This window comes from Oncorhynchus nerka, linkage group LG14, assembly GCF_034236695.1.
Source record: "Oncorhynchus nerka isolate Pitt River linkage group LG14, Oner_Uvic_2.0, whole genome shotgun sequence".
NCBI classification, from domain to species: Eukaryota; Metazoa; Chordata; class Actinopteri; order Salmoniformes; family Salmonidae; genus Oncorhynchus; species Oncorhynchus nerka.
Genome location: NC_088409.1, coordinates 98,883,886 through 98,955,036, shown reverse-complemented (window position 1 = coordinate 98,955,036; position 71,151 = coordinate 98,883,886). Strand labels below are relative to the sequence as shown.

Below are 71,151 nucleotides of genomic sequence, written 5' to 3'. Positions count from 1 at the left end.
ACCATGGAGCCCTGAGTACCAGGCCATTAGGACCCGATGGTAGTTAGAGCCCTGAGTACCAGGCCATTAGGACCCGATGGTAGTTAGAGCCCTGAGTACCAGGCCATTAGGACCCGATGGTAGTTAGAGCCCTGAGTACCAGGCCATTAGGACCCGATGGTAGTTAGAGCCCTGAGTACCAGGCCATTAGGACCCGATGGTAGTTAGAGCCCTGAGTACCAGGCCATTAGGACCCGATGGTAGTTAGAGCCCTGAGTACCAGGTCATTAGGACCTGATGGTATTTAGAGCCCTGAGTACCAGGCCATTAGGACCCGATGGTAGTTAGAGCCCTGAGTACCAGGCCATTAGGACCCGATGGTAGTTAGAGCCCTGAGTACCAGGCCATTAGGACCCGATGGTAGTTAGAGCCCTGAGTACCAGGTCATTAGGACCTGATGGAGGGACAGCAGAGACCTGAGTACCAGGCCATTAGGACCTGATGGTATTTAGAGCCCTGAGTACCAGGCCATTAGGACCTGATGGTAGTTAGAGCCCTGAGTACCAGGTCATTAGGACCTGATGGTATTTAGAGCCCTGAGTACCAGGCCATTAGGACCCGATGGTAGTTAGAGCCCTGAGTACCAGGCCATTAGGACCCGATGGTAGTTAGAGCCCTGAGTACCAGGCCATTAGGACCCGATGGTAGTTAGAGCCCTGAGTACCAGGCCATTAGGACCCGATGGTAGTTAGAGTCCTGAGTACCAGGTCATTAGGACCTGATGGAGGGACAGCAGAGCCCTGAGTACCAGGCCATTAGGACCTGATGGAGGGACAGCAGAGCCCTGAGTACCAGGCCATTAGGACCCGATGGTAGTTAGAGCCCTGAGTACCAGGCCATTAGGACCTGATGGAGGGACAGCAGAGCCCTGAGTACCAGGCCATTAGGACCCGATGGTAGTTAGAGCCCTGAGTACCAGGCCATTAGGACCTGATGGTAGTTAGAGCCCTGAGTACCAGGTCATTAGGACCTGATGGAGGGACAGCAGAGACCTGAGTACCAGGCCATTAGGACCTGATGGAGGGACAGCAGAGCCCTGAGTACCAGGCCATTAGGACCCGATGGTAGTTAGAGCCCTGAGTACCAGGCCATTAGGACCCGATGGTAGTTAGAGCCCTGAGTACCAGGCCATTAGGACCCGATGGTAGTTAGAGCCCTGAGTACCAGGCCATTAGGACCTGATGGTATTTAGAGCCCTGAGTACCAGGCCATTAGGACCCGATGGTAGTTAGAGCCCTGAGTACCAGGCCATTAGGACCCGATGGTAGTTAGAGCCCTGAGTACCAGGCCATTAGGACCCGATGGTAGTTAGAGCCCTGAGTACCAGGTCATTAGGACCTGATGGAGGGACAGCAGAGCCCTGAGTACCAGGCCATTAGGACCTGATGGTATTTAGAGCCCTGAGTACCAGGCCATTAGGACCTGATGGTAGTTAGAGCCCTGAGTACCAGGCCATTAGGACCCGATGGTAGTTAGAGCCCTGAGTACCAGGCCATTAGGACCCGATGGTAGTTAGAGCCCTGAGTACCAGGCCATTAGGACCCGATGGTAGTTAGAGCCCTGAGTACCAGGCCATTAGGACCCGATGGTAGTTAGAGCCCTGAGTACCAGGTCATTAGGACCTGATGGTATTTAGAGCCCTGAGTACCAGGCCATTAGGACCCGATGGTAGTTAGAGCCCTGAGTACCAGGCCATTAGGACCCGATGGTAGTTAGAGCCCTGAGTACCAGGCCATTAGGACCCGATGGTAGTTAGAGCCCTGAGTACCAGGCCATTAGGACCCGATGGTAGTTAGAGCCCTGAGTACCAGGTCATTAGGACCTGATGGAGGGACAGCAGAGCCCTGAGTACCAGGCCATTAGGACCTGATGGTATTTAGAGCCCTGAGTACCAGGCCATTAGGACCTGATGGTAGTTAGAGCCCTGAGTACCAGGTCATTAGGACCTGATGGTATTTAGAGCCCTGAGTACCAGGCCATTAGGACCCGATGGTAGTTAGAGCCCTGAGTACCAGGCCATTAGGACCCGATGGTAGTTAGAGCCCTGAGTACCAGGCCATTAGGACCCGATGGTAGTTAGAGCCCTGAGTACCAGGCCATTAGGACCCGATGGTAGTTAGAGTCCTGAGTACCAGGTCATTAGGACCTGATGGAGGGACAGCAGAGCCCTGAGTACCAGGCCATTAGGACCTGATGGAGGGACAGCAGAGCCCTGAGTACCAGGCCATTAGGACCCGATGGTAGTTAGAGCCCTGAGTACCAGGCCATTAGGACCTGATGGAGGGACAGCAGAGCCCTGAGTACCAGGCCATTAGGACCCGATGGTAGTTAGAGCCCTGAGTACCAGGCCATTAGGACCTGATGGTAGTTAGAGCCCTGAGTACCAGGTCATTAGGACCTGATGGAGGGACAGCAGAGACCTGAGTACCAGGCCATTAGGACCTGATGGAGGGACAGCAGAGCCCTGAGTACCAGGCCATTAGGACCCGATGGTAGTTAGAGCCCTGAGTACCAGGCCATTAGGACCTGATGGTAGTTAGAGCCCTGAGTACCAGGCCATTAGGACCTGATGGAGGGACAGCAGAGACCTGAGTACCAGGCCATTAGGACCTGATGGAGGGACAGCAGAGACCTGAGTACCAGGCCATTAGGACCTGATGGTAGTTAGAGCCCTGAGTACCAGGTCATTAGGACCTGATGGTAGTTAGAGCCCTGAGTACCAGGCCATTAGGACATGATGGTAGTTAGAGCCCTGTGTACCAGGCCATTAGGGCCCTGAGTACCAGGCCATTAGTGACCTGATGGTATTTAGAGCCCTGAGTACCAGGCCATTAGGACCTGATGGTCGTTAGAGCCCTGAGTACCAGGCCATTAGGGCCTGATGGTAGTTAGAGCCCTGAGTACCAGGCCATTAGGACCTGATGGTAGTTAGAGCCCTGAGTACCAGGTCATTAGGACCTGATGGTATTTAGAGCCCTGAGTACCAGGCCATTAGGACCTGATGGTAGTTAGAGCCCTGAGTACCAGGTCATTAGGACCTGATGGTAGTTAGAGCCCTGAGTACCAGGCCTTTAGGACATGATGGTAGTTAGAGCCCTGTGTACCAGGCCATTAGGGCCCTGAGTACCAGGCCATTAGTGACCTGATGGTATTTAGAGCCCTGAGTACCAGGCCATTAGGACCTGATGGTCGTTAGAGCCCTGAGTACCAGGCCATTAGGGCCTGATGGTAGTTAGAGCCCTGAGTACCAGGCCATTAGGACCTGATGGTAGTTAGCCCGTTTGGGTACTACCAAAGTATGTCCGGAGTGCATAAGAGGAGATTAACATGACTCAATGGTCACGTACTGCGGTCATGACTCATGACAGTCTGTCCACAACAGCCCTGGTAATGGCTCTATATAGTACTGCATGTTTCACCAGAGTCTGTTCTGGACTTAATTAAGAAACTGTGAAAAGACCCCTGGTGGCATGTCTTGTGGGGTATGTATGGGTTTATGAGCTGTGTTAGCTGTGTTAGATGCTTTCAACATGTCAAAACCTGTCATTAAGACTGGTTGTGATGCAGTAAATCTTTACTTTGAGCCAGGAGAGATTACCATGCAGGTTATTGATATTGTCCCTCTGTGTACATTTATGGGCCTGCTCTGTTCAGGGCCAACTACAATTTGTCTATGTTCTTCTTTGTGGCACTTAACCATATAACTGGTCAGTAGTCTAGGTGTGATAAAAGGCCATGGGTACTTGTTTAGTTGATCATGATATTAAGAATGCAGAGCAGCTCTATATCTCGGACAGACCTCTCTCCAGTGTAGCGACCATTGCATCAATGATACTCTGAATCACCTATACTCCACACACAGAGACGCAAACAAATCCATTTGGCAAATCTGACCATAATTCCATCCACCTGATTCCTGCCTACAAGCAAAAATTCAAGCAGGAAGCACCAGTGACTCGATCAATAAGAAAGTGGTCAGATGAAGCAGATGCTAAACTACAGGACTGTTTTGCACAGACTGGAATATGTTCTGGGATTCCTCCAATGGTATTGAGGAGAACACCACATCTGTCATTGGCTTCATCAATAAGTGCATCGATGACCGTACGTACATATCCCAACCAGAAGCCATGGATTACAGGCAGCATCCGCACTGAACTAAAGGCTAGAGCTGCCGCTTTCAAGGAGCGGGACTCTAACACAGGCTTATAAGAAATCCCGCTATGCCCTCTGACGAACCATCAAACAGGCAAAGCTTCAATACAGGACTAAGATCGAATATGACTACACCGGCTCTGATGCTCGTCGGATGTGGCAGGGCTTGTTCAGGAGGAATGGACATGGGAAGAGATCCTGGATGGAGCAGGGCCCTGGACGCAGGCAGGGGAGTATATAGTTCCGATGGAAGAAATAGAGGCAGCGAAAGCGGAACGGCGATATTATGAGGAGAAATACAAACGAGGCAAGCACGAGAGGCAGCCCCAGGGGGTGGCACACGAGGAGTTTGGCTGAGTCAGGTTGGAGATCTGAGCCAACTCCTCGTGCTTACCGTGGGGAGCGTGTAACTGGTCAAGCACAGTGTTATGCAGAGATGCACGTGGTGTCTCCCGTTCCATTCATAGCCCGGTGCGCTCTATTCCAGCTCCTCGCATTTGCCGGACTAGAATGGGCGTCCAGCCAGGACGGATGGTGCCGGCTCAGCGCTCCTGGTCTCCAGTATACCTCCTTGGACCAGGATATCCTGCGCCGGCTCTGCGTACTGTGTCTCCGGTGCGTCTGCACAGCCCAGTGCGTCCTGTACTAGCTCTCCGCACTTGCAGGGCTCAAATGAGCATCCTGCCAGGACGCATTGTGCCAGCTCTACGCTTCAGATCTCAAGTGCGTTTCCACAGTCCAGTACGGGCTGTGCCTCTTCCCCGCACTCGCCCTGAGGTGTGTGTCCTCAGCCCGGTACCACCAGTTCCGGCACCACGCATCAGACCTCCAGTGCGCTTCCACAGTTCAGAACCTCCTACAACGGGCTACAATCCAGCGAAGGTCCCCAGTCCGGGGTCTCCAGCGAAGGTCCCCAGTCCGGAGCCTCCAGCGAAGGTCCCCAGTCCGGAGCCTCCAGCGAAGGTCCCCAGTCCGGGGTCTCCAGCGAAGGTCCCCAGTCCGGGGTCTCCAGTCCGGGGCATCCGGCGATGATCCACGGTCTGGGTCTACAAAGGCGGAGGGATCAGCGTAAAGAGGGGGGGCCAGAACCGGAGCTGCCACAGAGGGTAGATGCCCACCCGGACCCTCCCCTATAGGTTCAGGTTTGCGGCCGAGAGTCCGCACCTTTTTTTTTGGGGGTACTGTCACGCCCTGACCTGAGATATCTCTGTTTCCTTTATATTTTGGTTAGGTCAGGGTGTGACTAGGGTTGGTACGTTAGTTTTACATTGTCTAGTTTCTAGTCATTGGTTTTTGTAGGTCTAGGTATTTGCATGTCTATGGTGGCCTGATATGGTTCCCAATCAGAGGCAGCTGTGTATCGTTGTATCTGATTGGGGATCATATTTAGTTAGCCATTTTCCTTTTGGTGTTCGTGGGTTCTTGTTCTATGTTTAGTTGCCTGTCTGCACTACTCATATTAGCTTCACGGTTCGTTTTGTTATTTTGTTCGTTTGTTCGTTTGTTCAGTGTTCGTCCTTATAATAAAGAAGAATGTACGCATACCACGCTGCGCCTTGGTCTCCTCCTTACAACAGCCGTGACAAGTTTAGTCTCCTCAATTTACTCAGTTGCCACATTATCATTATCATTATTATTATCATTAATATTATTACTATTATTATTATTATTATTATTATTATTATTATTATTATTAATATTATTATTATTATTATTATTATTGTTATTATTATTATATTTATCATTACTATTATTATTATTATTATTATTATTATTATTATTATTATTAATATTATTATTATTATTGTTATTATTATTATTATTATCATTAATATTATTACTATTATTATTATTATTATTATTATTATTATTATTATTATTATTATTAATATTATTATTATTATTATTATTATTATTATTATTATTATTATTATTATTATCATTATTATTATTATTATTATTATTATTATTATTATTATTCATTACAAGATTTAGATGAGGTTTAGGGTTCAGCGAATGATTTAAAAAATACATTTTTTTATTTATTTAGGACACGGTTATTACTTGCCACCCAACTGAACTGACTCCAGCTCTTTGTTAAGTGTTGCCGTGATTTCACTTGCTGTGGTAGCTGATGTGTATAATGTTGAGTCATCAGTGTACATAGACACATAGGCTAGTAGTAGTAATGTAGTAGAGGTAGTAGTAGTGTAGTAGTAGTCTAGTTGTAGTTGTTGTTGTACTGTAGTAGTAGTAGTCATAGTAGTGTAGTAGTAGTAGTAGTTGTTATTGTTCTGTAGTAGTAGTAGTCGTAGTAGTGTAGTAGTAGTCTAGTTGTAGTTGTTGTTGTACTGTAGTAGTAGTAGTCATAGTAGTGTAGTAGTAGTAGTAGTTGTTATTGTTCTGTAGTAGTAGTAGTAGTAGTAGTCAGTAGTAGTTATGTAGTTGTAATAGTAGTAGTAGTCAGTAGTAGTTATGTAGTTGTAGTAGTAGTAGTAGTCAGTAGTAGTTATGTAGTTGTAGTAATAGTAGTTGCTGTTGTTATTGTTCTGTAGTAGTAGTAGTAGTAGTTGTAGTAGCTAATTCCTGTTACTACTCACTGACAGCCCTGAGCACTGCAGATCAGTTTTACAACCAGGCATGGAATTTCAGGATTTTGGGCATTGGCCAGCGGGGTAGTAGACCGCAATTCCTAAAAGACGTTCCAAAATCTGCGATTGATGGAAAAGACTAAATTGCACCTGCATCTCAGGCTAATTTGGCACATTTTCAACTAGCCCAGTCTGAAAAGGTACAAGCAGGCTTAATTTCCATCCCTTCTGACACCCCATGTAGATAGTAGTCAGATCTACAGAAAGGGCCTACAGTAGCTAGCTTCCTGGAACACAGTGAGGATGGATGCTGAGTGGAGATTGAACTGAATGGGTTGTAGGGATCAAGGGTTGGTCTGTGGGGTTCGATCCTCTTTACTCAACTGCTCCAGTTCTTCACATGTTATCAGATTTACAGTGGCTTGCGGAAATCTTCACTCCCCCTTGGCATTTTTCCTGTTTTGTTGCCTTACAACCTGGAAGTAAAATAGCTCTTTGGAGGGTTTGTATCATTTGAATTACACAACATGCCTACCACCTTGAAGATGCAAAATATGTTTTATTGTGAAACAAAGAAAACTTGAGCGTGCATAACTATTCACCCCCCCAAAAGTCAATACATTGTAGAGCCACCTTCTGCAGCAATTACAGCTGCAAATCTCTTGGGGTTTGTCTCTATAAGTTTGGCACATCTAGCCACTGGGATTTTTTGCCGATTCTTCAAGACACAGCAATCTTTAAGTCATACCACAGATTCTCAATTGGTTTGAGGTCTGGGCTTTGACAAGGCCAATCCAAGACATTTCAATGTTTTCCCTTAAATTACTCGAGTGTTGCTTTAGTAGTATGCTTAGGGTCATTGTCCTGCTGGAAGGTGAACCTCCGTCCCAGTCTCAAATCTCTGGAAGACTGAGACAGGTTTCCCTCAAGAATTTCCCAGTATTTAGCGCCATTCATCATTCCTTCAATTCTGACCAGTTTCCCTGCCCATGAAAAACATCCCCACAGCATGATGCTGCCACCACCATGTTTCACTGTGGGGATGATATTCTCGGGGTGATGAGAGGTATTGGGTTTGCGCCAGACACAGCGTTTTCCTTGATGGCCAAAAAGCTAAATTTTTGTCTCATCTGACCAGAGTACCTTCTTCCATATGTTTGGGGAGTCTCCCACATGCCTTTTGTCTGCTTATTTGTTTTCTTTAAGCAATGACTTTTTCTCTGGCCACTCTTCCATAAAGCCCAGCTCTGTGGAGTGTACGGCTTCAAGTGGTCCTATGGACAGATACTCCAATCTCCGCTGTGGAGCTTTGCAGCTCCTTCAGGGTTATCTTTGGTCTCTTTGTTGCCTCTCTGATTAATGCCCTCCCTGCCTGGTCCATGATGTTTGGTGGCCGGCCCTCTCTTGGCAGGTTTGTTGTGGTGCCATATTCTTTCCATTTTTTAATAATGTATTTAATGGTGCTCTGTGGGATGTTCAAAGATTCTGATATTTTTATAACCCAACCCTGATCTGTACTTCTCCAAAACTTTGTCCCTGACCTGTTTGGAGAGCTCCTTGGTCTTCATTGTGCCGCTTGCTTGGTAGTGGCCATTGCTTAGTGGTGTTGCAGACTCTGGGGCCTTTCAGAACAGGTGTATACATACTGAGATCATGTGACAGATCATGTGACACTTAGATTGCACACAGATGGACTTTTTAAAAACTAATTATGTGACTTCTGAAGGTAATTGGTTGCACCAGATCGTATTTAGGGGCTTCATATCAAAGGGGTGAATACATACACACCAGTTTTCCTTTTTTAAATATTTTAAATTTTTTTAAAATACGTTTTTTTTTTTTTTATTTCACTTCACCAATTTGGACTATTTTGTGTATGTCAATTACATGAAATCCAAATAAAAATCTATTTAAATTACAGGTTGTAATGCAACAAAATAGGAAAAACACCAAGGGGGGAGTGAATACCTTTGCAAGGCACTGTATGTCCAGATGATTATGGCTGCTGCCGTGTCTAATCTAACAAAAGTTGTCTGTTTTGATCTTATCCGGGTTTCAGTCTAGACTAAAGGTCTGATCTGTAAACATTACCTTAACAGACAGTTTGTGTGTCTTCCACAGTCTCTGGCTGAAGTTGATCAGGAAAGTGAGAGAGGTAAGTACCTCACTGTTGCTAGCTCGTATAACATCCCCCGCGAGTAGAATTTAGAATGATTGAAAATGCTAACGTACGGCTTATGAATGCAGTATGTATGGGTAATGTAGTCCTTATAAGTACCCTTAAAAAACAGTTGTTATTTATATTCTGTCCAGGGTTAGTTATCTGACGGTAGTTGACTTCCTGTTTCCTCCAGGGTGTGATGTCAACACTCGTCCTGCAGAGACAGCAGAGTCTGACCCCGAGCCTCACCGCCCACATCACAGACAGAGACCCCCAACCTGACACTCCCACCGACAGGGACACTGCCTCGCCACGGGCGACAGTGAGCACCTCGACCCCCACCGCCACCCCGACTGGCACCCCGACCGCCACCCCCACCACCACGCCCTCAGCCTCCCGGGCCGGGTCCTTCAGAGACAACAGCCTGGGCAAGTCAGGACATCAACAGAGAGACAACAGTCTGGGTCAGTCAGGACATTAACAGAGAGACAACAGTCAGGACATTAACAGAGTGACAACAGTCTGGGTCAGTCACATTGGTATACTGTACTGTACTGTATCTTGTGTTTATTTGTTTTCTGTGTGTGTGTGTGTGTGTGTGTGTGTGTGTGTGTGTGTGTGTGTGTGTGTGTGTGTGTGTGTGTGTGTGTGTGTGTGTGTGTCGTGTGTGTGTGTGTGTCTAGGGGGTGGCCACAGACAGTCAGTGCGGTCCGTGCGTAGCGTGGCATCAGTAGCTCCGCCCCACCGCACGTCAGACTGTCTTCGCCACGGTAACAGCAGCGACGCGCGGGCGGTGAGGGCGGTGTGTCTGCTGATGGGAGGAGCAGCAGCCTCCTCCGCACTGGGCTACCTCCAGTCCTGCTCTCCCTCGTCCCCTCTGACCTCCAGAGCCTCCGGCCTGCAGGATCTGGGCCCGTTGGGCCACGGTGGAGGGGCGGGGAGCTTCTCAGAGATGGGAGGGGGGTCGGGTGGGTCCTTCCATTGTAGCCAGGACGTAGACAACCCCCCACAATTCAACAGCTTCGACTTCGAGGGAGGAGACTCCGACTTCGATGCCTTTGATTGCGGAGGGTTCGCTTTTTAAAGGGAAATACTGTTGATAATATATGATCTGTTTGAATTACTGTTGTTTACTGTATAGGATCTAGAACAGCCTTAGAAAGGTCCTGTCTATAGTTGTTTTTAAATGTTAACCTGTACCATTCGTGAATTGTTTTATCAAATGTACTTCTTCCTGCGTGTTAGTTAATGACGCCTACAGTCTTAATGATCCTAACTTGAACCCCTCCTTAACCAGGGCTGTCCCACACTGACCACCTCTTTTTCCTTCTAGAATAGCTCTCTGTTAAGTGATGTTTGGTCTGGTAAGGCCCCTAACCCCGGGTGATATCGGCCTGGTAAGGCCCCTAACCCTGGGTGTGTTTGGTCTGGTAAGGCCCCTAACCCAGGGTGATATCGGTCTGGTAAGGCCCCTAACCCTGGGTGATATCGGTCTGGTAACGCCCCTAACCCTGGGTGATATCGGTCTGTTAACCTCCTAACCCTGGGTCTTGTCGGTCTGGTAACCCCCCTAACCCTGGGTCTTGTCGGTCTGGTAACGTCCCTAACCCTGGGTCTTGTCGGTCTGGTAACCCCCCTAACCCTGGGGGTGTTTGGTCTGGTAACGCCCCTAACCCTGGGTGTGTTTGGTTTGGCAACCCCCCTAACCCTGGGGGTGTTTGGTCTGGTAACCCCCCTAACCCTGGGAGTGTTTGGGCTGGTAACCCCCCTAACCCTGGGTGTGTTTGGTCTGGTAACGCCCCTAACCCTGGGTGTGTTTGGGCTGGTAACCCCCCTAACCCTGGGGGTGTTTGGTTTGGTAATGCCCCTAACCCTGGGTGATATCGGTCTGGTAACGCCCCTAACCCTGGGGGTGTTTGGTCTGGTAACGCCACTAACCCTGGGGGTGTTTGGTCTGGTAACGCCCCTAACCCAGGGGGTGTTTGGTCTGGTAACCCCCCTAACCCTGGGGGTGTTTGGTCTGGTAACGCCCCTAACCCTGGGGGTGTTTGGTCTGGTAACGCCCCTAACCCTGGGGGTGTTTGGTCTGGTAACCCACCTAACCCTGGGTGTGTTTGGTCTGGTAACGCCCCTAACCCTGGGGGTGTTTGGTTTGGTAACCCCCCTAACCCTGGGGGTGTTTGGTCTGGTAACCCCCCTAACCCTGGGGGTGTTTGGTCTGGTAACCCCCTAACCCTGGGGGTGTTTGGTCTGGTAACCCCCTAACCCCTAACCCTGGGGGTGTTTGGTCTGGTAACCCCCTAACCCTGGGGTGTGTTTGGTCTGGTAACCCCCTAACCCTGGTAACCCCCTAACCCTGGGTGTGTTTGGTCTGGTAACCCCCTAACCCTGGGTGTGTTTGGTCTGGTAACCCTGGGTGTGTTTGGTCTGGTAACCCCCTAACCCTGGGTGTGTTTGGTCTGGTAACCCACCTAACCCTGGGTGTGTTTGGTCTGGTAACCCCCCTAACCCTGGGTGTGTTTGGTCTGGTAACCCCCCTAACCCTGGGTGTGTTTGGTCTGGTAACACCCCTAACCCTGGGAGTGTTTGGTCTGGACTGTATCCAGAGTGAAGACCTTTTGTCAGCTGTGTTTCTGTCATCGTTTTCTCCACATCGGGACAATCTTTCCATCTTGTACTTTTTAAAATTCAATATCAGAAGTTAGAGTTGTGATACATTAGTGAGTACTGTAAAACTACTAATACTAATAGTAATATACTGTACATCAAACTACTACCACTACTACTACTAATAATAAACTGTACATCTGTCTCTCTGTTCTCCTCAGATATTATCCGTCTCCACTCTGAACCATCTCTCCTTTTACACTGACCTGCCTCCCCCTCTTCCTCCCTCCTCCTCCTTCCCCCTCTTCCTCCCTCCTCTTCCCCCTCCTCCGCCTATTCCTCACTCCCTCCCCCTCTTCCTCCCTCCTCCTCCTTCCCCTCATCCTCCCTCCTCTTCCCCCCTCCTCCGCCTATTCCTCACTCCTCCCCCATCCTCTCTCCCTCCCCCTCTTCCTCCCTCCTCCTTCTTCCCCCTCATCCTCCCCCTCTTCCTCCCTCCTCCTCCTTCCCCCTCATCCTCCCTCCTCTTCCCCCTCCTCCGCCTATTCCACACTCCTCCCCCCATCCTCACTCCTCCCCTCATCCTCCCACCTCCTTCCCCCTCATCCTCCCTCCTCCCTCCTTCCCCATCCTCACCCCCCCCCCCTCATCCTCTCTCCTTCCCCCATCCTCACTCCTCAATCTCATCCTCATCTTCTCTCCTCCTCATCCCCCATCCTCACTCCTCCATCTTCTCCTCATCCCCCATCGTCATCCTCTTTCCTCTTTCCTCCTCATCCCCATCCTCTCCTCCTCATCCCCCATCCTCACTCCGCCATCTCCTCCTCATCCCCATCCTCACTCCTCCATCTCCTCCTCATCATCTCTCCTCCTCATCATCTCTCCTCCTCATCCCCCCATCGTCATCCTCACTCCTCCATCTCCTCCATCCTGACTCCTCTCCTTCCTCAAATAATCTGCATTTAAGAGGTGTTCAACAAAAAGGGAGAAAGAGAGAGAGTGGAACATATAGGACACAGTGTGTCTGACATGTGACAGGGGATGATAGAATAGCAGCCAATAGGACACAGTGTATCTGACATGTGACAGGGGATTGTAGAATAGCAGCATACAGGACACAGTGTATCTGACATGTGACAGGGGATTGTAGAATAGCAGCATACAGGACACAGTGTATCTGACATGTGACAGGGGATTGTAGAATAGCAGCCAATAGGACACAGTGTATCTGACATGTGACAGGGGATTGTAGAATAGCAGCATACAGGACACAGTGTATCTGACATTTGACAGGGGATGATAGAATAGCAGCCAATAGGACAGTGTATCTGAATCACAATGTAACACTGAAAGCCTTGATTCCCAAACAGATGCTGTCCCTTAGATGCACTGACAGGATTAGACTACATCACTACCTACCTAGTCAGCCAGTCAGCTAGCCAGTCAGTCGGTCTCTCTCTCTCTCTCTCTCTCTGAGGAGCATGTTTATACTGCCAAAGCAAGTGAAATAAACAATAAAAAGTGAATGTGATACTATGTGTATATACAGTGTTGTAGCAATGTGCAAATAAAAAAAAAAAAAAATGTCCTGTCACTGTCAACTGAGAGGTGGGGGGGTCCAAATCAAAAGTATCAGTCAGTATCTGGTGTGGCCACCAGCTGCATTAAGTACTACAGTGCATCTCCTCCTCATGGACTGCACCAGATTTGCCAGTTCTTGCTGTGAGATGTTACCCCACTCTTCCACCAAGGCACCTACAAGTTCCCGGACATTGTTTGGGGGGAATGGCCCTAGCCCTCACCCTCCGATCCAGCAGGTCCCAGACGTCAGGCAGAACACTGATAGTCCTGTCTTGCAGGAAATCACGCACAGAACGAGCAGTATGGCTGGTGGCATTGTCATGCTGGAGAGTTATGCCAGGATGAGCCTGCAGGAAGGGTACCACATGGGAACCACGCAATCAGCTGGGGTGGCAGGGTAGCCTAGTGATTAGAGCGTTGGGCTAGTAACCGAAAGGTTGCAAGTTCCCCGAGCTGGCAAGGTACAAATCTGTCGTTCTGACTTGCCTAGTTAACTGACAACAAGGTCAGTCCGATGATGCTGGGACACGCAGCCCCAGACCATGACGGACCCTCCACCTCCAAATCGATCCCGCTCCAGAGCACAGGTAAATGCGAATCCAACCATCACCCCTGGTGAGACAAAACCGCGACTGTTCAGTGAAGAGCAATTTTTGCCAGTCCTGTCTGGTCCAGCGACGGTGGGTTTATGCCCATAGGTGAAGTAGTTGCCGGTGATGTCTGGTGAGGAACTGCCTTACAACAGGCCTACAATCCCTCAGTCCAGCCTCTCTCAGACTATTGTGGACAGTCTGAGCACTGATGGAGGGATTGTGCGTTCCTGTTGTAACTCGGGCAGTTGTTGTTGCCATCCTGTACCTGTCCCGCAGGTGTGATGTTCGGATGTACCGATACTGTGCAGGTGTTGTTACACATTTCAGAGTCAGTAGAAAGGCCTCTTTAGTGTCCTAAGTTTTCATAACTGTGACCTTAATTGCCTACCGTCTTTAAGCTGTTAGTGTCTTAACGACCGTTCCACAGGTGCGTGTTCATTAATTGTTTATGGTTCATTGAACAAGCATGGAAAACAGTGTTTAAACCCTTTACAATGAAGAGCTGTGAAGTTATTTGGATTTTTACGAATTATCTTAGAAAGACAGGGTCCTGAAAAAGGGACGTTTATTTTTTTGCTGATTTTAGTTAAAGTATAAAAGGGAAAATAAATTAACATCGGTTGTATTTACAATGGTGTTGAGATTCACTGGTTGCCCTTTTCGAAAGGCAACAGGTCACAAATCAGACAGACACCACCCACACACACTGACCCAGACACCAACCACACGCCGACCCAAACACCAACCACACGCTGACCCAGACACCAACCACACGCTGACCCAGACACCAACCACACGCCGACCCAAACACCAACCACACGCTGACCCAGACCCAGACACCAACCACACACTGACCCAGACACCAACCACACACACTGACCCAGACACCAACCACACGCCGACCCAGACACCAACCACACGCTGACCCAGACACCAACCACACGCTGACCCAGACACCAACCACACGCCGACCCAGACACCAACCACACGCCGACCCAGACACCAACTACATGCCGACCCAGACACCAACCACACGCCGACCCAGACACCAACCACACGCCGACCCAGACACCAACCACACGCCGACCCAGACACCAACCACACACCGACCCAGACACCAACCACACGCTGACCCAGACACCAACCACATACACTGGCCCAGACACCAACCACACGCTGACCCAGACACCAACCACATACACTGACCCAGACACCAACCACACGCCGACCCAAACACCAACCACACGCCGACCCAGACACCAACCACACGCCGACCCAGACACCAACCACACGCCGACCCAGACACCAACCACACGCTGACCCAGACACCAACCACACGCCGACCCAGACACCAACCACACGCCGACCAAAACACCAACCACACGCCGACCCAAACACCAACAACACGCCGACCCAGACACCAACCACACGCCGACCAAAACACCAACCACACGCCGACCCAAACACCAACAACACGCCGACCCAGACACCAACCACACGCTGACCAGACAACAGAAATTTGGTAGAATTGCTTTCCACCAAATGGGAGAGTGAACATGGTGCCAGCACTCGGTGCATCATCATTCGCTCCTGAATTAGGTTACATTATATTATACCTAACCTGCTCTGCTGATATTAACCCACTGATTTTAGAGCAGTTTTACAATTGTGTTGTATTTAGCAGAAATGATTCTTCACCAGAGCAGAGTCAAATGAGGGCATTCAGCTAAGGTAAAACAACCACATATCGCAATGACACTTTCTTCTAAATGATATTGTAGCCGCTGTCGGTAGAGTAGTAGGGGTGGAGGTAGAGATGGAGGTAGGGGTGGAGGTAGGGGTAGAGGTAGGGGTAGAGGTAGAGGTGGAGGTGGAGGTAGGGGAGGTAGAGGTGGAGGTGGAGGTAGGAGGTAGAGGTGGAGGTAGAGGTGGAGGTAGGGGTGGAGGTAGGGTAGAGGTAGGGGGTAGGGGGGGTAGAGGTGGAGGTAGAGGTGGAGGTGGGGGTAGAGGTGTAGGGAGGTGGAGGTAGGGGGTGGAGGTAGGGGGTAGGGGGTAGAGGTAGAGGTAGGGGTGGAGGTAGGGGTAGAGGGGAGGTAGGGGTAGAGGTAGGGGTGGAGGTGGAGGTAGAGGTGGAGGTAGGGGTAGAGGTAGAGGTAGGGGTGGGTAGAATAGGTACTGTGCGTACTGCAGAGACACTCTACTACCTCTACTATTACTATACAAACATAAAGGACAGTAGAGGTAGAGGTAGAGGTAGGGGTAGAGGTAGAGGTAGAGGTGGAGGTGGAGGTAGGGGAGGTAGGGTAGAGGAGGTAGGGTAGAGGTAGTAGAGGTAGAGGTAGAGGAGAGGTAGGTAGGGTAGAGGAGGGAGAGGTAGGAGGTAGGGGGGGTAGAGGTGGAGGTGGAGGTGGAGTAGAGGTAGAGGTAGGGGTAGAGGTAGAGGTAGAGGTGGAGGTGAGGTAGGGGTGGAGGTAGGGGTGGAGGTGGAGGTAGGGGTGGAGTTGGAGGTAGAGGTGGAGGTAGAGGTAGGGGTGGAGGTAGGGGTAGGGGTAGAGGTGGAGGAGAGTAGAGGTAGAGGTGGAGGTAGAGGTGGAGGTGGAGGTAGAGGTGGAGGTAGGGGTGGAGGTAGGGGTGGAGGTGGAGGTAGGGGTGGAGGTGGGGGTAGAGGTAGGGGTGGAGGTAGAGGTAGAGGTAGGGGTGGAGGTAGAGGTAGGGGGGGTAGAGGTAGAGGTAGGGGTGGAGGTGGAGGTAGAGGTAGGGGAGGGTAGGGGTGGAGGTGGAGGTAGAGGTGGAGGTGGGTAGGGTGGAGGTGGGGTAGAGGTGGAGGTAGAGGAGGTAGGGAGGTGGAGGTAGAGGTGGAGGTAGAGGTGGAGGTGGAGGTGGAGGTGGGGTAGAGGTGGAGGTAGAGGGGAGGTGGAGGAGGTAGGGGTAGAGGTGGAGGTGGAGGTGGAGGTAGAGGTAGAGGTAGGGAGGGGGTAGAGGGAGGTAGAGGTAGAGGTGGAGGTAGGGGTAGAGGAGGGGTGGAGGTGGGGGTAGAGGTAGGGGTAGAGGTAGGGGTAGAGGTAGAGGTGGAGGTAGGGGTAGAGGTAGGGGGAGGTGGAGGTAGGGGTGGAGGTAGGGGTGGAGGTGGAGGTAGAGGTGGAGGTAGGGGGTAGGGTAGGGTCGGTAGAATAGGTACTGTACGTGCAGACATCGGACCACTCTACTACCTCTACTAACATAAAGGACAGTAGAGGTGGAGGTAGAGGTAGGGGTGAGGTAGAGTAGAGTTGGAGGTGGAGGTAGGGTAGAGGTAGAGGTAGGGTAGAGGTAGAGGTAGAGGTAGGGGTGCAGGAGGGAGGTAGGGTGGAGGTAGAGGTGGGGGTGGAGGTAGAGGTGGTAGGTAGAGGTAGAGGTAGGTAGGTGGAGGTAGGGTAGGTGGAGGTGGAGGTAGAGTAGGGGTAGAGGTGGAGGTGGAGGTGGAGGTAGAGGTAGGGGTAGGGGTGGAGGTAGGTGGAGGTAGAGGTGGAGGTAGAGGTAGAGGTGGAGGTAGAGGTAGAGGTGGAGGTGGAGGTAGAGGTAGAGGTAGGGCAGGTAGAATAGGTACTGTACGTACTGCAGACATCGGACCACTCTACTACCTCTACTACTACTATACAACACAAAGGACAGTAGAGGTAGGGGTAGAGGTGGAGGTAGGGTAGGTAGAATAGGTACTGTACGTACTGCAGACATCGGACCTCTCTACTACCTCTACTACTATAAAACACAAAGGACAGTAGAGGTAGAGGTAGGGTAGAGGTAGAGGTGGAGGTGGAGGTAGAGGTAGTGGTAGATGTGGAGGTAGAGGTGGAGGTAGGGGTAGAGGTAGAGGTAGGGCAGGTAGAATAGGTACTGTACGTACTGCAGACATCGGACCACTCTACTACCTCTACTACTACTATACAACACAAAGGACAGTAGAGGTAGAGGTAGAGGTAGGGGTAGAGGTGGAGGTGGAGGTAGGGTAGAGGTAGAGGTAGTGGTAGAGGTAGAGGTGGAGGTAGAGGTAGAGGTGGAGGTAGAGGTAGTGGTAGATGCGGAGGTAGAGGTGGAGGTAGGGTAGGGGTAGAGGTAGTGGTAGAGGTAGAGGTGGAGGTAGAGGTAGTGGTAGATGTGGAGGTAGAGGTGGAGGTAGAGGTAGAGGTAGAGGTGGAGGTGGAGGTAGAGGTAGAGGTGGAGGTGGAGGTAGAGGTAGAGGTAGGGGTAGGGTCGGTAGAATAGGTGCTGTACGTACTGCAGACATCGGACCTCTCTACTACCTCTACTACTACTATACAACATAAAGGACAGTAGAGGTGGAGGTGGAGGTAGGGGTAGAGGTGGAGGTGGAGGTAGTGGTGGAGGTAGAGGTAGGGGTAGAGGTAGGGGTGGAGGTAGGGGTGGAGGTGGAGGTAGAGGTGGAGGTAGGGGTGGAGGTGGAGGTGGAGGTGGAGGTAGAGGTGGAGGTGGAGGTGGAGGTAGAGAGGTGGAGGTAGAGGTGGAGGTGGAGGTGGAGGTAGAGGTAGAGGTGGAGGTGGAGGTGGAGGTAGAGGTGGAGGTAGAGGTGGAGGTAGAGGTAGGGTAGGGTCGGTAGAATAGGTGCTGTACGTACTGCAGACATCGGACCCCTCTACTACCTCTACTACTACTATACAACATAAAGGACAGTAGAGGTAGAGGTAGAGGTAGGGGTAGAGGTGGAGGTGGAGGTAGGGTAGAGGTAGAGGTAGTGGTAGAGGTGGAGGTAGGGTAGAGGTAGTGGTAGAGGTGGAGGTGGAGGTAGGGTAGAGGTAGAGGTAGTGGTAGAGGTGGAGGTGGAGGTGGAGGTAGAGGTGGAGGTAGGGGTAGAGGTGGAGGTGGAGGTAGAGGTGGAGGTGGAGGTAGAGGTGGAGGTGGAGGTAGAGGTGGAGTTAGAGGTGGAGGTAGAGGTGGAGGTAGAGGTAGAGGTGGAGGTGGAGGTGGAGGTGGAGGTAGAGGTGGAGGTGGAGGTAGAGGTGGAGGTGGAGGTGGAGGTGGAGGTGGAGGTAGAGGTAGAGGTAGAGGTAGAGGTGGAGGTGGAGGTGGAGGTAGAGGTGGAGGTAGAGGTAGAGGTAGGGGTAGGGTCGGTAGAATAGTAGGTGCTGTACGTACTGCAGACATCGAACCACTCTACTACCTCTACTACTACTATACAACATAAAGGACAGTAGAGGTGGAGGTGGAGGTAGGGGTAGAGGTGGAGGTAGTGGTGGAGGTACAGGTAGGGGTGGAGGTAGGGGTGGAGGTGGAGGTAGAGGTGGAGGTAGAGGTGGAGGTGGAGGTAGAGGTAGAGGTAGAGGTAGAGGTGGAGGTAGAGGTAGGGTAGGGTCGGTAGAATAGGTGCTGTACGTACTGCAGACATCGGACCTCTCTACTACCTCTACTACTACTATACAACATAAAGGACAGTAGAGGTGGAGGTAGAGGTGGAGGGGAGGTGGAGGTGGAGGTGGAGGTGGAGGTAGAGGTGGAGGTAGAGGTAGAGGTGGAGGTGGAGGTGGAGGTAGAGGTGGAGGTGGAGGTGGAGGTAGGGGTGGAGGGTAGAGGTGGAGGGGGAGGTGGAGGTGGAGGTAGAGGTAGGGGTAGAGGTGGAGGTGGAGGTAGAGGTAGGGGTGGAGGTAGGGGTAGAGGTGGAGGTAGGGGTGGAGGTAGAGGTAGGGTTAGAGGTGGAGGTAGGGGTAGAGTTAGGGGTGGAGGTAGGGGTAGAGGTGGAGGTAGGGGTGGAGGTAGAGGTAGGGGGTGGAGGTGGAGGTAGAGGTGGAGGTAGAGGTGGAGGTGGAGGTAGAGGTAGGGTTAGGGGTGGAGGTGGAGGTAGGGGTAGGTGGAGGTAGAGGTGGAGGTAGAGGTGGAGGTGGAGGTAGAGGTAGGGGTGGAGGTAGGAGTGGAGGTGGAGGTAGGGGTAGGAGTTGAGGTGGAGGTAGGGTGGAGGTGGAGGTAGAGGTGGAGGTAGAGGTGGAGGTAGAGGTAGGGGTGGAGGTAGAGGTGGAGGTGGAGGTAGGGGTGGAGGTAGAGTTAGGGGTGGAGGTAGAGGTGGAGGTAGGGGTAGAGGTAGGGGTGGAGGTAGAGGTGGAGGTAGAGGTAGAGGTAGAGTTAGGAGTGGAGGTAGAGTTAGGGGTGGAGGTAGAGGTAGGGGTGGAGGTAGGGTGGAGGTAGAGGTAGAGGTGGAGGTAGAGGTGGAGGTAGGGGTAGAGGTGGAGGTGGAGGTAGAGGTAGGGGTAGAGGTAGAGGTGGAGGTGGAGGTGGAGGTGGAGGTAGAGGTAGAGGTGGCGGTAGAGGTGGAGTTAGAGGTGGAGGTAGGGGTAGGGGTAGAGGTAGAGGTAGGGGTAGAGGTAGAGGTAGGGCAGGTAGAATAGGTACTGTACGTACTGCAGACATCGGACCACTCTACTACCTCTACTACTACTATACAACACAAAGGACAGTAGAGGTAGAGGTAGAGGTAGGGGTAGGGGTAGAGGTGGAGGTAGGGTAGGTAGAATAGGTACTGTACGTACTGCAGACATCGGACCTCTCTACTACCTCTACTACTATACAACATAAAGGACAGTAGAGGTGGAGGTGGAGGTAGAGGTAGGGTAGAGGTAGAGGTGGAGGTAGGGTAGAGGTAGAGGTAGTGGTAGAGGTAGAGGTGGAGGTAGAGGTAGTGGTAGATGCGGAGGTAGAGGTGGAGGTAGGGTAGGGGTAGAGGTAGTGGTAGAGGTAGAGGTGGAGGTAGAGGTAGTGGTAGATGTGGAGGTAGAGGTGGAGGTAGAGGTAGGGGTATAGGTAGAGGTGGAGGTGGAGGTAGAGGTGGAGGTGGAGGTAGAGGTAGAGGTAGAGGTAGGGGTAGGGTCGGTAGAATAGGTGCTGTACGTACTGCAGACATCGGACCTCTCTACTACCTCTACTACTACTATACAACATAAAGGACAGTAGAGGTGGAGGTGGAGGTAGGGGTAGAGGTGGAGGTGGAGGTAGAGGTGGAGGTAGAGGTGGATGTGGAGGTAGGGGTAGAGGTAGGGGTAGAGGTAGAGGTAGGGATGGAGGTAGAGGTGGAGGTAGGGGTAGAGGTAGTGGTAGAGGTAGAGGTGGAGGTGGAGGTAGGGGTAGTGGTAGAGGTAGAGGTGGAGGTAGAGGTAGGGGTAGAGGTAGAGGTAGAGGTAGAGGTGGAGGTAGAGGTAGGGGTAGAGGTAGAGGTGGAGGTGGAGGTGGAGGTAGAGGTGGAGGTAGGGCAGGTAGAATAGGTGCTGTACGTACTGCAGACATCGGACCTCTCTACTACCTCTACTACTACTATACAACATAAAGGACAGTAGAGGTGGAGGTGGAGGTAGGGGTAGAGGTGGAGGTGGAGGTAGTGGTGGAGGTAGAGGGTGGAGGGGTGGGAGAGGTGGAGGTAGAGGTGGAGGTAGGGGTGGAGGTGGGAGGTGGAGGTAGAGGTGGAGGTGGAGGTGGAGGTAGAGGTGGAGGTAGAGGTGGAGGTAGAGGTAGGGTAGGGTCGGTAGAATAGGTGCTGGACGTAGAGGTGCAGAGGTAGGGTAGGGTCGGTAGACCCTTCTCTACTACCTCTACTACTACTATACAACATAAAGGACAGTAGAGGTAGAGGTAGAGGTAGGGGTAGAGGTGGAGGTGGAGGTAGGGTAGAGGTAGAGGTAGTGGTAGAGGTGGAGGTAGGGTAGAGGTAGTGGTAGAGGTGGAGGTGGAGGTAGGGTAGAGGTAGAGGTAGTGGTAGAGGTGGAGGTGGAGGTGGAGGTAGAGGTGGAGGTAGGGGTAGAGGTGGAGGTGGAGGTAGAGTGGAGGTAGAGGTGGAGGTGGAGGTAGAGGTGGAGGGAGGTGGAGGTAGAGGTAGAGGGAGTTAGAGGTGGAGGTAGAGGTGGAGGTGGAGGTAGAGGTGGAGGTGGAGGTGGGAGGTGGAGGTGGAGGTGGAGGTGGGAGGTGGAGGTAGAGGTGGAGGTAGAGGTGGAGGTGGAGGTGGAGGTGGAGGTGGAGGTAGAGGTAGAGGTAGGGGTAGGGTCGGTAGAATAGTAGGTGCTGTACGTACTGCAGACATCGAACCACTCTACTACCTCTACTACTACTATACAACATAAAGGACAGTAGAGGTGGAGGTGGAGGTAGGGGTAGAGGTGGAGGTAGTGGTGGAGGTACAGGTAGGGGTAGAGGTAGGGGTGGAGGTGGAGGTGGAGGTGGAGGTGGAGGTAGAGGTAGAGGTGGAGGTAGAGGTGGAGGTAGAGGTAGAGGTGGAGGTGCTGGAGGTGGAGGTAGGGTGGAGGTAGAGGTAGAGGTGGAGGTGGAGGTGGAGGTAGAGGTAGGGGTAGAGGTGGAGGTGGAGGTGGAGGTAGAGGTAGGGGTAGAGGTGGAGGTGGAGGTAGAGGTAGGGGTGGAGGTAGGGGTAGAGGTGGAGGTAGGGGTGGAGGTAGAGGTACAGTAGAGGTGGAGGTAGGGGGTAGAGTTAGGGGTGGAGGTAGGGGTAGAGGTAGGGAGGTAGGGGGGAGGTAGAGGTAGGGGTGGAGGTGGAGGTAGAGGTGGAGGTAGAGGTGGAGGTGGAGGTGGAGGTAGAGGTAGGGTTAGGTGGGGGAGGGAGGTAGGGGTGTAGAGGTAGAGGTGGAGGTAGAGGTGGAGGTGGAGGTAGAGGTAGGGGTGGAGGTAGGAGTGGAGGTGGAGGTAGGGGTAGGAGTTGAGGTGGAGGTAGGAGGGAGGTGGAGGTAGAGGTGGAGGTAGGAGGTGGAGGTAGAGGTAGGGGTGGAGGTAGAGGTGGAGGTGGAGGTAGGGGTGGAGGTAGAGTTAGGGTGGAGGTAGAGGTGGAGGTAGGGGTAGAGGTAGGGGTGGAGGTAGAGGTGGAGGTAGAGGTAGAGGTAGAGTTAGGAGTGGAGGTAGAGTTAGGGGTGGAGGTAGAGGTAGGGGGGTGGAGGTAGGGGTAGAGGTGGAGGTAGAGGTAGAGGTGGAGGTAGAGGTGGAGGTAGGGGTAGAGGTGGAGGTGGAGGTAGAGGTAGGGGTAGAGGTAGAGGTGGAGGTGGAGGTGGAGGTAGAGGTAGAGGTGGCGGTAGAGGTGGAGTTAGAGGTGGAGGTAGGGGTAGGGGTAGAGGTAGAGGTAGAGGTAGAGGTAGAGGTAGAGGTGGAGGTAGAGGTGGAGGTAGGGGTAGAGGTAGAGGTAGGGCAGGTAGAATAGGTACTGTACGTACTGCAGACATCGGACCACTCTACTACCTCTACTACTACTATACAACACAAAGGACAGTAGAGGTAGAGGTAGAGGTAGGGGTAGGGGTAGAGGTGGAGGTAGGGTAGGTAGAATAGGTACTGTACGTACTGCAGACATCGGACCTCTCTACTACCTCTACTACTATACAACATAAAGGACAGTAGAGGTGGAGGTGGAGGTAGAGGTAGGGTAGAGGTAGAGGTGGAGGTAGGGTAGAGGTAGAGGTAGTGGTAGAGGTAGAGGTGGAGGTAGAGGTAGTGGTAGATGCGGAGGTAGAGGTGGAGGTAGGGTAGGGGTAGAGGTAGTGGTAGAGGTAGAGGTGGAGGTAGAGGTAGTGGTAGATGTGGAGGTAGAGGTGGAGGTAGAGGTAGGGGTATAGGTAGAGGTGGAGGTGGAGGTAGAGGTAGAGGTAGGGGTAGGGTCGGTAGAATAGGTGCTGTACGTACTGCAGACATCGGACCTCTCTACTACCTCTACTACTACTATACAACATAAAGGACAGTAGAGGTGGAGGTGGAGGTAGGGGTAGAGGTGGAGGTAGTGGTGGAGGTACAGGTAGGGGTAGAGGTAGGGGTGGAGGTGGAGGTAGAGGTGGAGGTAGAGGTGGAGGTGGAGGTGGAGGTGGAGGTAGAGGTAGAGGTAGAGGTAGAGGTGGAGGTAGAGGTAGGGTAGGGTCGGTAGAATAGGTGCTGTACGTACTGCAGACATCGGACCTCTCTACTACCTCTACTACTACTATACAACATAAAGGACAGTAGAGGTGGAGGTAGAGGTGGAGGGGGAGGTGGAGGTGGAGGTGGAGGTAGAGGTGGAGGTAGAGGTAGAGGTGGAGGTGGAGGTGGTAGAGGTAGAGGTGGAGGTAGAGGTGGAGGTAGAGGTAGAGGTGGAGGTGGAGGTGGAGGTGGAGGTAGGGGTGGAGGTAGAGGTAGAGGTGGAGGTGGAGGTGGAGGTAGAGGTAGGGGTAGAGGTGGAGGTGGAGGTAGAGGTAGGGGGTGGAGGTAGGGGTAGAGGTGGAGGTAGGGGTGGAGGTAGAGGTAGGGTTAGAGGTGGAGGTAGGGGTAGAGTTAGGGTGGAGGTAGGGGTAGAGGTGGAGGTAGGGGTGGAGGTAGAGGTAGGGGTGGAGGTGGAGGTAGGGGTGGAGGTAGAGGTGGAGGTGGAGGTAGAGGTGGGAGGTAGGAGTGGAGGTGGAGGTAGAGGTATTGTAGAGGTGGAGGTAGAGGTGGAGGTGGAGGTAGAGGTAGGGGTGGAGGTACTGGAGGTGGAGGTAGGGGTAGGAGTTGAGGTGGAAAGGAGGTGGAGGTAGAGGTGGAGGTAGGTGGAGGTAGAGGTAGGGGTGGGAGGTAGAGGGGAGGTGGAGGTAGGGGTGGAGGTAGAGTTAGGGGTGGAGGTAGAGGTGGAGGTAGGGGTAGAGGTAGGGGTGGAGGTAGAGGTGGAGGTAGAGGTAGAGGTAGAGTTAGGAGTGGAGGTAGAGTTAGGGGTGGAGGAGAGGTAGGGGTGGAGGTAGGGGTAGAGGTGGAGGTAGAGGTAGAGGTGGAGGTAGAGGTGGAGGTAGGGGTAGAGGTGGAGGTGGAGGTAGAGGTAGGGGTAGAGGTAGAGGTGGAGGTGGAGGTGGAGGTAGAGGTAGAGGTAGCGGTAGAGGTGGAGTTAGAGGTGGAGGTAGGGGTAGGGGTAGAGGTAGAGGTAGAGGTGGAGGTGGAGGTAGAGGTAGAGGTGGAGGTAGGGGTAGAGGTAGAGGTAGGGCAGGTAGAATAGGTACAGTACGTACTGCAGACATCGGACCATTTCTACTACCTCTACTACTACTATACAACACAAAGGACAGTAGAGGTAGAGGTAGAGGTAGGGTAGGGGTAGAGGTGGAGGTAGGGTAGGTAGAATAGGTACTGTACGGACTGCAGACATCGGACCTCTCTACTACCTCTACTACTATACAACATAAAGGACAGTAGAGGTGGAGGTGGAGGTAAAGGTAGGGTAGAGGTAGAGGTGGAGGTAGAGGTAGTGGTAGAGGTAGAGGTGGAGGTAGAGGTAGTGGTAGATGCGGAGGTAGAGGAGGTAGGGTAGGGGTAGAGGTAGTGGTAGAGGTAGAGGTGGAGGTAGAGGTAGTGGTAGATGTGGAGGTAGAGGTGGAGGTAGAGGTAGGGGTATAGGTAGAGGTGGAGGTGGAGGTAGAGGTGGAGGTGGAGGTAGAGGTAGAGGTAGGGTCGGTAGAATAGGTGCTGTACGTACTGCAGACATCGGACCTCTCTACTACCTCTACTACTACTATACAACATAAAGGACAGTAGAGGTGAGGTGGAGGTAGGGGTAGAGGTGGAGAGGTGGAGGTAGGGTGGATGTGGAGGTAGGGGTAGAGGTAGGGGTAGAGGTAGAGGTAGGGATGGAGGTAGAGGTGGAGGTAGGGGTAGAGGTAGTGGTAGAGGTAGTGGTAGAGGTAGAGGTGGAGGTGGGGAGGGGTAGTGGTAGAGGTAGAGGTGGAGGTAGAGGTAGGGGGTAGAGGTAGAGGTAGAGGTGGAGGTGGAGGTGGGTGGAGGTAGAGGTGGAGGTAGGGCAGGTAGAATAGGTGCTGTACGTACTGCAGGACCTCTCTACTACCTCTACTACTACTATACAACATAAAGGACAGTAGAGGTGGAGGTAGAGGTAGAGGTGGAGGTAGAGGTGGAGGTAGAGGTAGAGGTAGAGGGGGGTAGAGGTAGAGGTGGAGGTAGAGGTAGGGGTAGGGGGTAGAGGTGGAGGTAGAGGTAGGGGTAGAGGTGGAGGTAGGGGTGGAGGTAGAGGTAGGGTTAGAGGTAGAGGTGGAGGTAGAGGTAGGGGTAGGGGTAGAGGTGGAGGTAGAGGTAGGGGTAGAGGTGGAGGTAGGGGTGGAGGTAGAGGTAGGTTGTGGAGGTAGGGGGAGGTAGGGGTGGTAGGGGTAGAGGTGGAGGTAGGGGTGGAGGTAGAGGTAGAGGTGGAGGTAGAGGTGGATGTAGAGGTACGGGTGGAGACAGAGGTAGAGTGGAGTTGGAGGTAGGTGTGGAGGTGGGAGGTAGAGGTGGAGGTAGAGGTAGGGGTGGAGGTAGGAGTGGAGGTGGAGGTAGGGTAGGAGTTGAGGTGGAGGTAGGGGAGGTGGAGGTAGAGGTGGAGGTAGAGGTGGAGGTAGAGGTAGGGGTGGAGGTAGAGGGGTGGAGGTAGAGGTGGAGGTAGGGGTAGAGGTAGTGGTAGAGTTGGAGGTGGAGGTAGTGGTAGAGGTAGAGGTGGAGGTAGAGGTGGAGGTAGAGGTAGGGTAGGGGTAGAATAGGTGCTGTACGTACTGCAGACAGGGACCTCTCTACTACCTCTACTACTACTATACAACATAAAGGACAGTAGAGGTGGAGGTAGAGGTGGAGGGGAGGTGGAGGTGGAGGTGGAGGTAGAGGTGGAGGTAGAGGTAGAGGTGGAGGTGGAGGTAGAGGTAGAGGTGGGAGGTGGAGGTAGAGGTGGAGGTAGAGGTAGAGGTGGAGGTGGAGGTGGAGGTGGAGGTAGGGGTGGAGGTAGAGGTAGAGGTGGAGGTGGAGGTGGGAGGTAGAGGTAGGGGTAGAGGTGGAGGTGGGTAGAGGAGGGGTAGAGGTGGAGGTGGAGGTAGAGGTAGGGGTGGAGGTAGGGGTAGAGGTGGAGGTAGGGGTGGAGGTAGAGGTAGGGTTAGAGGTGGAGGTAGGGGTAGAGTTAGGGGTGGAGGTAGGGGTAGAGGTGGAGGTAGGGGTGGAGGTAGGGTGGAGGTAGAGGTAGGGGTGGGAGGTGGAGGTAGAGGTGGAGGTAGAGGTGGAGGTGGAGGTAGAGGTGGAGGTAGGGTGGAGGTGGAGGTAGAGGTAGAGGTAGAGGTGGAGGTAGAGGTGGAGGTGGAGGTAGAGGTAGGGGTGGAGGTAGGAGTGGAGGTGGAGGTAGGGGTAGGAGTTGAGGTGGAGGTAGGAGTGGAGGTGGAGGTAGAGGTGGAGGTGGAGGTAGAGGTAGGGGTGGAGGTAGAGGTGGAGGTGGAGGTAGGGGTGGAGGTAGAGTTAGGGTGGAGGTAGAGGTGGAGGTAGGGGCAGAGGTAGGGGTGGAGGTAGAGGTGGAGGTAGAGGTAGAGGTAGAGTTAGGAGTGGAGGTAGAGTTAGGGGTGGAGGTAGAGGTAGGGGTGGAGGTAGGGGTAGAGGTGGAGGTAGAGGTAGAGGTGGAGGTAGAGGTGGAGGTAGGGGTAGAGGTGGAGGTGGAGGTAGAGGTAGGGGTAGAGGTAGAGGTGGAGGTGGAGGTGGAGGTAGAGGTAGAGGTGGCGGTAGAGGTGGAGTTAGAGGTGGAGGTAGGGGTAGGGGTAGAGGTAGAGGTAGAGGTGGAGGTGGAGGTAGAGGTAGAGGTGGAGGTAGGGGTAGAGGTAGAGGTAGGGCAGGTAGAATAGGTACAGTACGTACTGCAGACATCGGACCACTCTACTACCTCTACTACTACTATACAACACAAAGGACAGTAGAGGTAGAGGTAGAGGTAGGGGTAGGGGTAGAGGTGGAGGTAGGGTAGGTAGAATAGGTACTGTACGTACTGCAGACATCGGACCTCTCTACTACCTCTACTACTATACAACATAAAGGACAGTAGAGGTGGAGGTGGAGGTAAAGGTAGGGTAGAGGTAGAGGTGGAGGTAGAGGTAGTGGTAGAGGTAGAGGTGGAGGTAGAGGTAGTGGTAGATGCGGAGGTAGAGGTGGAGGTAGGGTAGGGGTAGAGGTAGTGGTAGAGGTAGAGGTGGAGGTAGAGGTAGTGGTAGATGTGGAGGTAGAGGTGGAGGTAGAGGTAGGGGTATAGGTAGAGGTGGAGGTGGAGGTAGAGGTGGAGGTGGAGGTAGAGGTAGAGGTAGGGGTAGGGTCGGTAGAATAGGTGCTGTACGTACTGCAGACATCGGACCTCTCTACTACCTCTACTACTACTATACAACATAAAGGACAGTAGAGGTGGAGGTGGAGGTAGGGGTAGAGGTGGAGGTAGAGGTGGAGGTAGAGGTGGATGTGGAGGTAGGGGTAGAGGTAGGGGTAGAGGTAGAGGTAGGGATGGAGGTAGAGGTGGAGGTAGGGGTAGAGGTAGTGGTAGAGGTAGTGGTAGAGGTAGAGGTGGAGGTGGAGGTAGGGGTAGTGGTAGAGGTAGAGGTGGAGGTAGAGGTAGGGGTAGAGGTAGAGGTAGAGGTGGAGGTGGAGGTGGAGGTGGAGGTAGAGGTGGAGGTAGGGCAGGTAGAATAGGTGCTGTACGTACTGCAGACATCGGACCTCTCTACTACCTCTACTACTACTATACAACATAAAGGACAGTAGAGGTGGAGGTAGAGGTAGAGGTGGAGGTGGAGGTAGAGGTAGAGGTAGAGGTAGGGGTAGAGGTAGAGGTGGAGGTAGAGGTAGGGGTAGGGGTAGAGGTGGAGGTAGAGGTAGGGGTAGAGGTGGAGGTAGGGGTGGAGGTAGAGGTAGGGTTAGAGGTAGAGGTGGAGGTAGAGGTAGGGTAGGGGTAGAGGTGGAGGTAGAGGTAGGGGTAGAGGTGGAGGTAGGGGTGGAGGTAGAGGTAGGGTTAGAGGTGGAGGTAGGGGGAGGTAGAGGTAGGGGTGCAGGTAGGGGTAGAGGTGGAGGTAGGGGTGGAGGTAGAGGTAGAGGTGGAGGTAGAGGTGGATGTAGAGGTACGGGTGGAGGTAGAGGTAGGAGTGGAGTTGGAGGTAGGTGTGGAGGTGGAGGTAGAGGTGGAGGTAGAGGTAGGGGTGGAGGTAGGAGTGGAGGTGGAGGTAGGGGTAGGAGTTGAGGTGGAGGTAGGAGTGGAGGTGGAGGTAGAGGTGGAGGTAGAGGTGGAGGTAGAGGTAGGGGTGGAGGTAGAGTTAGGGGTGGAGGTAGAGGTGGAGGTAGGGGTAGAGGTAGTGGTAGAGTTGGAGGTGGAGGTAGTGGTAGAGGTAGAGGTGGAGGTGGAGGTGGAGGTAGAGGTAGGGGTAGAGGTGGAGGTGGAGGTAGAGGTAGAGGTAGAGTTAGGAGTGGAGGTAGAGTTAGGGGTGGAGGTAGAGGTAGGGGTGGAGGTAGGGGTAGAGGTGGAGGTAGAGGTAGAGGTGGAGGTAGAGGTGGAGGTAGGGGTAGGGTAGAGGTGGAGGTAGAGGTGTGGATGTGGAGGTGGAGGTAGGGGTGGAGGTAGGGGTAGAGGTAGAGGTAGAGGTAGAGGTGGAGGTAGAGGTGGAGGTAGGGGTAGAGGTAGGGGGTAGAGGTAGGGGTGGAGGTAGAGGTAGAGGTGGAGGTAGGGGTAGAGGTAGTGGTAGAGGTGGAGGTGGAGGTAGGTGTAGTGGTAGAGGTGGAGGTGGAGGTAGAGGTAGGTGTAGAGGTAGAGGTGGAGGTGGAGGTAGAGGTGGAGGTAGAGGTAGAGGTGGAGGTGGAGGTAGGGCAGGTAGAATAGGTGCTGTATGTACTGCAGACATCGGACCTCTCTACTACCTCTACTACTACTATACAACATAAAGGACAGTAAAGGTGGAGGTAGAGGTAGAGGTGGAGGTAGAGGTGGAGGTAGAGGTAGAGGTAGGGGTAGAGGTGGAGGTAGAGGTAGGGGTAGAGGTGGAGGTAGAGGTGGAGGTAGAGGTAGGGTAGGGGTAGGGGTAGAGGTAGGGGTGGAGGTGGAGGTAGAGGTGGAGGTAGGGGTAGGGGTAGAGGTGGAGGTAGAGGTGGAGGTAGGGGTGGAGGTAGGGGTAGAGGTGGAGGTAGGGGTGGAGGTAGAGGTAGGGTTAGAGGTGGAGGTAGGGGTAGAGGTAGAGGTAGGGGTGGAGGTAGGGGTAGAGGTGGAGGTAAGTGAGGGGTGAGAAGAGGAGGGGGGAGGAGAAGAGGAGGAGTGGGGGTTATTATACCCATGGCCTGTCCAGAAACAACCCCCAGCCCCTACTGTCCAGAAACAACCCCCAGCCCCTACTGTCCAGAGTCTAGACACGTGTGAAGATCTGAGAGGGATTGATGGGTGGTGACATGGTGAGAGCTCCACCTTATCCTCTGAAAGGTTTGGTGGAAGGTCGTTGGTATTGCTATGCACCTGTCTAATTCTCTCAGATCTCCACAGGTGTCTAGGGGTAGGATTTCAGGGTTGTTTCTGGACAGGACCCCAAAACCCTTCATTCCATTGCTATACACACACACACACACACATATTTTCACAGGTGTAAACTGGACACACCTACTGCACCCTATCAGGCTGATCAGACAGGTCTGGGTAGCTGGAGACATGCTGTAAACAGTTAATGACTTACAGTGCCTTGCGAAAGTATTCTGCCCCCTTGAACTTTGCGACCTTTTGCCACATTTCAGGCTTCAAACATAAAGATATAAAACTGTATTTTTTTGTGAAGAATCAACAACAAGTGGGACACAATCATGAAGTGGAACGACATTTATTGGATATTTCAAACTTTTTTAACAAATCAAAAACTGAAAAATTGGGCGTGCAAAATTATTCAGCCCCTTTACTTTCAGTGCAGCAAACTCTCTCCAGAAGTTCAGTGAGGATCTCTGAATGATCCAATGTTGACCTAAATGACTAATGATGATAAATACAATCCACCTGTGTGTAATCAAGTCTCCGTATAAATGCACCTGCACTGTGATAGTCTCAGAGGTCCGTTAAAAGCATAGAGAGCATCATGAAGAACAAGGAACACACCAGGCAGGTCCGAGATACTGTTGTGAAGAAGTTTAAAGCCGGATTTGGATACAAAAAGATTTCCCAAGCTTTAAACATCCCAAGGAGCACTGTGCAAGCGATAATATTGAAATGGAAGGAGTATCAGACCACTGCAAATCTACCAAGACCTGGCCGTCCCTCTAAACTTTCAGCTCATACAAGGAGAAGACTGATCAGAGATGCAGCCAGGAGGCCCATGATCACTCTGGATGAACTGCAGAGATCTACAGCTGAGGTGGGAGACTCTGTCCATAGGACAACAATCAGTCGTATATTGCACAAATCTGGCCTTTATGGAAGAGTGGCAAGAAGAAAGCCATTTCTTAAAGATATCCATAAAAAGTGTTGTTTAAAGTTTGCCACAAGCCACCTGGGAGACACACCAAACATGTGGAAGAAGGTGCTCTGGTCAGATGAAACCAAAATTGAACTTTTTGGCAACAATGCAAAACTTTATGTTTGGCGTAAAAGCAACACAGCTCATCACCCTGAACACACCATCCCCACTGTCAAACATGGTGGTGGCAGCATCATGGTTTGGGCCTGCTTTTCTTCAGCAGGGACAGGGAAGATGGTTAAAATTGATGGGAAGATGGATGGAGCCAAATACAGGACCATTCTGGAAGAAAACCTGATGGAGTCTGCAAAAGACCTGAGACTGGGACGGAGATTTGTCTTCCAACAAGACAATGATCCAAAACATAAAGCAAAATCTACAATGGAATGGTTCAAAAATAAACATATCCAGGTGTTAGAATGGCCAAGTCAAAGTTCTGCCCTGAATCCAATCGAGAATCTGTGGAAAGAACTGAAAACTGCTGTTCACAAATGCTCTCCATCCAACCTCACTGAGCTCGAGCTGTTTTGCAAGGAGGAATTGGAAAAATTGTCAGTCTCTCGATGTGCAAAACTCATAGAGACATACCCCAAGCGACTTACAGCTGTAATCGCAGCAAAAGGTGGCGATACAAAGTATTAACTTAAGGGGGCTGATTAATTTTGCACGCCCAATTTTTCAGTTTTTGATTTGTTAAAAAAGTTTGAAATATCCAATAAATGTCGTTCCACTTCATGATTGTGTCCCACTTGTTGTTGATTCTTCACAAAAAATACAGTTTTATATCTTTATGTTTGAAGCCTGAAATGTGGCAAAAGGTCGCAAAGTTCAAGGGGGCCGAATACTTTCGTAAGGCACTGTATATATAGTCTATTATTCACACCGTTGCTTCAATCCAGCTAGTTAGATGTGCAACCACTGACTAACCATAGAGCCCCATAGTGGAGGTGTCATAATACCACTGACTAACCATAGAGCCCCATAGTGGAGGTGTCATAATACCACTGACTAACCATAGAGCCCCATAGTGGAGGTGTCATAATACCACTGACTAACCATAGAGCCCCATAGTGGAGGTGTCATAATACCACTGACTAACCATAGAGCCCCATAGTGGAGGTGTCATAATACCCATAAAACCTAGTGGTCAAACAGGGAAATGCAACCACTGACTAACCATAGAGCCCCATAGTGGAGGTGTCATAATACCACTGACTAACCATAGAGCCCCATAGTGGAGGTGTCATAATACCACTGACTAACCATAGAGCCCCATAGTGGAGGTGTCATAATACCACTGACTAACCATAGAGCCCCATAGTGGAGGTGTCATAATACCACTGACTAACCATAGAGCCCCATAGTGGAGGTGTCATAATACCACTGACTAACCATAGAGCCCCATAGTGGAGGTGTCATAATACCACTGACTAACCATAGAGCCCCATAGTGGAGGTGTCATAATACCACTGACTAACCATAGAGCCCCATAGTGGAGGTGTCATAATACCCATAAAACCTAGTGGTCAAACAGGGAAATGCAACCACTGACTAACCATAGAGCCCCATAGTGGAGGTGTCATAATACCACTGACTAACCATAGAGCCCCATAGTGGAGGTGTCATAATAACACTGACTAACCATAGAGCCCCATAGTGGAGGTGTCATAATACCACTGACTAACCATAGAGCCCCATAGTGGAGGTGTCATAATACCACTGACTAACCATAGAGCCCCATAGTGGAGGTGTCATAATACCACTGACTAACCATAGAGCCCCATAGTGGAGGTGTCATAATACCCATAAAACCTAGTGGTCAAACAGGGAAATGCAACCACTGACTAACCATAGACCATAGAGCCCCATAGAGTGGAGGTGTCATAATACCACTGACTAACCATAGAGCCCCATAGTGGAGGTGTCATAATACCACTGACTAACCATAGAGCCCCATAGTGGAGGTGTCATAATACCACTGACTAACCATAGAGCCCCATAGTGGAGGTGTCATAATACCACTGACTAACCATAGAGCCCCATAGTGGAGGTGTCATAATACCACTGACTAACCATAGAGCCCCATAGTGGAGGTGTGACTAACCATAGAGCCCCATAGTGGAGGTGTCATAATACCACTGACTAACCATAGAGCCCCATAGTGGAGGTGTCATAATACCACTGACTAACCATAGAGCCCCATAGTGGAGGTGTCATAATACCACTGACTAACCATAGAGCCCCATAGTGGAGGTGTCATAATACCACATAGTGACTAACACTGACTAACCATAGAGCCCCATAGTGGAGGTGTCATAATACCCATAAAACCTAGTGGTCAAACAGAAATGCAACCACTGTCAGTAATACCACTGACTAAAGAGCCCCATAGTGGAGGTGTCATAATACCACTGACTAACCATAGAGCCCCATAGTGGAGGTGTCATAATACCACTGACTAACCATAGAGCCCCATAGTGGAGGTGTCATAATACCCATAAAACCTAGTGGTCAAACAGGGAAATGCAACCACTGACTAACCATAGAGCCCCATAGTGGAGGTGTCATAATACCACTGACTAACCATAGAGCCCCATAGTGGAGGTGTCATAATACCACTGACTAACCATAGAGCCCCATAGTGGAGGTGTCATAATACCACTGACTAACCATAGAGCCCCATAGTGGAGGTGTCATAATACCACTGACTAACCATAGAGCCCCATAGTGGAGGTGTCATAATACCACTGACTAACCATAGAGCCCCATAGTGGAGGTGTCATAATACCCATAAAACCTAGTGGTCAAACAGGGAAATGCAACCACTGACTAACCATAGAGCCCCATAGTGGAGGTGTCATAATATCACTGACTAACCATAGAGCCCCATAGTGGAGGTGTCATAATACCACTGACTAACCATAGAGCCCCATAGTGGAGGTGTCATAATACCACTGACTAACCATAGAGCCCCATAGTGGAGGTGTCATAATACCACTGACTAACCATAGAGCCCCATAGTGGAGGTGTCATAATACCACTGACTAACCATAGAGCCCCATAGTGGAGGTGTCATAATACCACTGACTAACCATAGAGCCCCATAGTGGAGGTGTCATAATACCCCTGACTAACCATAGAGCCCCATAGTGGAGGTGTCATAATACCACTGACTAACCATAGAGCCCCATAGTGGAGGTGTCATAATACCCATAAAACCTAGTGGTCAAACAGGGAAATGCAACCACTGACTAACCATAGAGCCCCATAGTGGAGGTGTCATAATACCACTGACTAACCATAGAGCCCCATAGTGGAGGTGTCATAATACCACTGACTAACCATAGAGCCCCATAGTGGAGGTGTCATAATACCACTGACTAACCATAGAGCCCCATAGTGGAGGTGTCATAATACCACTGACTAACCATAGAGCCCCATAGTGGAGGTGTCATAATACCACTGACTAACCATAGAGCCCCATAGTGGAGGTGTCATAATACCACTGACTAACCATAGAGCCCCATAGTGGAGGTGTCATAATACCACTGACTAACCATAGAGCCCCATAGTGGTGTCATAATACCACTGACTAACCATAGAGCCCCATAGTGGAGGTGTCATAATACCACTGACTAACCATAGAGCCCCATAGTGGAGGTGTCATAATACCACTGACTAACCATAGAGCCCCATAGTGGAGGTGTCATAATACCCATAAAACCTAGTGGTCAAACAGGGAAATGCAACCACTGACTAACCATAGAGCCCCATAGTGGAGGTGTCATAATACCCATAAAACCTAGTGGTCAAACAGGGAAATGCAACCACTGACTAACCATAGAGCCCCATAGTCATCTACTGCATCTTTATGTAATACATGTATCACTAGCCACTTTAACTATGCCACTTTGTCTACATACTCATCTCATATGTATATACTGTACTCAATACCATCTACTGCATCTTGCCTATGCCGCTCTGTATCATCACTCATTCATATATCTTTATGTACATATTCTTTATCCCCTTACACTTGTGTCTATAAGGTAGTAGTTTTGGAATTGTTAGTTAGATTACTCGTTGGTTATTACTGCATGGTCGGAACTAGAAGCACAAGCATTTCGCTACGCTCGCATTAACATCTGCTAACCATGTGCATGTGACAAATAAAATTTGATTTGATTTGAATTAATTGATACTAGATAAATAGAATGGAGTTAGAAGGGTGACCTCCTACTTTGAAAGGACAGGAAGGACTACTTTGAAAGGACAGGAAGTGTTGAATGGGCACTTGACTAGGTATTTCCACATTTACACCCACACATTTACACCCACACCCACATGTGAATGCCGAATTATCAAGTTGATTTTTTTGGTTTCGTATGAAGAAAAATAAACAAACAAAAAAGACAGTTTTCACGTTGCTCCGTTTTTACACGGAAAACAGGTGATCAAAACATACACCGACCGCAATCTTACCTCAGGAACTTTACCTCAGGAACTTTAACTCAGCAATCTTACCTCAGCAATTTTACCTCAGCAATCTTACCTCAGCAATCTTACCTCAGCAATCTTACCTCAGCAATTTTACCTCAGGAACTTTACCTCAGCAATCTTACCTCAGGAACTTTACCTCAGGAACTTTACCTCAGCAATCTTACCTCAGGAACTTTACCTCAGGAACTTTACCTCAGCAATCTTACCTCAGGAACTTTACCTCAGGAATCTTACCTCAGCAATTTTACCTCAGCAATCTTACCTCAGCAATTTTACCTCAGCAATCTTACCTCAGCAATCTTACCTCAGCAATCTTACCTCAGCAATTTTACCTCAGGAACTTTACCTCAGGAACTTTACCTCAGCAATCTTACCTCAGGAACTTTACCTCAGGAATCTTACCTCAGCAATCTTACCTCAGCAATCTTACCTTAGCAATCTTACCTCAGGAACTTTACCTCAGAAATCTTACCTCAGGAACTTTACCTCAGCAATCTTACCTCAGGAACTTACCTCAGGAACTTTACCTCAGCAATCTTACCTCAGGAACTTTACCTCAGGAATCTTACCTCAGGAATCTTACCTCAGCAATCTTACCTCAGCAATCTTACCTCAGCAATCTTACCTCAGGAATCCTCAGCAACCTTACCTCAGCAACCTTACCTCAGCAATCTTACCTCAGCAATCTTACCTCAGCAATCTTACCTCAGCAATCTTACCTCAGGAAACTTGATTTAATGTTGTCCATGAAGTAGGATAATTATCTTGACTGCAGTAGTGAACATAGACACCAAAATGTTCTGTCAATCCTCCAGATCAGCATTAGTAATCGCACTTTGGCTGTTACAAGCTCTTTATAACTTGACTGTCATATAGAAAATCCTTCTCTGAATCAGCTGATGTTGCTTGATAACGTCCCCTTTTAACTAAACAGCTAGACATCAAACACGCATCAAATAACTATTATGGATAATTATTGAAGAACTACTTTATTTACATCGATTTCATTTTATTAATCAAGTTCAAGTTACTCTTTCTGTTAAAAAGCATTGGATTTTGTAATTACATACATTGTTTTGGATATGTGTGCCCATGAAAACTGTTTTCACACTGTAACATGAGAAGATACTAAATGTTATGAGGTCACAGTCCACTTCCCAGATCTCCACACTAAAACTTTTTAAACGTTAAATCGTTGTCAAGGTTACAGTCCACTTCACACTAAAAAGAGTCTGACAAGCAATATCCAGGAATATCCCAGGATCAATGTCAATGTGTCATTCAATTGTTAAAATGCTTTGTATGTGATGTAACAACAAACAGCAGTATCATCAATGTAATAGGGTTAAAATGCTTTGTATGTGATGTAACAACAAACAGCAGTATCATCAATGTAATAGGGGTTTTGTGTCACACGATATTTGTCAAATCCATGAAGACTCCAAGCACGAGAAAGACTTTAAACACAGGGTTTTTGATTCAACTCATGAATTATATTGAATGTATCTATGTTCCCCCTTTAACTTCGTAATGTATTCACGTGAAAATAAATGGCAAATCATTATTAATGAACTTAGTAACCGCTCCAAACAGTTCACTACAAGAAATGCTCATTGGTGCCCTAGTTTATAGAATGACCCACTGGGACCCTAGTTTATAGAATGACCCACTGGGACCCTAGTTTATAGAGACGCACTGGGAACCTAGTTTATAGAGACCCACTGGGACCCTAGTTTATAGAAAGACCCACTGGTGCCCTAGTTTATAGAAATACCCATTGGGACCCTAGTTTATAGAAAGACCCACTGGTTCCCTAGTTTATAGAGACCCACTGGGATCCTAGTTTATATAGACCCACTGGTACCCTAGTTTATAGAGACCCATTGGGACCCTAGTTTATAGAGACGCACTGGGAACCTAGTTTATAGAGACCCACTGGGACCCTAGTTTATAGAAAGACCCCAATGCTAGACTGGCCCCAAGCTAGACTGACCTTGGGGTAGATTGGCCCCATGCTAGACCGGCCCCATGCTAGACCGGCCCCATGCTAGACTGGCCCCATGCTAGACAGGCCCCATGCTAGACAGGCCTTGGGGTAGACTGGGCCCATACTAGACTGGCCCCATGCTAGACTGACCTTGGGATAGACTGGCCCCATGCTAGACTGGCCCCATGCTAGACTGGCCCCATGCTAGACTGGCCCCATGCTAGATTGGCCCCATGCTATACCGGCCCCATGCTAGACCGGCCCCATGCTAGTTTGGCCCCATGCTAGATTGGCCCCATGCTAGACTGGCCCCATGCTAGACTGGCCCCATGCTATATTGGCCCCATGCTAGACTGCCCCATGCTAGACTGGCCCCATGCTAGACTGGCCCCATGCTAGACCGGCCCCATGCTAGACTGGCCCCATGCTAGACCGGACCCATGCTAGACCAGCCCCATGATAGACTGGCCCCATGCTAGACAGGCCTTGGGGTAGACTGGGCCCATACTAGACTGGCCCCATGCTAGACTGACCTTGGGATAGACTGGCCCCATGCTAGACTGGCCCCATGCTAGACTGGCCCCATACTAGATTGGCCCCATGCTAGACCGGCCCCATGCTAGACCGGTCCCATGCTAGACCGGCCCCATGCTAGTTTGGCCTCATGCTAGATTGGCCCTATCCTAGACTGGCCCCATGCTATACTGGCCCCATGCTAGATTGGCCCCATGCTATACTGCCCCATGCTAGACTGGCCCCATGCTAGACTGGCCCCATGCTAGACCGGCCCCATGCTAGACTGGCCCCATGCTAGACCGGCCCAATGCTAGACCAGCCCCATGATAGACTGGCCCCATGCTAGACAGGCCTTGGGGTAGACTGGGCCCATACTAGACTGGCCCCATGCTAGACTGACCTTGGGATAGACTGGCCCCATGCTAGACTGGCCCCATGCTAGATTGGCCCCATGCTAGACCGGCACCATGCTAGACCGGCCCCATGCTAGACCGGCCCCACGCTAGACTGGCCTTGGGGTAGACTGGCCCCATGCTAGACTGGCCCCATGCTAGACTGGCCCAATGCTAGACTGGCCCCATGCTAGACTGGCCTTGGGGTAGACTGGCCCCATGCTAGAATGGCCCCATGCTAGACTGGCCCCATGCTAGACCGGCCCCATGCTAGACCATGGTAGACCCAGGTGCTATCCCAGGGCTAAGGTTGGTGCTAGCCCTGGGCTAAGGTTGGTGCTAGCCCTGCTAGACTGGCCCTAGCCCTGCTAGACTGGCCCCATGCTAGACAGGCCTTGGGGTAGACTGGGCCCATACTAGACTGGCCCCATGCTAGACCATGGTAGACCCAGGTGCTATCCCAGGGCTACGGTTGGTGCTAGCCCTGGGCTAAGGTTGGTGCTAGCCCTGCTAGACTGGCCCCATGCTAAACCGGCCCCATGCTAGACTGGCCTTGGGGTAGACTGGCCCCATGCTAGACTGGCCCCATGCTAGACTGGCCCCATGCTAGACCGGCCCCATGCTAGACCATGGTAGACCCAGGTGCTATCCCAGGGCTAAGGTTGGTGCTAGCCCTGGGCTGAAGTTGGTGCTAGCCTTGGGCTAAGGTTGGTGCTAGCCCTGGGCTAAGGTTGGTGCTAGCCCTGGGTTAAGGTTGGTGCTAGCCCAGGGCTAAGGTTGGTGCTAGCCCTGGGCTAAGGTTGGTGCTAGCCCTGCTAGACTGACCCCATGCTAGATTGGCCCCATGCTAAACCGGCCCCATTATAAGCAATAAGACATTGATTAACACATTATTTCCTCTTGCTTCTAGCCTAGCATTTGATTTCCAACAGTGATAGTTTTTTATAAACTTTGGTTGTCTGCCTGTCCAACATTGGAAAACAATCTTTCACTTTTGAAATTCCATCCCTCCCCTGTACAGAGAATGCTGTGAACTAATGAGACATTAACGAATTTGACCGAATCCGAAATCACGCAACGTTATTTTCATGGATACAGTATATACAATTAAACGTCAATAGAACAGCTACGAAAACAGGGGGAAAGGGAGTGTTTGCTGCCCTTCTAGCTGTAGAATGTGTAGCTTTAGTTGGCTAAGTGAGAAGAAGTTAGCCAGCCTGCATACAGTGGGGTTTTTGTCCTCAGGTTTTTGTCCTCAGATGAAATAATATGAATTACCGTGCAGAACACATTAGAGAATTCACGAGCGTCACCAGCATATGTTGATTAAGTGAAAGTGCCGCTTTTGTGATTGAACAGTAAGTATTCTAGGTATTGTTCGTGACCCTGTTTCACATTTGCTATTTTGGCACTGTGTTTCTGGGGCTAACCCCGAAAAGTCTGTGCTAACCCTGCTCCAGAGTAGGGCCAGCTAGCCGTGGACTAAGTTTGGTGGTAGCCGTGGACTAAGTTTGGTGCTCGCCCACGTTAGAATGTACAAGTGTGAACATTTGCTTAGCCTCAGGCTAAAATCTTCCTTAGCCCAGGGCTAAGGTTGGTGTTAGCCCTGGGCTAAGGTTGATGCTAGCCCAGGGCTGAAGTTGGTGCTAGCCCTGGGCTGAGGTTGGTGCTAGCCCTGGGCTGAGGTTGGTGCTAGCCCTGGGCGGAAGTTGGTGCTAGCCCTGGGCTAAGGTTGGTGCTAGCCCTGGGCTAAGGTTGGTGCTAGCCCTGGGCTAAGGTTGGTGCTAGCCAAGAGCTAGTGTTTTTTCCTTACAGCTAATGCATTTACACTCACATACAAACATATTCACATCTCACTGTAACAGTGTCTCTCATAGTCCTCATGGTCCATCTCTCTCACCTCCGCACCCCTCTCTCTCTCCTTCCCTCTCTCTCTATAGCTCTCAGATGTTGGACAGGTGATTCTCCTCTCTAGATGTTGGACAGGTGATTCCTCCTATCTAGAAGTTGGACAGGTGATTCTCCTCTCTCTGTCAGATGTTGGACAGGTGATTCTCCGTCTCTCTGTCAGATGTTGGACAGGTGATTCTCCTCTCTAGATGTTGGACAGGTGATTCTCCTCTCTAGATGTTTGACAGGTGATCCTCCTCTCTAGATGTTGGACAGGTGATTCTCCTCTCTAGATGTTGGACAGGTGATTCTCCTCTCTAGATGTTGGACAGGTGATTCTCCGTCTCTCTGTCAGATGTTGGACAGGTGATTCTCCTCTCTAGATGTTGGACAGGTGATTCTCCTCTCTAGATGTTGGACAGGTGATTCTCCGTCTCTCTGTCAGATGTTGGACAGGTGATTCTCCTCTCTAGATGTTGGACAGGTGATTCTCCTCTCTAGATGTTGGACAGGTGATTCTCCTCTCTAGATGTTGGACAGGTGATTCTCCTCTCTCTAGATGTTGGGCAGGTGATGGTCTGTGTATCTGTGTTTGTTCTGTTTTTTGGTCTCTGGAGCAGGAGAGATGTTGTTGCTGGGGAGCTGAGGAAGGTACTGCGGCTGGAAGGACAGACAGACAGACAGACAGACAGACAGACAACGTTAGTAGGTACTGGGGTTTGAGAGATGACGAGGCAGAGAACATTCTTGCGTTACCACAGTTAACATGTTTTGCATTGCCTGAAAAATACAGTTTTGGGGTTCAGTTTGCAAGATCAGGGGTTCTCAAACGTTTTGGGGTTCAGTTTGCAAGATCAGGGGTTCTCAAACGTTTTGGGGTTCAGTTTGCAAGATCAGGGGTTCTCAAACGTTTTGGGGTTCAGTTTGCAAGATCAGGGGTTCTCAAACGTTTTGGGGTTCAGTTTGCAAGATCAGGGGTTCTCAAATGTTTTGGGTTTCAGTTTGCAAGATCAGGGGTTCTCAAACGTTTTGGGGCTGGGGGCCCCTTTTTGTGATAGCACATTTGTCAGGGACCCCCTCATAATCAGAAAAATAGCATACAAGGAGTTTTACTATGACTTTGGCACGGCTGTACGAACCAAGTCTTGGGCCCTGGGAAGGAACATTTTAAAGGCCTCAGCTATTTTATTTGTGTGCAGTTTTCAAGCTAACTTCCTGAAATTCTACAGATTTTTTAATGTGGAAGAGAGATGTATTGTTGTTGCAGCTTTAAACCTAATATCCTGCAATACAACAACAAACATACATGAGGCAGAGAGAAAACATTGTTAGCAGACAACAGGAACTACAGTGAATGGAGAAATGTCAATCTTCGCGAAAATAAAAATAATGTTTTGAAGACAATCATGGTACCAATGATTGTTTCTAATATACCAGAAGTACAGTATGTCCTTGAACTGATTTTTATTTTTTATTATCTGATAGATAATTGCACCCACCTGGTGTCCCAGGTCTAAATCAGTCCCTGATTAGAGGGGGAAAATAAATAAATAAATAAAATGCAGAGGAACTGGTTTCAAGGTCCAGAGTTGAGTTTGAGGGCTATAGGCTATATCAAATATGTTTCTTCTCCTTTCTTCAAACAGGAAAATGTTGGCCTTTTATAAACACATTTCATGCAATTCTACTACATTTGAAATGACAGGGTCCTCTGCTAACACTGTCAGACAGATCAATCAAAATGACATCATCCGATCGATATAAATCAAATACAACAGGACGTTCATCTAACCTGGAGGAGGAAGTTATTGTTGTCCAAAAACAAACAAAAGTGACCCAATGATAATGACAGTGAAAATGCACACACACCGGGGATACGGCCGATGTTCTCCGCTGGTGCCAATAAGAAAGGCAAACGTTTTCATAACTAAAAGACAGATTGGAGTCTTTTCATTGTCATCTCTATACAGCAATAGCCATTTGCTTTCCAAACTGTTTTTCCGCGATTATATTTTTAAACATTGCGATTTGCTTGGCTGGGTCTTTCTGCTTTTCACCAACAGTCACAACTCACCAATCATCTATTCCCAGTGGTGGCTAGACAATTTTTGTATTTCATTTTTTTCATTTCACCTTTATTTAACCAGGTAGGCCAGATCACCTTTATTTAACCAGGTAGACCAGATCACCTTTATTTAACCAGGTAGGCCAGATCACCTTTATTTAACCAGGTAGGCCAGATCACCTTTATTTAACCAGGTAGGCCAGATCACCTTTATTTAACCAGGTAGACCAGATCACCTTTATTTAACCAGGTAGGCCAGGTCACCTTTATTTAACCAGGTAGACCAGATCACCTTTATTTAACCAGGTAGACCAGATCACCTTTATTTAACCAGGTAGGCCAGATCACCTTTATTTAACCAGGTAGGCCAGATCACCTTTATTTAACCAGGTAGACGCCAGATCACCTTTATTTAACCAGGTAGACGCCAGATCACCTTTATTTAACCAGGTACCAGATCACCTTTATTTAACCAGGTAGGCCAGATCACCTTTATTTAACCAGGTAGACCAGATCACCTTTATTTAACCAGGTAGACGCCAGATCACCTTTATTTAACCAGGTAGACGCCAGATCACCTTTATTTAACCAGGTTAAATCTATATACAGAGTGTGCAAATGTAGAAGATTAGGGAGGTAGGCAATAAATAGGCCATAGAGGCTAAATAATTACAATTGTGCATTAATACTGAAGCGATAGATGTGCAGATGATGATGTGCAAGTAGAAGATACTGCGGTGCAAAAGAGCAAGAGGGTAAGTAATATTATGGGGATGAGGTAGTTGAGTGGGCTATTTACAGATGGGCTGTGTACAGGTACAGTGATCGGTAAGCTGCTCTGACAGCTGATGCTTAAAGTTAGAGAGGGAGATATAAGACTCCAGCTTCAAAGATTTTAGCAATTCGTTCCAGTCATTGACAGCAGAGAACTGGAAGGAAAGGCGGCCAAAGGAAGGAATTGGCTTTGGGGATGACCAGTGAGATATACCTGCTGGAGCGCGTGCTACAGTTGGGTGTTGCTATGGTGACTAATGTTAAGTAAAGCAGGGCTTTATAGAGACTTATAGATGACCTGGGGACAGTGGGTTTGGCGACGTATATGTAGTGAGGGTCAGCCAATGACAGCATACAGGTCGCAGTGGTGTGTAGTATATGGGGCTTTGGTGACAAAACGGATGGCACTGTGATAGACTACATTCAGTTTGCTGAGTAGAGTGTTGGGGACTATTTTGTAAATGACATCGCCAATTCAGTTTTATGAAGGTATGTTTGGCAGCATAAGTAAAGGAGGCTTTGTTTGCGAAATAGGAAGCCGATTCTAGACTTAATTTTGGATTGGAGATGCTTAATGTGAGTCTGGAAGGTGAGTTTACAGTCTAGCCAGACACCTAGGTATTTGTAGTTGTCCACATATTCTACGTCAGAACCGTCCAGAGTAGTGATGCTAGTCGGGCGGGAGGGTGCGGGCAGCGATCGGTTGAAGAGCATGTACTTAGTTGTACTAGCATTGAAAAGCAGTTGGAGGCCACGGAAGGAGTGTTGTATGAAGCTCGTCTGGAGGTTAGTTAGCACAGTGTCCAAAGAAGGGCCAGAGGTATACAGAATGGTGTTGTCTGCGTAGAGGTGGATCAGAGAATCACCAGCAGCAAGATCGACATCATTGATATATACTGAGAAAAGAGTCCGTCTGAGAATTGAACCCTGTTGCACCCCCACAGAGACTGCCAGAGCTCCGGACAGCAGGCCCTCCGATTTGACACACTGAACTCTGAGAAGTAGTTGGTGAACAAGGCTAGGCAGTCATTTGAGAAACCAAGGCTGTTGAGTTTGCCGATAAGAATGCGGTGATTGACAGAGTCAAAAGCCTTGGCCAGGTCGATGAAGATGGCTGTACAGTACTGTCTTTTATCGATGGCAGTTATGATATTGTTTAGGACCTTGAGCGTGGCTGAGGTGCATCCATGACCAGCTCGGAAACCAGATTACACAGTGGAGAAGGTACGGTGGAATTCGAAATGGTCGGTGATCTGTTTGTTAACTTGGCTGTCGAAGATTTTAGAAAGGCAGAGCAAGGTGGATTTAGGTCTATAACAGTTTGGGTCTACAGTGTCTCCCCCTTTGAAGAGTGGGATGACCGCGGCAGCTTTCCAATCTTTGGGGATCTCTGACAATACGACAGAGGTTGAATAAGCTAGTAATAGGGGTTGCAACAATTTTGGTGGATAATTTTAGAAAGAGAGGGTCCAGATTGTCCTAGCCCGGCTGATTTGTCGGGATCGAGATTTTGCAACTCTTTCAGAACATCAGCTGTGAGTGATGTGAAGGAGAAGCGAGGGGGGTTGGGCAAGTTTCTGCAGGGTGTGCTGATGAAATTCTCGATTATCGTAGATTTATCGGTGGTGACAGTGTTTCCTATCCTCAGTGCAGTGGGCAGCTGGGAGGAGGTGCTCTTATTCTCCATGGACTTTACAGTGTCCCAAAACGTTTTGGAATTAGTGCTACAGGAAGCAAATTTCTGTTTGAAAAAGCTAGCCTTAGCTTTTCTAACTGGCTGAGTATATTGGTTCCTAACTTCCCTGAAAAGTTGCATATCAAGGGGGCTATTCGATGCTAATGCAGAACGCCACAGGATGTTTTTGTGCTGTTCAAGGGCAGTCAAGTCTGGGGTGAACCAAGGGCTATATCTGTTCTTAGTTCTACATTTGTTTACTGGGGCTTATTTAAGATGGTGAGGAAAGCACTTTTAAAGAACAACCAGGCATCCTCTACTGACGGGATGAGGTCAATATCCTTCCAGGATACCCGGGCCAGGTCGATTAGAAAGGCCTGTTCGCTGAAGTGTTTTAGGGAGCGTTTGACAGTGATGAGGGGTGGTTGTTTGACCATCTACCCATTACGCACGCAGGCAATGAGGCAGTGATTGCTGAGATACTGGTTGAAGACAGCAGAGGTGTATTTAGAGGGCAAGTTGGTCAGGATGATATCTATGAGGGTGCCCATGGTTTCGGATTTTAGGGTTGTACCTGGTAGGTTCCTTGATAATTTGTGTGAGATTGAGGGTATCTAGCTTAGATTGTAGGACGGTCGGGGTGTTAAGCATGTCCCAGTTTAGGTCACCTAACAGTACGAACTCTGAAGATAGATAGGGGGGCGATCAATTCACATATGGTGTCCAGGGCACCGCTGGGGGCTAAAGGGGGTCTATAACAAGCAGCAAAGGTGAGAGACTTGTTTCTGGAAAGGTGGAATTTTAAAAGGAGAAGCTCAAATTGTTTGGGCACAGACCTGGATAGTATGATAGAACTCTGCAGGCTAACTCCGCCCCCATTGGCAGTTCTGTCTTGTCAGAAAATGTTATAGTTAGTGATGGAAATTTCAGAATTGTTGGTTGCCTTCCTAAGCCAGGATTCAGACAAGGCTAGGACATCCGGGTTGGCAGAGTGTGCTAAAGCAGTGAATAAAGCAAACTTAGGGAGGAGGCTACTAATGTTAACATGCATGAAACCAATGCTTTTACAGTTACAGAAGTCAACAAATGAGAGCTTCTGGGGAATAGGAGTGGTGCAGGGGGCTGCAGGGCCTGGATTAACCTCTACATCACCAGAGGAACAGAGGAGGAGTAGGGTAAAAGTACGGCTAAAGGCTAAAAGAACTGGTCGTCTAGTGCGTTCGGAACAGAGAGTAAAAGGAGCAGGTTTCTGGGTGCGGAAGAATAGATTCAAGGCATAATGTACAGACAAGGGTATGGTAGGATGTGAGTACAGTGGAGGTAAACCTAGGCATTGAGTGAAGATGAGAGGTTTTGTCTCTAGAGGCACCATTTAAGCCAGGTGAGGTCATCGCATGTGAGGGCGGTGGAACAAAAGGGCCAGCTAGGGCATATTGAGCAGGGCTGGGGGCTCTACAGTGAAATAAGACAATAATCACTAACCAAAACAGCAATAGACAAGGCATATTGACATTAGGGAGAGGCATGTGTAGCCGAGTGACCATAGGGTCCAGTGAGTAGCTAGGCGAGTTGGAGGCACGTCGATTCAGACAGCTAGCAGGCCGGGGCTAGCAGGCTAGCAGATGGTCCTCAGGGGGACGTCGCAATGGGAGAGCCTGTTGAAACCCCCTCGGACGGTTACATGATGGATCGGCGGGGCTCCGTGTCGGCAGCAAAGGGTCCAGGCCAATTGTCAAAAAGAGGTATTGAAGCCCGGCAATTGTTTGATGGATCTCTTCGGCTAGCCGGGACATGGTATGCTCGGGGTTGATATCGCGCTGTGCAGACTGGCAGGAATTGGCCGGGCTGAGGCTGGCAGATGTCCGAATTAACAGTGATGACCGCTAGCAGTGGCTAACTGACTACTAGCTTAGTAGCTAGTTAGCTGGCTAGCTGCTGATGGGGGTTCAGGTTCTATAGTGTAATAAATAGCACTAGCTTAGTAGCTAGTTAGCTGGCTAGCTGCTGATGGGGGTTCAGGTTCTATAGTGTAATAAATAGCACTAGCTTAGTTGCTAGTTAGCTGGCTAGCTGCTGATGGGGGTTCAGGTTCTAAAGTGTAATAAATAGCACTAGCTTAGTAGCTAGTTAGCTGGCTAGCTGCTGATGGGGGTTCGGGTTCTAAAGTGTAATAAATAGCACTAGCTTAGTAGCTAGTTAGCTGGCTAGCTGCTGATGGGGGTTCAGGTTCTAAAGTGTAATAAATAGCAGATCCGTACCACATTGGGTGAGGCGGGTTGCAGGAGAGTATGTTCAGTCCGATGATGGATATTGAGATGTTGTTGTTTTTTATATATACGAAGAACAATTATATAAACAGGCAATTACCGGTGGTATTTGGTGGAGGACATAACCAGTGGTGTCTAGTGGATGATATAACCAGTGGTGTCTAGTGGAGGACATAACCAGTGGTGTCTAGTGGAGGACATAACCAGTGGTGTCTAGTGGAGGACATAACCAGTGGTGTCTAGTGGAGGATATAACCAGTGGTGTCTAGTGGAGGACATAACCAGTGGTGTCTAGTGGAGGACATAACCAGTGGTGTCTAGTGGAGGATATAACCAGTGGTGTCTAGTGGAGGACATAACCAGTGGTGTCTAGTGGAGGACATAACCAGTGGTTTCTAGTGGAGGACATAACCAGTGGTGTCTAGTGGAGGATATAACCAGTGGTGTCTAGTGGAGGACATAACCAGTGGTGTCTAGTGGAGGACATAACCAGTGGTGTCTAGTGGAGGACATAACCAGTGGTGTCTAGTGGAGGATATAACCAGTGGTGTCTAGTGGAGGACATAACCAGTGGTGTCTAGTGGAGGATATAACCAGTGGTGTCTAGTGGAGGATATAACCAGTGGTGTCTAGTGGAGGACATAACCAGTGGTGTCTAGTGGAAGACATAACCAGTGGTGTCTAGTGGAGGACAGTGGTGTCTAGTGGAGGACATAACCAGTGATGTCTAGTGGAGGACAGTGGTGTCTAGTGGAGGATATAACCAGTGGAATCTAGTGGAGGCCATAACCAGTGGAATCTAGTGGAGGCCATATGCAACCAAAAACAACTTTTTTTGTCATTAATTCAATTCACAAGATAGAATGAACCTCTGTGATTCTTGGACGCTGACATTGGACGCACAACCAGGGTAGTATAGCAGCATTCATTGATTTCAAAGTCAAAGGTCACCTTCAACGGCTGATGTCTGACGGCATGCGGGAACGCTCTCAGAAAACAAGATACATACACACAACGTAGACACTTAGCTAGCACACATAGGGCCACAAGAAAATACTCAGGAGTTGACAGTTGAGAAAAGCCCCTGGCCCTAAGCATACAACCTTCACTCCAGCCTGTCTGTCTCTCACCCCAGCCTGTCTGTCTCTCACCCCAGCCTGTCTGTCTCTCACCCCAGCCTGTCCGTCTCTCACTCCAGCCTGTCTGTCTCTCACTCCAGCCTGTCTGTCTCTCACTCCAGCCTGTCTGTCTCTCACCCCAGCCTGTCCGTCTCTCACCCCAGCCTGTCCGTCTCTCACCCCAGCCTGTCTGTCTCTCACCCCAGCCTGTACGTCTCTCACCTCACCCTGTTCGTCTCTCACCCCAGCCTTTCCGTCTCTCACCCCAGCCTTTCCGTCTCTCACCCCAGCCTGTCTGTCTCTCACCCCAGCCTGTCCGTCTCTCACCCCAGCCTGTCTGTCTCTCACCCCAGCCTGTCTGTCTCTCACTCCAGCCTGTCTGTCTCTCACCTCACTCTGTCTGTCTCTCACTCCAGCCTGTCTGTCTCTCACCCCAGCCTGTCTGTCTCTCACTCCAGCCTGTCTGTCTCTCACCCCAGCCTGTCTGTCTCTCACCCCAGCCTGTCCGTCTCTCACCCCAGCCTGTCTGTCTCTCACTCCAGCCTGTCTGTCTCTCACTCCAGCCTGTCTGTCTCTCACCCCAATCTGTCCGTTTCTCACTCCAGCCTGTCTGTCTCTCACCCCAGCCTGTCCATCTCTCACCCCAGCCTGTACGTCTGTCACTCCAGCCTGTACGTCTCTCACCTCACCCTGTTCGTCTCTCACCCCACCCTGTCCGTCTCTCACCCCAGCCTTTCGGTCTCTCACCCCAGCCTGTACGTCTCTCACTCCAGCCTGTCTGTCTCTCACCCCAGCCTGTACGTCTCTCACCTCACCCTGTCTGTCTCTCACTCCAGCCTGTCTGTCTCTCACCCCAGCCTGTCCGTCTCTCACCCCAGCCTGTACGTCTCTCACCTCACTCTGTCTGTCTCTTACTCCAGCCTGTCTTTCTTTCATCCCGACCTGTCTTTCTCTTACCCCGACCTGTCGTCGTCTGGAGATTTTGTTGTCATGGCGTCTCCCGGGACAATCCCCCTCGCGGCCCCAGCTGGCTCCGCCTTCTTCCAGAAAGTATGGCAGCTCCAACAGCTCCTCACAGGACAGACGCAACAACGGGTCCATCACCAGGCATGACTAATCAACACAACCATACATCCATCAGTCAATCAGTCAATCAGTCAGTCAGTCAGTCAGTCAGTCAGTCAGTCAGTCAGTCAGTCAATCAATCAGTCAATCAGTCAGTCAATCAATCAGCCAATCAATCAGCCAATCAGTCAATCAGTCAGCCAATCAGTCAGTCAATTATTCAATCAGTCAGTCAATCAGTCAGACAATCAGTCAATCAGTCAATCAGTCAGTCAGTCAGTCAATCAGTCAATCAATCAGCCAATCAATCAGCCAATCAGTCAGTCAGTCAATCAGTCAATCAATCAGTCAATCAGTCAATCAGTCAGTCAATCAGTCAATCAGTCTATCAGTCAGTCAATCAATCAGCCAATCAGTCAGTCACTCAGTCAGTCAGTCACTCAGTCAATCAGTCAGTCAATCAGTCAATCAATCAGTCAGTCAATCAGTCAATCAGTCAGTCAATCAATCAGTCAATCAGTCAATCAGTCAATCAATCAGTCAATCAGCCAATCAGTCAGTCAATCAGTCAGTCAATCAATCAATCAGCCAATCAGTCAATCAATCAGCCAATCAGCCAATCAGTCAGTCAGTCAGTCAATCAGTCAATCAATCAGTCAATCAGTCAGTCAATCAGTCAATCAATCAGTCAGTCAATCAGCCAGTCAGTCAATCAGTCAATCAGCCAATCAGTCAGTCAGTCAATCAGCCAGTCAGTCAATCAGTCAGTCAGTCAATCAGTCAATCATTCAATCAGTCAGTCAATCAGTCAGTCAATCAGTCAGTCAATCAGCCAGTCAGTCAATCAGTCAGTCAGATCAAAACAAATCAAATGCATTTGTCACATACAACAGGTATAAACCTTATCGTGAAATGCTTACTTACAAGCCTTTAACCAACAGTGCAGTTCAAGAAATAGAGTTAAGAAAATATTTAATAAATAAACTAACGGAAAAAATATATATAAAGTAACACAGGCGTATACGGGGGGTACCGGTACCGAGTCAACGGGTACAGGTTCGTCCAGGTAATTTGCACATGTATAGAATTGATGACAGTTTTACACAATCTTGGCATTCTCTCAACCAAACAGTCTTAACGGAGTTCCCACATATGCTGAGCACTTATTAGCAGCTTTTCCTTCACTCTGCCATCCAACTCAACCTAAACCATCTCAATTGGGTTGAGGTCGGGTGATTGTGGAGGCCAGATGATCTGGTCATCTGATGTTGCAATCCATCACTCTCCTTCTTGGTCAAATAGCCCTTATCCAGCCTGGAGGTGTGTTGGGTCAGATGGGATGACGTATCGCTGCAGAATTCTGTGGTAGCCATTCTGGTGAAGTGTGCCTTGATTTAAAAATAAATCACTGACAGTGTCACCAGCAAAGCACCCCCACACCATCTCACCTCCTCCTCCATGCTTCACGGTGGGAACCACACATGCGGAGATCATCCGTTCACCTACTTTTGCGTCTCAGAAAGATACGGAGGTTGAAACCAAAAATCTCATCAGGCCAAGTGTCTGTTACTTGAACTCTGTAAAGCAGTTATTTGGCCTGTAATTTCTGAGGCTGGTAACTCTAATGAACGTATTCTCTGCAACAGAGGTAACCCTGGGTCTTCCTTTCCTGTGGCGGTCCTCATGAGAGACAGTCATCATAGCACTTGATGGTTTTTGCGACTGCACTTGAAGAAACTAACATTTCTGGACATTTTCCAGATTGACTGACCCTCATGTCGTAAAGTGATGGACTGTCGTGTCTCTTGAGCTGTCAATAATATGGACTTACCAAATAGATATAATATATAATATCAACACATATATAATATATATATATATATATATACACCATCCATCCCTTGTCACAACTGATTGGCTCAAATGCATTAAGAAGGAAAGAAATTCCACAAATGAACTTTTAACAAGGCGCACCTATTAATAGAAATGCATTCCAGGTGACTACCTCATGAAGCTGGTTGAGATAATGCCAAGAGTGTGCAAAGGTGTCATCAAGGCAAAAGGTGGCTACTTAATATAAAATATATTTGGATTTGTTTAATAAAATGTGGGTTACTACATAATTCCACGTGTTATTTCATAGTTTTGATGTCTTCACTATTATTCTGCAAAAACTCTTGAATGAGTAGGTGTGTCCAAACTTTCGACTGGTACTGTAGGTAGGGGTAAAGTGACAACGCATAGATAATAAACAGCTAGTAGCAGCGGGGGGAGGGCCCTTCCTCTGACAATGCAGAGCAGTTGCCTTTCCAGGCGGTGATGGAACCGGTCGGGATGCTCTCGGTGGTGGAGCTGTAGAATTTTTTGAGGATCTGGGGACCCATGCCAAATCTTTTCAGTCTCCTGAGGGGGAATAGGTGTTCTCGTGCCCTCTTCACGACTGTCTTGGTGTGTTTGAACCATTCTAGTTTGTTGGTGATGAGGACACCAGGAACTTGACACTCTCGACCCGCTCCACTACAGTCCTGTTGATTTTAATGGGGGCCTTTTCGGGCCCACCTTTTCCTGTAGTTCATGATCAGCTAATTTGTCTTGATCACGTTGAGGGAGAGGTTGTTGTCCTGGCACCACACTGCCAGGTCTCTGACCTCCTCCCTTTAGGCTGTCTCATCGTTGTCGGTGATCAGGCCTACCACTGTTGTGTCGTCAGAAAACTTAATGATGGTGTTGGAGTCGTCTTTGGACACGCAGTCATGGGTGTACATGGAGTACAGGAGGGGTCTGAGCACCCACCCCTGAGGGGCACCATCCCTCGGATCAGCGTGGCAGATGTGTTGTTGCCTACCCTCACCACCTGGTGGCGGTCCATCAGGAAGTCCAGGATCAAGTTGCAAAGGGAGGTGTTTAGTCCAAGGGTCCTTAGCTTAGTGATGAGCTTTGAGGGCACTATGGTATTGAACACTGAGCTGTAGTAAATGAAAAGCATTCTCACATAGGTGTTCCTTTTTCCAGGAGGGAAAGAGGAGTGTGGAGTGCGAATGAGATTGCGTCATCTGTGGTTCTTTTGGGCCGGTACGCAAATTGGAGTGGGTCTCGGATTTCCGGGATGATGGTGTGGATGTGAGTCATGACCTGCCTTTCAAAGCACTTCATTGCTACTGAGTGCTACAGGGCTGTAGTCATCTAGGCAGGTTACCTTCAATTTCTTGGCCACAGGGACTATGGTGGACTGCTTAAAACATGTACAGTTGAAGTCAGAAGTTTACATACACCTTAGCCAAATACATTTAAACTCAGTATTTCACAATTCCTGACATTTACCTGGTAAAAATTCCCTGTCTTAGGTCAGTTAGGATCACCACTTTATTTTAAGAATGTGAAATGTCAGAATAATAGTAGAGAGAATGATGTATTTCAGCTTTTATTTCTTTCATCACATTCCCATTGGGTCAGAAGTTTACATACACTCAATTATTATATGGTAGCATTGCCTTTACATTTTTAAACTTGGGTCAAATGTTTTGGGTAGCCTTCCACAAGCTTCCCACAATAAGTTGGGTGAATTTTGGCCCATTCCTTCTGACAGAGCTGGTGTAACTGAGTCAGGTTTGTAGGCCTCCTTGCTCGCACACGTTTTTTCAGTTCTGCCCACAAATTTTCTATGGGATTGAGGTCAGGGCTTTGTGATGGCCACTCCAATACCTTGGCTTTGTTGTCCTTAAGCCATTTTGTCACAACTTTGGAAGTATGCTTTGGCTCATTGTCCATTTGGAAGACCCATTTGCGACCAAGCTTTAACTTCCTGGCTGATGTCTTGAGATGTTGCTTCAATATATCCACATAATTTTCTTTCCTCATGAAATTTCCTCATTCTTTCCTCCTCTATTTTGTGAAGTGCACCAGTCCCTCCTGCAGCAAAGCACCCCCACAACATGATGCTGCCAACCCCGTGCTTCACAGTTGAGATGGTATTCTTGCAAGCCTCCCCCTTGTTCCTCCAAACATAATGATGGTCATTATGGCCAAACAGTTCTATTTTTGTTTCATCAGACCAGAGGAAATTTCTCCAAAAAGTATGATCTTTGTCCCCATGTGCAGTTGCAAACCGTAGTGTGGCTTTTTGATGGCGGTTTTGGAGCAGTGGCTTCTTCCTTGCTGAGCAGTATTTCAGGTTATGTCAATATAGGACTCATTTTACTGTGGATATACAGTGGGGCAAAAAATTATTTAGTCAGCCACCAATTGTGCAAGTTCTCCCACTTAAAAAGATGAGAGAGGCCTGTAATTTTCATCATAGGTACACTTCAACTATGACAGACATAGTTTTGGCCGGATATGGTTCTCAATCAGGGACAGCTGTCTATCGTTGTCTACTTAGGTAGCTTTTTTTTTATTCTTGTGGGTAATTGTTTTCTGTTTAGTGTTTTGCACCTGACAGGACTGTTTCGGTTTCGTTTATTCACTTTGTCATTTTTGTTTCAGTGTTCAGTGTGCTTTGGTCCGATTCCTCCTCTTCAGAAGATGACACCCATTACACTTGTGGAGGTATAAAATCACAGGTACACCTCCAATTGTCTCAAAATGGTGTCAATTAGCCTATCCGAAGCTTCTAAAGCCATGCCATCATTTGCTGGAATTTTCCAAGCTGTTTAAAGGCACAGTCAACTTAGTGTATGAAAACTTCTGACTTACTGGAATTGTGATAGAGTGAAATAATCTGTCTGTAAACGGTTGTTGGAAAAATGACTTGTGCACAAAGTAGATGTCTTAACCGACTTACCAAAACTATAGTTTATTAGCAAGAAATGTGGGGTGTGGTTGAAAAACAAGTTTTAATGACTCCACCCAAGTGTTTGTTGATATCTGACTTCAACTGTAGGTATTATTGACTCGGTCAGGGAGAGGTTGAAATTGTCAGTGAAGACACTTTCCAGTTGGTCCACTTATGCTCTGAGTACACGTCCTGGTAATCCGTCTGGCCCCTCGGCCTTGTGAATGTTGAGCTGTTGAAAGGTCTTACTCACATCGGCTACCAAGAGCTAGATCACACAGTCATCCCAAACAGCTGGTTCTCTCATGCATGTTTCAGTGTTGCTTGCCTCGAAGCAAGAATAAAAGGCATTTAGCTCGTCTGGAAGGCTCGCAACACTGGGCAGCTTGCAGGTGGGTTTCCTTTTGTAATCCGTAGTAGTTTGCAAACCCTTCCACATCGGACGAGAGACAGAGTCGATGTAGTAGGATTCAATCTTAGTTCTATATTGACGCTTTGTCTGTTTCATAGTTCGTCTGAGGGCATAGCGGGATTAATTATAAACATCCTGATTAGCGTCTTGAAAGCGGCAGCTCTAGCTTATAGCCCGGTGTGGATGTTTCCTGTAATCTATGGCTTCTGGTTGGGATAAGTACGTACGGTCACTGTGGGGATGACGTTGATGATATGCACTTTTTGATGAAGCAGGTGACTGAGGTGGCATACTCCTCAATACCATTGGATGAATCCCGGAACATTTTCAAGTCTGTGCTTGCAAAACAGTCCTGTAGTGTAGCATCCGCGGCATCTTACCACTTCCATATTGAGTAAGTCACTCGTACTTCCTGCTTTAGTTGTTGCGTGTAAGCAGGAATCAGGAAGATAGAATTATGGTCAGATGTAGCGCGAGAGAGAGCTTTGTATCGACCTCTGTGTGGAGTTAAGGTGAAGAAATTAGATCAAATGGATTTAAGTTTGCCTGCATTAAAGTACCAGGCCACTAGGAGCGCCACTTCTGGATGAGCATGTTCTTGTTTGCTTATGGTCTTATAGAGTTAATTGAGTGCAGTCTTAGTGCCAGAATCAGTTTGTGTGGTAAATAGACAGCTCCGAAAAATATAGATGAAAACTCTCTTGGTAGATAGTGTGGTCTGCAGTTTATCATGAGGTACTCTACCTCAGGTGAGCAGCACAGTTCGTTAGGAGCCAGTACAACGGTAGCCATGCCCTCCGGCGCCATTCTTCTTTACACAGTCAGTCAGTCAGTCAGTCAATCACCAGATATTACTAACGGTAGGTGTAAAGCACAGACCTTCATGACAGTGAGAGCGTGAGAGGACACACCATGGAAGCGTTTCTCCAGGGGCTCCTACAGAGAGAACAGAGAATAATCAAGCAAAATACTATACTGTCAACAGTGATATGATGATATCAACAGACAGTGATATGATGTTATTAATAGGCTTGATATAAAATTAGATAACATTGGAACCGTACCCGAAGTGTCTGGCTAGGCCAGGGGATATAGTAATATAGTTAGTTATAGTATAGTATTTATTGTATAGTACAGTATATATAGTTAGGTACCATAGTGTCTGGCTAGGCCAGGGGATATAGTAATATAGTTAGTTATAGTATAGCATAGTACAATATAGTATAGCATAGTATAGCATAGCATAGCATAGTATAGTATAGTTACCGAAGTGTCTGGCTAGGCCAGGGGATATAGTAATATAGTTAGTTATAGTATAGCATAGTACAATATAGTATAGCATAGTATAGCATAGCATAGCATAGTATAGCATAGTATAGTATAGTTACCGTAGTATCTGGCTAGGCCAGGGGATATAGTAATATAGTTAGTTATAGTATAGCATAGTACAATATAGTATAGTATAGCATAGCATAGCATAGTATAGCATAGTTACCGTAGTATTTGGCTAGGCCAGGGGATATAGTAATATAGTTAGTTATAGTATAGCATAGTACAATATAGTATAGCATAGTATAGTATAGCATAGTATAGTATAGTTACCGTAGTATTTGGCTAGGCCAGGGGATATAGTAATATAGTTAGTTATAGTATAGCATAGTACAATATAGTATAGCATAGTATAGCATAGTAGAATATAGTATAGTTACCGTAGTATTTGGCTAGGCCAGGGGATATAGTAATATTGTTAGTTATAGTATAGAAAGGTTTAGTACAGTATAGTGTATATATAGTTAGGTACCATAGTGTCTGGCTATGCCAGGGGATATAGTAATATAGTTAGTTATAGTATAGTATTTATTGTATAGTACATTATATATAGTTAGGTATAGTTAGGTACCATAGTGTCTGGCTAGGCCAGGGGATATGGTAATATAGTTAGTTATAGTATACAAAAGTATAGTACAGTATAGTATATATAGTTAGGTACCATAGTGTCTGGCTAGGCCAGGGGATATAGTACTATAGTTAGTTATAGTATTTATAGTACAGTATAGTATCTATAGTAAGGTACCATAGTGTCTGGCTAGGCCAGGGGATATAGTAATATAGTTAGTTATAGTATACAGTACCAGTCAAAAGTTGGGACACAGCTACTCATTCAAGGGTTTTCTTTATTTTTACTATTTTCTACACTATAGAATAATAGTGAAGACATCAAAACTATGAAATTATACAAATGGAATCAAGTAGTAACCAAAAAGTGTTTAAAAAATCAAAATATATTTGAGATTTGAGATTCTTCAAAGTAGCCACCCTTTGCCTTGATGAGAGCTTTCCAAACTCTTGGTGTTCTCTCAACCAGCTTCACCTGGAATGCTTTTCCAACAGTCTTGAAGGAGTTCCAACATATGCTGAGCACTTGTTGCCTGCTTTTCCTTCACTCCGCGGTCCGACTCATCCCAAAACATCTCAATTGCATTGAGGCCAGGTCATCTGATACAGCCCTCCATCCCTGTCCTTCTTGGTCAAATAGCCCTTACACAGCCTGGAGGTATGTTGGGTCATTGTCCTTTTGAAGAACAAATGATTGTCCCACTAAGCACAAACCAGATGGGATGGCGTATCACTGCAGACTGCTGTAGTATCCATGCTGGTTAATTGTGCCTTTAATTCTAAATAAAACACTGACAGTACCACCAATAAAGCACCCCCACACCATCACACCTCCTCCTCCATGCTTCACGGTGGGAACCACACATACGGAGATCATCTGTTTACCTACTCTGCGTCTCACAAAGACATGGTGGTTGGATCCAAAAATCAAACATTTGGACTCATCAGACCAAAGGACAGATTTCCACCGGTCTAATGTCCATTGCTCATGTTTCTTCGCCCAAGCCAGTCTCTTCTTATTATTGCTGTCCTTTAGAAGTGGTTTCTTTGCAGAAATTCGACCATGAAGGCCTGATTCATGCAGTCTCCTCTGAACAGTTGATATTGAGATGTGTCTGTTACTTGAACTCTGTGAAGCATTTATTTGGGCTGGAATTTCTGAGGCTGGTACCTCTAATAAACGTATCCTCTCCAGCAGAGGTAACTCTGAGAGGTCCTCATGAGAGACAGTTTCATCATAGCGCTTGATGGTTTTTGTGACTGCACTTGAAGAAACTTTCAAAGTTCTTGACATTTTCCGGATTGACTGGCCTTCATGTCTTAAAATAATGATGGACTGTCATTTCTCTTTGCCATAATATAGACTTGGTCTTTAACCAAATAGGGCTTCTGTATACCCCCTCAGACACCTTTTCACAACACAACTGATTGGCTAAAACGCATTAAGAAGAACTTTTAACAAGGCACACCTGTTAATTGAAATGCATTCCAGGTGACTACCTCATGAAGCTGGTTGAGAGAATGCCAAGAGGGTGCAAAGCAGTCATCAAGGCAAAGGGTGGCTACTTTGAAGAATCTCATATATTTTTTCGAGTTGTTTAACACTTTTTTTGGTTACTACATGATTCCATATTTGTTATTTTAAAGTTTTGATGTCTTCGTGATTATTCTGCAACGTAGAAAATAGTACAAATAAAGGAAAACCCCTTGAATGAATAGGTGAGTCCAAAATGTTGACTGGTACTGTATATAAATAAATATATATATTAATAGTATATAAATATATAAATAGTTAGGTACCGTGGTGTCAGGCTCGGGGATGCTGACTCCACTGAAGAACACGTTGGATCGGAACACCTGCTGGTGACGAGGGATCAGGTCACCTGATGTGGTCAGAACGGAGGTTATCACAGGTAGCAGGCAACATAAAGCAAAAACAACAAACAGCTGTCGTTTGGAAAAAATTAACCTTGACAATAAATTGGCTCCTTCTCACATGTGTACCTAGAGTGCTTCTGATGAGGTAGAGCTGGTCAACGTCAGAGCGTCCAGGCCAGAGAGGGTTTCCATGGAGTAGCTCAGCGAATACACAGCCCAGCGCCCAGAGGTCCACCGGGGCTCCATACTGAGTATCACCCACCAGGAGCTCTGGAGCCCGGTACCACCGAGTAGCCACATAGTCTGTATAGTCATCACCTGGCCCCGCTGAACACAGAGAGAGACATTGAATAACATGAGGGAGAGAGAGAGAGAGACATTGAATAACATGAGGGAGAGAGAGAGAGACATTGAATAACATGAGGGAGAGAGAGAGAGAGAGACATTGAATAACATGAGAGAGAGAGAGACATTGAATAACATGAGGGAGAGAGAGAGACATTGAATAACATGAGGGAGAGAGAGAGACATTGAATAACATGAGGGGAGAGAGAGAGACATTGAATAACATGATTGGGAGAGAGAGACATTGAATAACATGAGGGAGAGAGAGAGACATTGAATAACAGAGAGAGAGAGAGAGAGAGACATTGAATAACATGAGGGAGAGAGAGAGACATTGAATAACATGAGGGAGAGAGAGAGAGACATTGAATAACATGAGGGAGAGAGAGAGAGAGACATTGAATAACATGAGGGAGAGAGAGAGACATTGAATAACATGAGAGAGAGAGATTGAATAACATGAGAGAGAGAGAGACATTGAATAACATGAGAGGAGAGAGAGAGACATTGAATAACATGAGAGAGAGAGAGAGAGACATTGAATAACATGAGGGAGAGAGAGAGACATTGAATAACATGAGAGAGAGAGAGAGACATTGAATAACATGAGGAGAGAGAGAGAGAGAGATTGAATAACATGAGGGAGAGAGAGAGACATTGAATAACATGAGAGAGAGAGAGAGAGAGAGACATTGAATAACATGAGGGAGAGAGAGAGAGACATTGAATAACATGAGGGAGAGAGAGAGAGACATTGAATAACATGATTGGGAGAGAGAGAGAGAGACATTGAATAACATGAGAGGAATAACATGAGAGAGAGAGACATTGAATAACATGAGGGAGAGAGAGAGAGAGACATTGAATAACATTGAATAACATGGAGAGAGAGAGAGACATTGAATAACATGAGGAGAGAGAGAGACATTGAATAACATGAGAGAGAGGAATAACATGAGGGAGAGAGAGAGAGACATTGAATAACATGAGAGGAGAGAATAACAGAGAGAGAGACATTGAATAACATGAGGGAGAGAGAGACAGAATAACATTGAATAACATGAGAGAGAGAGAGAGACATTGAATAACATGAGGAGAGAGAGAGACATTGAATAACATGAGGGAGAGAGAGAGAGACATTGAATAACATGAGGGAGAGAGAGAGGTAGACATTGAATAACATGAGGGAGAGAGAGAGAGAGACATTGAATAACATGAGAGAGAGAGAGACATTGAATAACATGAGAGAGAGAGAGAGACATTGAATAACATGAGGGAGAGAGAGAGAGAGAGACATTGAATAACATGAGGGAGAGAGAGAGAGAGACATTGAATAACATGAGGGAGAGAGAGAGAGACATTGAATAACATGAGGGAGAGAGAGAGAGAGACATTGAATAACATGAGGGAGAGAGAGAGAGACATTGAATAACATGAGAGAGAGAGAGAGACATTGAATAACATGAGAGAGAGAGAGAGACATTGAATAACATGAGAGAGAGAGAGACATTGAATAACATGAGGGAGAGAGAGAGAGACATTGAATAACATGAGGGAGAGAGAGAGAGACATTGAATAACATGAGGGGAGAGAGAGAGAGACATTGAATAACATGAGGGAGAGAGAGAGAGACATTGAATAACATTGAATAACATGAGACATTGGAGAGAGAGAGACATTGAATAACATGAGAGAGAGAGAGAGACATTGAATAACATGATTGGGAGAGAGAGAGAGACATTGAATAACATGAGAGAGAGAGGAGACATTGAATAACATGAGAGAGAGACATTGAATAACATGAGGAGAGAGAGAGAGAGACATTGAATAACATGAGGAGAGAGAGAGAGACATTGAATAACATGAGGGAGAGAGAGAGAGACATTGAATAACATGAGAGGGAGAGAGAGAGAGAGACATTGAATAACATGAGAGAGAGAGACATTGAGAGAGAGAGAGACATTGAATAACATGAGGGAGAGAGAGAGGAGACATTGAGGGAGAGAGACATTGAATAACATGAGGGAGAGAGAGAGAGACATTGAATAACATGAGGAGAGAGAGAGAGACATTGAATAACATGAGGGAGAGAGAGAGAGACATTGAATAACATGAGGGAGAGAGAGAGACATTGAATAACATGAGGGAGAGAGAGAGAGAGAGACATTGAATAACATGAGCAGGTAGACATTGATGAGGAGAGAGAGAGAGACATTGAATAACATGAGGAGAGAGAGAGACATTGAATAACATGAGGAGAGAGAGAGAGGTAGACATTGAATAACATGAGAGAGAGAGAGAGACATTGAATAACATGAGGGAGAGAGAGAGAGAGAGACATTGAATAACATGAGGGAGAGAGAGAGACATTGAATAACATGAGGGAGAGAGAGAGACATTGAATAACGTGAGGGAGAGAGAGAGACATTGAATAACATGAGAGAGAGAGAGAGAGAGACATTGAATAACATGAGCATCCCACACCACTGGCGCAATGATGCGGAACGGAGGGATGATGGAGGTCTCGTCTTCCTGCCTCTCCTCTGCGTCATAGAGGTGAGACAGGGCGTCCGCCTTCACATTCTTCGAGACTGGCTTATAGGAAATCGTGAATTGGAACCTGGCGAAGAATAGAGCCCACCTGGCCTGTCTTGGGTTTAGTCTGATGTACTCCAGTTTGCGTTGGTCTGTTCACACCAGGAAAGGGTGTTTGGATCCCTCCCGCCAGTGCCTCCACTCCTTCAGAGCCTTCTTGACCGCCAAGAGTTCCCGGTCCCCTACGTCGTAGTTCCTCTGGGCGGGGCTCACTAGATTGGAGTAGAAAGTGCAGGGTTGACTGGCTGCTATGGAGGGGTTCCGGTGCGCTGGGATAACAATGCCCCGACTCCTACTTCGGAGGCATCCACCTCGACGATGAAGGAGAGTTAGGGAGCAGTGGTGAAACGTGCCTTCAGCGTGTCAAACGCCATCTCCGCCTTCAGCTGTCCAACGGAGCTGCTGGGGACCTCCTGTCAGCTGAAGCTCCGGATGACCCTTACGAAATTAGTTGACGAACCCCGGGAATCGCTGGACTGCTTTCGCGGACTTGGAGATGGGCCATGACCTGAATGCGCTGATGCGTAGGACACTTCCTTCCAAGGACACGGACCACTGGAAAAACAAAACATTTCTCCTGCTCATGCTCCAACAGTCTTCTCAGCACAGACCTGACTAACGAGACTAATGCTGGACGCGGTCAGCAGAATAGACCATAATGTAGTCTATATAGACCACTACGCCCCGTCCCAGCATGTCACGAAACACGTTGTTGATGAAGGCCTGGAGGACTGAAGGAGCATTAGACAGGCCAAAGGGCATTACGAGACACTCGTAATGACCTGTGGTTGTGGAAAAACTGACTAGCTGACTGGCTAACTGACTGGTTAGCTGACTGTCTAACTGACTGGCTAGCTGACTGACTGAACAGCTGACTGGCTAGCTGATTGGCTGACTGGCTAACTGACTGACTGAACAGCTGACTGGCTAGCTGATTGGCTGACTGGCTAACTGACTGACTGGCTAGCTGACTGAATGACTGGCTGATTGGCTGACTGACTGACCGGCTAGCTGACTGGATGACTAGCCGACTGACTGGCTAGCTGACTGCTTAACTGGCTGACTGGCTAGCTGACTGGCTAGCTGACTGCTTAACTGACTGACCGGCTGACTGGCTAGCTGATTGGCTAACTGAATGACTAACTGGATGAAGTTTTTGACTCACTGACTGACTGTCTAACAGGCTGACTGGCCGGTTGACTGACTGGCTGACTGCCTAAATGGCTGACTGGCTAGCTGATTGGCTGACTGGCCGGTTGACTGGCTGATTGGCTGACTGTCTAACAGGCTGACTGGCCTTCTCTCCTCCCTATACTTCCCTGCTGTGGAAGTGAGGAGACCAGAACAGCAGCTGATATCTTTAGGCTCCTTGTTGAATTAGTCATTAGAGAAACATAGAACACTAAGCGCACACAAACATACTCACGGGCCGTGGTGTGTGTGTGTGTGTGTGTGTGTGTGTGTGTGTGTGTGTGTGTGTGTGTGTGTGTGTGTGTGTGTGTGTGTGTGTGTGTGTGTGTGTGTGTGTGTGTGTGTGTGTGTGTGTGTGTGACCTACTGAGGATCCTGGCAAATCCAAAGTCACAGAGTTTGATGACTCCTGTCTTGGTGAGGAGGATGTTCTCTGGCTTCACATCCCGATGAATACACTGCAACACACACACACACACACACACACACACACACACACACAGACACACACACACACACACACACACACACACACACACACACACACACACACACACACTATTACAGAACTGAAAAGTAATATAGATGTCAATAAAGCTATTATACAAAAATAAATCATTTCTAGCACACAGACATTAGAAGTAAGAATTAGCTGCAACTAACGTTGTGTTTGTGGCAGAAGTTGACGGCCTGCAGCGTCTGCCACACTATACTCTTCAGTTGAACCTCAGGGACCCTGGAGGAGACCAGAACACAACGGGATGTTTTATAGAACACACAGAGGTCGGAGGTTATAGAGGGATACTTAGTTGTTGTCAATAGTTCAGAAACACGTACAGTTGAAGTCGGAAGTTTACATACACTTAGGTTGGAGTCATTAAAACTAGTTTACATACACTCAGGTTGGAGTCATTAAAACTAGTTTACATACACTCAGGTTGGAGTCATTAAAACTAGTTTACATCCACTTAGGTTGGAGTCATTAAAACTAGTTTACATACACTTAGGTTGGAGTCATTAAAACAAAACACATTTTTTTGTCAACAAACTATAGTTTTGGCACGTCGGTTAGGACATCTACTTTGTGCATGACACAAGTCATTTTTCCAACAATTGTTTACAGACAGATTATTTAACTTATAATTCACTGTATCACATTTCCAGTAGGACAGAAGTTTACATACACTAAGTTAACTGTGCCGTTAAACAGTTTGGGAAATTCCAGAAAATTACGTCATGGCTTTAGGAGCTTCTGATAGGCTAATTGACATAAATTGAGTCAATTGGAGGTGTAGCTGTGGATGTATTTCAAGGCCTACCTTCAAACTCAGTGCCTCTTTGCTTGACCATTTTTTTTATTTTAAATCAGCCAAGACCTCAGAAAACAAATTGTAGACCTCCACAAGTCTGGTTCATCCTTGGGAGCAATTTCCAAATGCCTGAAGGTACCACGTTCATCTGTACAAACAATAGTATGCAAGTATAAACACCATGGGACCATGTAGCCATCATACCGCTCAGGAAGGAGACGCCTTCTGTCTCCTAGAGATGAAAGTACTTTGGAGCGAAAATTGCAAATCAATCAGAACAACAGCAAAGGACCTTGTGAAGATGCTGGAAGAAACAGGTACAAAAGTATCTATATCCACAGTAGAACGAGTCCTATATCGACATAACCTGAAAGGCCACTCAGCAAGGAAGAAGCCACTGCTCCAAAACCTCCATAAAAAAAGCCAGACTACGGTTTGCAACTGCACATGGGGACAAAGATCGTACTTTTTGGAGAAATGTCCTCGGGTCTGATGAAACGAAAAAAATAACTAGTTGGCCATAATGACCATCGTTATGTTTGGAGGAAAAAGGGGGAGGATTGCAAGCCGAAGAACACCATCCCAACCGTGAAGCACGGGGGTGGCAGCATCATGTTGTGGAGGTGCTTTGCTGCAGGAGGGACTGGTGCACTTCACAAAATAGATGGCATCGTGAGGTAAGAAAATTATGTGGATATACTGAAGCAACATCTCAAGACATCAGTCAGGAAGTTAAAACTTGGTCGCAAATGGTTCTTCCAAATGGACAATGATCCCAAGCATACTTCTAAAGTTGTGGCAAAATGGCTTAAGGACAACAAAGTCAAGGTATTGGAGTGGCCATCACAAAGCCCTGACCTCAATCCTATTGAACATTTGTGGGCAGAACTGAAAAAGCATGTGGGAGCAAGGAGACACAAACCTGACTCAGTTACACCAGCTCTGTCAGGAGGAATGGGCCAAAATGCACCCAATTTATTGTGGGAAGCTTGTGGAAGGCTAGCCAAAAAGTTTGACCCAAGATAAACATTTTCAAGGCAATGCTACCAAATACTAATTGAGTGTATGTAAACTTCTGACCCACTGGGAATGTGATGAAAGAAATAAAAGCTGAAATACATCATTCTCTCTACTATTATTCTGTCATTTCACATTCTTAAAGTAAAGTGGTGATCCTAACTGACCTAAAACAGGGAATTTTTACTCGGATTAAATGTCAGGGATTGTGAAAAACGGAGTTTCAATGTATTTGGCTCAAGTATATGTAAACTTCCGACTTCAACTGTAGTCATCATCATATGTAATGCTACTGTAAATTCATAATAATCCTCATGATATTTAATGCTACTGTAAATTCATAATAATCCTCATGATATTTAATGCTACTGTAAATTCATAATAATCCTCATGATATTTAATGCTACTGTAAATAATTCATCATAATAATCCTCATTATAATCATCGTGACATGTAATGCTACTGTAAATAATTCATCATAATAATCCTCATTATAATCATCGTGATATTGTTATGTTCTCAGATCCTTTCTCGTTACATCCAAACGGACTGCTGCTTTAAACAGTTCTCTATCACCCGGGCAACTGTATATGCATGTCGCCCCTAGCAACCACGGCTTTTGTTTTCAGGGGCGGCTTGAGTTTCTGCTGCGTGGCATTCTGGGTAAAGGACCTGTAGTGAGGCAGCGAGGGAGGAAGCTTTCTCCTAACATAATACACACACTGCCCTTTGTCTTGGGAACGGAGAGTGTGTGTGGGGTAGAGGGGTGTGTGTGTGTGTGTTCTATAAAACATCCTGTTGTGTTCTGGTCTCCTCCAGGGTCCCTGGGGTTCAACTGAAGAGTAATAGTGTGGCGGACGCTGCAGGGCGTCAACTTCTGCCACAAAACACAACGTTCTGTTCTTGTCTAATGATATTCTGCATTATGTCATTCTGTATTACGTGTCATGTTTTGTGTTGGACCCCAGGAAGTGTAGCTGCTGCTTTTGGAACAGCTAATAATTATAATGTCTGCGTGCTAGAAAGGATTTATTTTTAACTTTTGAGTTATTTTGTATCATAGCTTTATTGACATCTATATTACTTTTCACTTCTGTAAAAGCGTGTGTGTGTGTGTGTGTGTGTGTGTGTGTGTGTGTGTGTGTGCGTAATGTGTCAATTAAAGTATGCTGACACAATACTTTTTCTTCTAATGTTCTCTGTCTTTAGTGTCTCTTAGCAACGGTCTCCCACCACGTAGTTCAGACGCTGTTCCTCCTCTCTGTCCCTGCCTCTCATTCTGTCTGTCCCCTATCTCTCCTTCTCCCTCTCTTTCCCCCTATCTCTCCCTCCCCCTCTCTGTCCCCCTATCTCTCCCAACCCCTACCTCATTCTCTCTGTCCCCCTATCTCTCCCAACCCCTACCTCATTCTGTCTGTCCCCCTATCTCTCACAACCCCTCTCTTTCTCACTGTCCCCCTATCTCTCCCAACCCCTACCTCATTCTGTCTGTCCCCTATCTCTCCAACCCCCTCTCTGTCCCCCTAACTCTCCCTCCCCTACCTCATTCTCTCTGTCCCCCTATCTCTCCCAACCCCTACCTCATTCTGTCTGTCCCCTATCTCTCCCAACCCCTACCTCATTCTCTCTGTCCCCTCTCTCTCCCAACCCCTACCTCATTCTCTCTGTCCCCCTCTCTCTCCCAACCCCTACCTCATTCTCTCTGTCCCCCTCTCTCTCCCAACCCCTACCTCATTCTCTCTTTCCCCCTCTCTCCCAACCCCCTACCTCATTCTGTCTGTCCCCCTATCTCTCCCAACCCCTACCTCATTATCTCTGTCCCCCTATCTCTCCCAACCCCTACCTCATTCTCTCTGTCCCCCTCTCTCCCAACCCCTACCTCATTCTCACTGTCCCCCTATCTCTCCCAACCCCTACCTCATTCTCTCTTTCCCCCTCTCTCCCAACCCCTACCTCATTCTGTCCATCCTAGTGGTCAGACTAACCACCAGGCAAAGTGTATGACGTGAGGAGTCACTAAATGAAACAGGAAAGATGATCATAGAGCTCCTGAGAGTGAGAGAGTTAGACCAACACAAAGGACATCACATGTTTATTTTAGCAGCTGAGTTGGGGTTGGGCCCGAAAGAGTCATGACAGGGTGATAAGAGTTAACATACCCACGGGGTTAGGGAGTCATGACAGGGTGATAAGAGTTAACGTACCCACGGGGATAGGGAGTCATGACAGGGTGATAAGAGTTAACGTACCCACGGGGTTAGGGAGTCATGACAGGGTGATAAGGGTTAACGTACCCACGGGGTTAGGGAGTCATGACAGGGTGATAAGAGTTAACGTACCCACGGGGTTAGGGAGTCATGACAGGGTGATAAGAGTTAACGTACCCACGGGGTTAGGGAGTCATTACAGGGTGATAAGAGTTAACGTACCCACGGGTTAGGGAGTCATGACAGGGTGATAAGAGTTAACGTACCCACGGGGTAGGGAGTCATGACAGGGTGATAAGAGTTAACGTACCCACGGGGTTAGGGAGTCATGACAGGGTGATAAGAGTTAACGTACCCACGGGGTTAGGGAGTCATGACAGGGGTGAAGAGTTAACGTACCCACGGGGTTAGGGAATGTGACCGAGTTAACGGGGTTAGGGAGTCATGACAGGGTGATAAGAGTTAACGTACCCACGGGGTTAGGGAGTCATGACAGGGTGATACGAGTTAATGTACCCACGGGGTTAGGGAGTCATGACAGGGTGATAAGAGTTAACGTACCCACGGGGGTGTCGGTCCAGCTCGTTCAGGACGGTCTGCTCACAGAACTCAAAGACCAGGTGGAGACGTCTCTTCCTTCTGAAAACCTCCAGGAGGTTAACCAGGTTCACATGCTTCAGCTGCTGCAGGGATGAACACAGTGGGTGGTGAGAGGGTGCTGTCTGTCTGTCTGTCTGTCTGTCTGTCTGTCTGTCTGTGTGTGTGTGTGTGTGTGTGTGTGTGTGTGTGTGTGTGTGTGTGTGTGTATCTCTCCTACCTTCAGCATGCGTATCTCCCTCAGTGCTATCTTCCTGATGACTGGGTCATCCTCTGACTCAACAAACTTCTTGATGGCGACTATCTGTCCGGATTCCCTGTGTCTGCATTTAAACACCACACCGTATGAACCCTCTCCAATCTTGGCCAGCTTGTCATACTTCTCCATCAGACAGGTGAGGAACGTAACCTGTCACACACAAAACACTTTTTTTTTTTTTTCTTTCACTGATATTCTGAATACGTAGCCTTCGGATCTGTCGTTTCACTGAGGTCCTACAGGAGGAACAACACTTCTTTTGAGCTTGTTATTTCAGAGAAATGTACATCCTACTCACTACAATCACTATATATGTACTCACTGCTGTTTGTGTTGACTCGGAGCGCCAAACGGTCTTCAGACCAAATTATATGTACATCCACGCGAACACGATCGCACCCATGACGTCTTTAGGCGCAGGTATATTAAGTATTTCCCGCTTTACTGCTTTCAATTTAATTTCCAATTATAGGCTGACTTCGATTAACGTTGTTAACGCGCGGTTCTCTCCGGTAGACCGAGTCATTCAACAGAGTGGTTCTCGTTTCCACTTCGTTGGGACTAACGCTGGGCGCCTTACCAACAGCGGTTCCTTGGTTACCCGGTAACTCGTCATTCCCGTTTTAGCTAAAAGTCTATAATATCCTGCTCGTGGTCCTTAGTTCTCCGTTCTGTAATCCTATTATGTTGTTGATGCTTATATTTACAGGCGCAAATATAGCCTACACCTTTTGGCGTCGGCGATTCCAGTCCTCCGTGCACCTGATCGCTCCCATGGAAACACGTCTGAGAGGTGAGACAGGGTGACTACCGTAGTTACAGTATATCTACGTTACCTGTCCATTAGTTACACATGGTGCTGCCTATAACATATATGTTGGGCTTGGTTGCTTTGAGAAAATGGTGTAATGTCCAATATTGATGTGAAATAATACCTAGCTTAAATTAGTTCATTATAAGCTATATTGCAATATCTACAATAGGCCTAACCTCCATTATCATACCATGCAAGTTCCATTCACTTGCTATAGCATATAAAATACATCATGAACTGGGAACAACTACAATCTATATGAACAAAAATATAAACGCAACATGCAAAGTGTTGGTTCCATGTTTCATGATCTGGAATAAAAGATCCCAGAAATGTTCCATACTGCACAAAAAGCTTATTTCTCTCAAATGTTGTACACAATTTTGTTTACATCCCTGTTAGTGAGCATTTCTCCTTTTGCCAAGATAATCCATCCACCTGACAGGTGTGGGACATCAAGAAGCTGATTAAACAGCATGATCATTACACAGGTGCACCTTGTGCTGGGGACAATAAAAGGCCACTCTAAAATGTGCCGTTTTGTCACACAACACAACGCCACAGATGTCTCAAGTTTTGAGGGATGGTGCAATTGGCAGAAATGTCCACCAGAGCTGTTGCCAGATAATTGAATGTTCATATCTCTACCATAAGCCGCCTCCAACGTCGTTTTAGAGAATTTGGCAGTACGTCCAACCGGCATCACAACCACAGACCACGTTTAACCAGGCTAGCCCAGGACCTCCACATCTGGCTTCTTCATCTGCGGGATTGTCTGACACCAGGCAACCAGACAGCTGATGAAACTGAGGAATATTTCTGTCTGTATGTAATAAAGCCCTTTTGTGGGGAACAACTCAGATTGGCTGAGCCTGGCTCCCCAGTGTGTGTGCCTATACTCTCCCAGGCCCACCAATGGCTGAGCCTGGCTCCCCAGTGGGTGTGCCTATACTCTCCCAGGCCCACCAATGGCTGAGCCTGGCTCCCCAGTGGGTGTGCCTATACTCTCCCAGGCCCACCAATGGCTGAGCCCCTGCCCAGTCATGTCAAATCCATAGATTAGGGCCTAATGAATGTATTTAAATCGACTGATTTCCTTATTTGAACTTGCATTTCTATTTTTGTTCAGTTTTACTTTTGATAAAATGGGTCATAATTTTGTTAAATCTGACTGTATATTGTAGAGAAGACAGTTGCTTAATGATCGTTTAATGTTCATACTCATGCTATATTATTAGAAACCAGGGGCTAACCAAGCAATCATGAGAGCATATCATAGTCTGTCTGGGGCAGTGGTTGGAGAAGGCCTAAGCCCTCCAATACCATAACAGCTGGTTGATTCCTCCCCTTCCTCTACTTGGCATGGTACACTGTGTTGGTCTCGTGGTGGTTTTCTGTGGTCCACTGTGGAAGACTAATGCAGCTGTTGACGTCAACAACAACAACAACAACAACGATCCCACGGGAAAATCAAGTTTATCATCTTTAAAAAATGTTTAAAAGCAAAAACGGGGTCGACATGTATCAGGGTCAACAGGGTCGACATGTTTTAGGGTCAATGGGGTCGACATGTATCAGGGTCAACAGGGTCAACGGGGTCAACATGTATCAGGGTCAACAGGGTCAACGGGGTCAACATGTATCAGGGTCAATGGGGTCAACATGTATCAGGGTCAATGGGGTCAACATGTATCAGGGTCAACAGGGTCAACGGGGTCAACATGTATCAGGGTCAACAGGGTCAACGGGGTCAACATGTATCAGGGTCAACAGGGTCGACATGTATCAGGGTCAACAGGGTCAACATGTATCGGGGTCAACGGGGTCAACATGTATCAGGGTCAACAGGGTCAACATGTATCAGGGTCAACAGGGTCAACATGTATCAGGGTCAACAGGGTCAACATGTATCAGGGTCAACAGGGTCAACATGTATCAGGGTCAACAGGGTCGACATGTATCAGGGTCAACATGTATCAGGGTCAACAGGGTCAACATGTATCAGGGTCAACGGGCTCAACATGTATCAGGGTCAACAGGGTCAACATGTATCAGGGTCAACGGGGTCAACATGTATCAGGGTCAACGGGGTCAACATGTATCAGGGTCAATGGGGTCGACATGTATCAGGGTCAACAGGGTCGACATGTATCAGGGTCAATGGGGTCAACATGTATCAGGGTCAATGGGGTCGACATGTATCAGGGTCAACGGGGTCAACATGTATCAGGGTCAACAGGGTCAACGGGGTCAACAGGGTCAACAGGGTCAACAGGGTCGACATGTATCAGGGTCAACGGGGTCAACATGTATCAGGGTCAACGGGGTCAACATGTATCAGGGTCAACAGGGTCAACGGGGTCGACATGTATCAGGGTCAACAGGGTCAACATGTATCAGGGTCAACAGGGTCAACATGTATCAGGGTCAACAGGGTCAACATGTATCAGGGTCAACAGGGTCAACATGTATCAGGGTCAACAGGGTCAACATGTATCAGGGTCAACGGGGTCAACATGTATCAGGGTCAACAGAGTCAACGGGGTCGACATGTATCAGGGTCAACAGGGTCAACATGTATCAGGGTCAACAGGGTCAACATGTATCAGGGTCAACAGGGTCAACATGTATCAGGGTCAACAGGGTCAACATGTATCAGGGTCAACAGGGTCAACAT

General features: G+C 48.3%; 2 protein-coding genes across 3 annotated transcripts in view; one reads left to right on the top strand and one right to left on the bottom strand.

The window, feature by feature from the left end:
* LOC115127313 (uncharacterized) overlaps window positions 1-10,323 on the top strand; it is a 52,352-nt gene extending 42,029 nt beyond the window's left edge. The window contains exons 3-7 of the mRNA XM_065027240.1: window positions 4,704-4,935; window positions 4,986-5,137; window positions 8,907-8,940; window positions 9,140-9,410; window positions 9,630-10,323. Of these exons, the coding sequence (XP_064883312.1) occupies window positions 4,704-4,935; window positions 4,986-5,137; window positions 8,907-8,940; window positions 9,140-9,410; window positions 9,630-10,030 (1,090 nt within the window). The 3' untranslated portion in view covers window positions 10,031-10,323. The remainder of the gene's footprint in view (window positions 1-4,703; window positions 4,936-4,985; window positions 5,138-8,906; window positions 8,941-9,139; window positions 9,411-9,629) is intronic.
* A 26,090-nt stretch (window positions 10,324-36,413) lies between these two features.
* On the bottom strand, window positions 36,414-68,609 carry LOC115124679 (cyclin-dependent kinase-like 1). 2 transcript variants are annotated; one of them, XM_029654111.2, is made up of 10 exons: window positions 67,983-68,609; window positions 67,622-67,810; window positions 67,366-67,487; window positions 62,934-63,006; window positions 62,638-62,728; window positions 58,267-58,467; window positions 58,063-58,145; window positions 55,246-55,302; window positions 49,076-49,231; window positions 36,414-40,879 (listed from the first exon to the last, which is right to left on the bottom strand). In XM_029654111.2, the coding sequence occupies exons 2-10, from the start codon at window positions 67,787-67,789 to the stop codon at window positions 40,775-40,777; spliced, it is 1,056 nt and encodes a 351-aa protein (XP_029509971.1). In that variant the 5' UTR covers window positions 67,790-67,810; window positions 67,983-68,609; the 3' UTR covers window positions 36,414-40,774. The 2 variants fall into 2 exon arrangements, with proteins under 2 accessions (XP_029509971.1, XP_029509973.1); XM_029654113.2 differs by having other exon boundaries at window positions 67,622-68,609.
* Window positions 68,610-71,151: the final 2,542 nt, after the last annotated feature.

What these genes read in the sequence shown, in the direction of transcription:
- LOC115124679 (XM_029654113.2), bottom strand. Translation starts at nt 67,789, where the DNA reads ATGGAGAAGTATGACAAGCTGGCCAAGATTGGAGAGGGTTCATACGGT. An exon ending in GGGAGATACGCATGCTGAAG is followed by an intron (nt 67,488 to 67,621) that starts GTAGGAGAGATA and finishes TCATCCCTGCAG; the next exon opens with CAGCTGAAGCATGTGAACCT. An exon ending in ACGCTCTCACTGTCATGAAG is followed by an intron (nt 49,232 to 55,245) that starts GTCTGTGCTTTA and finishes TGTGTTGATTAG; the next exon opens with TCATGCCTGGTGATGGACCC.